The following is a 58,882-nucleotide window of genomic DNA, read 5'->3' on the forward strand; positions in this document are numbered from 1 at the left end:
TTGAAATCTTAATTTATAATAACAAACTAGTTACAAAGAGATCTGGTATAAATTTTGCTATTATTCAATTAAAAAATGGAATTATTAATTATTTGTAATAATTGTAATATAACGCACGTGTTATGTCTAATATAATCCACACAAAAAAAATGATTTTATATGAAATACGTATTTAAACAATAATGGTGGAAAAAGTGATTAGAAATAATTTGTTAGTAATTCAGACAGTAAATATAAAATACTTTTTACGAAGCTTACGTGTCTGACTAGGTAGGTGAACTGCCCAATAAATTATGTCCTCATAATTTTAATAAATAAAATTCTATTTAATTATAAGATTATTATTTTTATTTTTTTGGGGGGGTAGGGAATTTGGAACAATTTCATTTTAAGCATAAAGCATTGGCTTAATTCAATCAAAATATATACAATAACTACCGATAACAATGTATGTAATCCATTCGTTGGAGACATTGGCACTTTTATAATATTAATTAAATAATTAAAATTCATTATTTTATCGGCTTAAATTTTTAAGACCATTTGTGATTTATCATTGTATTAGAGCGTGGGTTCTGAGTTCGAACCATGTTTTCGTAATTCACTTCCCATTTCAATTTAACATTTCATGTGTTGAGTCTTAGTACTTAGAAGGAAGGTTTAAACTGATGGGGAATATTAAAATATTAATTAAGTAATTAAAATACACAATTTTTTATATCAAAATATTTTGTAATAATTAATAATTTAAACAAGAATGCTGGAAAAAGTTATTACATATAATTTTCAAGCAATTCAGAAAGTAAATATGAAATACTCTTCGTGAAGCTTCCGTGTTCGACTAGATGGGTGAGCTGCCCAATCAATAAATTCTCGAACAAATAAATTTTAATAAAATTATTATATTTACTGTTTAAATTTTTAATTATTTGGCAAAAAAATTGATGGGGATTTTATCCAAAACAGTTCACATACTGTGCACATAAAAATATAAAATCATATACGTTAAATAGGTCCAAAAAGAAATGTCATTAATTGGAAGAGATTTTTTGAATTTCACGACAGCCTTGGGAGTCGGGAGGTGAGTCCAAATCAAATTTTGAATAAATTTTCCGGCATGTCGGCCAGGACACAAGCACGGTCCACTGCAAGTCGGACTTCTGGTTGACTGCCCAAACCGGTTTCACTTTTGAAGGGCCAGTCACCACAAATAGAGGAGCACTACCCGGGGAACCTGTACGGCTAAAATACACAGACACACACCTGTAGGTTGCACCGACAATGTATAGTAGCTTGATTAGTGAAATTTCACGAAATAAATATTGTTATAAATTATATTTTTATTTCATTATTATTATCTTATACAGGGGGTACATGATAGTAACAATCCGTTATTGGATGGATCACTTCTAATTAACAAAAAATTCAAGGATAGTGTTGGTACAGTTTCCGGTATGGTGTGAATCTGCACGTTCCTTTGATGTTCTTCACGCTTCTCAATAACTCTGCAAAACAACAAAACCTAGGGACCCTTCCGGGGATCCCGCTCCGATGCCTAAGTTAGCTTCTGTAAGAAAATAATGCTCTATGCATAAAATTGAGTCTCAGTTTATACCTGGGGTATGGGCCTATTTATAGGCATAGAGGTGGAGTCAAATCTGGATTAGGACTCCTGCTCCTTGTTGATCTAGAACTGCTGTCCGAGTTCTAATTGGACTTCAATCCTTTACTAGACTTCTAATTGGATATCTTCTTAGACTTCCAATCTGATATCTTCTTAGACTTCTGATCTGATATCTTCTTAGACTTCTGATATGATCATTATTCTTATCTGTTTGGACCTATTTGACTTTTGAATCTCCTCTTTGGATCGGGTTGAGTGGGATTTATCCCCAACAGTTACCCCCCAATTCCATTATCCGAAGCTTGCTTGAATAATGGGAATTCCATGTCTAAGGAAACCCGATCTTTGTCTCCTTCTGAAAACCTGCTAACCTGCAAAACCTGAGGGTTAAATCTTACCCCCCATTACTTTCTTGTTTTTCCTTAGGGTTTTCTCAATGTCTCTTGGAATGGCTAACTCCTGAAAAACCTGCAAAAACCGAGGGTTAAATCCGACCCCCCTTTCTTCTTGCTCTCGGCTAGGACTGATCCGGGACTCTCGGCTAGGACTGATCCGAGAGTTTTCTTCTTGGTTTCGGCTAGGTTTGATCCGGGACTCTCGGCTAGGACTGATCCGAGAGTTTTCTTCTTGCTCTCGGCTAGGACTGATCCGAGAGTTTTCTTCTTGCTCTCGGCTAGGACTGATCCGAGAGGCTCCTTCTCGGCTAGGACTGGTCCGAGAAGTTTCTTCTTGCTCTCGGCTAGGACTGATCCGAGAGGCTCCTTCTCGGCTAGGACTGATCCGATAAGTTTTTTCTTGCTCTCGACTAGGACTGATCCGAGAGGCTCCTTCTCGGCTAGGACTGATCCGAGAAGTTTCTTCTTGCTCTCGGCTAGGACTGATCCGAGAGGCTCCTTCTCGGCTAGGACTGATCCGAGAAGTTTTTTTCTTGCTCTCGGTTAGGACTGATCCGAGAGGCTCCTTCTCGACTAGGACTGATCCGAGAAGTTTCTTCTTGCTCTCGGCTAGGACTGATCCGAGAGGCTCCTTCTCGGCTAGGACTGATCCGAGAAGTTTCTTCTTGCTCTCGGCTAGGACTGATCCGAGAAATTTTTTCTTGCTCTCGGCTAGGACTGATCCGAGAGGCTCCTTCTCGACTAGGACTGACCCGAGAAGTTTCTTCTTGCTCTCGGCTAGGACTGATCCGAGAGGCTCCTTCTCGGCTAGGACTGATCCGAGAGTTTTTGCCTGCAAAAGAAGCGACATCAACAAGTTCCCGGTTCCTAGACCGGGAACACTCCGATGCTTAAGTCAGCTTTATTCATTTATTCTGAAAATACTTATTCCCAAAATCTGGGGAAATTTCTGTCTAGTCTGAATTGAAAATAAAAGTCTAGTTCTTTGTAAATATAAACACTAAAAAACAAAAGCAAGCCTGAAATTCCCGAGAGTCCTTTTTATGGGATCACGGGCAGATACTGCTGTTGCCTCGGCTCTCTATGCCTAGGGCTTTTGCTTCCTCGGTCTTCTCTTCTTTCTATGTCATCTCGGGGATCATTCTCTTGATGCCTCTCGCCTAGTTGAGGACGGTCTCGGGGATAGTAATCCCGTGGCTGCTGATCTCGGGGCTGATAGTCCTGATGATTCCGAGGCCTGTTATTTCCTTGCTGGTTCCATTTTTCTCCCAAGAACCGAACCAGCTTGCCATTCTTTATAAATTTTTCTATTAACAACCTTAGGGTTACGCACCCCTCGGTGTAATGACCTGCTTGTTTATGAAAATCACAATATTTCCCTGCATTCCTATAAGGAGGATTACCTGGTATCTTTTGTGGTTCCCGAAACGCCGGATCTCTCTTGATCTCCATGAGGACTTCTGATATCTCGGCATTGAGAGGTGTAAAGTTGTAATCTTTGAACTTCTTTACCTGCCTATGCTCTTCCCCATCAGCTTTTCTGAATTCTTTCCTTTTCTTTTCTGGGGCTATCTCTTGGGGTAGTCTAGAACTGGCCATAGACTTCAGCGTCTCTTCCTGATTAATGAATTCTTCTACCTTATCCATGAGGCCCTGCAAAGTACTCGGTTGCTTCCGGATCAACTTCTTCATCAAAGGCTCATCGGGTGAAATTCCCTGATAAATGGCAGCAAAGATCATATTCTCGGTCGGATCTTAGACCGTAGCCTTCTCTCGGTTGAACCGAGCCATAAACTCCTTAAGACTCTTGTTGCCCTGCTGGTGCAATGATAGCAAATATCCCGAAGGCTTCTTCCTTGTCCGGAAAGCCAAGAACTCCGTTAGGAATATCTTAGACAATTCCTTGAACTGATCAACGGAATTCAGGGGCAGCTTCCTGAACCAGTCTCGGGCATTCCCCGAAAGAGTAAGAGGGAAGGCCCGACATGCTACTTCATCGGGTGTCCCGTGAAGGTCTAGATGAGCTTTGAAATTCTCTAGGTGATCCAAGGGATCTCTGTCTCCTGCATAACTTAGAATTTGGGGTACCTTAAACTTCTCAGGAAGCCGATAGTCTGCTACCCGTTTGGTGAAAGGTGAGTCTGTACCCATCAAGAGCTTGTCCACCATTACGGATCTGCTTTTGTCCTTTCTTTCCATCTCCATGTACGTGCACCTTCTCTCCAGCTCGGCAATAACTCTGCTCAGATCTCCTTGGCGGTCATCCTCCCTCCGAGGATTAGTGTTGCTGTTGTGATCTTCTTCCTCTCGCTCATCCCTGTTCATCTCGGGATTGGGCTGTTCCGGCCTCCTGTGCAACAACTCTGCATTCCGCTGTGTTAAGGATTCAATCTGGGCTTCCAACGCTGCTATGCGATCTTGATCTCCACCCCCCGGGGGAGGGTTCGGTGGAGGCTGCTGATTATTCTGAATACCTAGCTCCATTCGGACTATGGGCTCTCGGTTGGTCTGGCTTCCGGAACGTGTGTTCATCACCATGCTGGATCTTATTTTTCTTTTATGAGGAACGAATAATCGTTTCGCACAGATGGCGCCAAACTGTTGGTACAGTTTCCGGTATGGTGTGAATCTGCACGTTCCTTTGATGTTCTTCACGCTTCTCAATAACTCTGCAAAACAACAAAACCTAGGGACCCTTCCGGGGATCCTGCTCCGATGCCTAAGTTAGCTTCTGTAAGAAAATAATGCTCTATGCATAAAATTGAGTCTCAGTTTATACCTGGGGTATGGGCCTATTTATAGGCATAGAGGTGGAGTCAAACCTGGATTAGGACTCCTGCTCCTTGTTGATCTAGAACTGCTGTCCGAGTTCTAATTGGACTTCAATCCTTTACTAGACTTCTAATTGGATATCTTCTTAGACTTCCAATCTGATATCTTCTTAGACTTCTGATCTGATATCTTATTAGACTTCTGATATGATCATTATTCTTATCTGTTTGGACCTATTTGACTTTTGAATCTTCTCTTTGGATCGGGTTGAGTGGGATTTATCCCAACAGATAGAAATTACACTTTTTATTTTATTGCTATTTTATTATGCTGACGTGATTAAATAAAATGTAAGCCTGGGAGATAAGAATTATTCTATTATTAAAACGCAACCAAAATTTGTAAATAATATGTTTATTAATGTATTTTACGGGTGTCTTTTATTTTTTACTTGAAAAAAAGTATTGTAGAATAAATGTGTGTTTTTTTTTTTAAATAAATAAATTGTTGGGCATAGTATTGTTTGTTAATTTATTTTATTTTCATTTGAGGACATAAAACAAAGTCATTAACAAACATGACCGAAATTCCCTTATTGTGAAGGGATGGTTGTACTTTTAGAATTTCTTCAAGTAAGCAAATTAATGGTGATCGATTAGGTCAATTTGTAAAACATTGTTGTCAAGTTGGGCGTTATAACTTTTATTATAAATTCCTTACAAACTAATGTGGCTGTCCTCGTGATCTTATCATATTAGCTACTAAACAATTTAATTTGATTGTAGCTAATATAATAGTGTTACATAGGCTGTCACATTAATTCGTAAGTTTATATGACATATTTCATATTAATTATTAAATAATTAAATTTAATTGTGAATAACATGAGCGTTACATAAACCGGCACATTAGATTATAAAAAATTGTAATATCCTAAATATTTTCATTTGCAAAGAATTAAATATGATGGTTGATTTGCACCATCCACTTTAGACAACGGCCTTCTGCTTTTTAGGTCAATGGGTAATAAACTTTTGAATTTTTGATGTAACCACTTGGCCATAATTGCGTTGCTTTTTAGTAATCCGAGACAATGATTATGGCATAATACAAGGACATCTGGGTTGATTGGTGTAATCTATTTATAATTATCATGAGTTTTTTTCTCCTTTGTTCATCTCATGGGTCCGCCAAATGATGAGTTATTTCATTCATTATAACTAAGTCTTTTCAATGATCAGAGACATTTGTTTTGTTTTCAACCTAAAATGTTTAGGGAAGGTTTTGTCTATTTTAGTAGGAGAATTTTTCTTTATAAGTCTATTCCAATGCAAATTATAAAAATGGATTGAGATCGAACACGTTCCGTTTGTTAATACTTTTTAGATGACGTTTTATATTTGTTATTTGAATGAGTGTTATAATGTGACGTAAAGATCAAAAATGTTGTCACTGAGTATCAACAATATGGGGTGTAGCAGTAACACAAGAGTAATAATACTTCATGCATTTCATCGGTTGATATCCAAAATAATAATGTACATCAAATATATAGAAAATGAAGAAAGGAGATAGTGGAAAAGGGAGAGAGGATATGACTTTGAGGTTGTGGAACAAGACTAGCTTCTCCTCGATTTAGCAATGAATTAATGATCGACTAATCTCCTCATTTGATAGTGTTGATGCTTACGGTTAAGTTTTTAGTTAAGTAGTTTGAACAGTTGCTTAGTATGTTCATTGTTAAAAGTCGATTTCGATTATCGTTTGTTGAGCAGTCGCTGAACATTCCCCTCTCTCGATATTTACTAGCGTGAGAGGTCATTGCCCTATGATTCTTCTCTCATCAAGACGTTCTTGCACTTAGTTTTGTTAGGCATAGGTGCTTTTCTTCTAGTATTCAAGGCTCTTTATTTTGGAGGCGTATATGATACTTGGCCCCTCTAGGAGGGGGTCTATAAGGGAATGTGATCACGTGACCGCTTTAAATGCTGAGACACTTTTACTTTTCAACCCTTAACCTATTGGTGTGCTCTTTTACTTAGGTCTTCCTTCAGTCAAGCGTTTAGCGTGAATAGACATTTTTTAGATTTCATAAATAGTTACACGATAATCTATATTTTAATGAATATCATGATAAATGCAATGTAGATTGTCATGTCAGTTTGTAAACAAGATAAATATTATGTAGATTGTCATATAACATTTCACATTTTAATAACTCACATGATAAATATCGTGTGAACTGCTATATAAATTTATAATAAGAGTGGTAGTACTACTAATAATGAGATTATTCTCAACATAGTCTCTTGAATAGAAACATTTTAATAAAGACATAAATAGGATTTTGATTCCATAACCAAAAGTCTTTCTTAAACCTCATTCTAATCTATGCATAAAGACACAGATAAGTATTTAAACGACAAATGTAGACACTCTGCCATATAGCATTAATGGAGACAACATGGCAGGCCATACAGACCCAAAATTAGGTAGAGAAGCTTCTTAGCTATACACTATGTCCCTGCATCACCTACTTTGATGCAAACAAATCATGACCATTATTTTACACCCTTTACATATCTAACCCTCTGAACAAAGTATCCTTCTAAGAAATCATGGGCATTTGGGCCTCTGTTTAACTTGCACATTTATCATGTTTTTGGATCATGGTTGGGTTCAAACCAATGGTTCTATGATTCTATACCCAAGAAATAAGATTCTTTTTCGTTTTATTTGAAATTGATCATCAGAGCTATTTTTGCCATCAAAATTTTGTTTTACTGTATTTAACCATACAAATATATACTACACATTTATTCCATCCTCATTTCATTGGGAAATGATTTGTCGGGGACAAGTAACCGTCCCCAACCCCCTCTTTGTATTAAACAAATGAGTTTTAATGCAAAAGTGTCATTTGATGCATTAAAACTCACTTGTTTAATAAAAAGAGGGGATCCCGTCCCCTACATATCATGACTCCATTTCATTAGGTTGATGGGAAAGTGCTAATCAACTTTCTTTTTTTCTATTTTTATTTATTATTTTTATAAACAAAGATTAATCTAAGAATTGATAAACAATTTCACATTAACCCAATAAAATAAGAATGAAATGTGAACGTACTATGTAGCATTACTCTTAACAGTATACATGGTACCATGTCAGCTAAATTTACGTAGTAACATATTCACTAGGTGGCGGGTGATAATATACGCATTACTAGCTCACTAAAATCTAATTTTGAATGATTGAAGCGAAGATGATGGTATTCTATTGTGAAGTGTGTACATGCCCATATAAAACTGTAGTAATGCTATACACTGCATTTTTATCTCATTTTATAGATTCAGTCAATCCGTTATTATTTTTATTTTTTTAAAAAAATAAAGATTTATTTAAGAACCGACAAGTAAATAAAAGTGTAATTTAATAAAATTTATAACATTTATCTTCTAAAAAAGGTGTAATAAATTGAGAACAAAATGCCAAGGCCAAATGAGAGGAAGGAAGCCCTGCCACAGCGCCACAGCCTACGCCAGTTTCCATATTTAGCACAGCAAACGTATTAAAACCGGGGTCCGTTGCAAAAATCACGCTTTGTGTAGGCCAGAAAGTGAGAATGAGTTCCACATTCTCATGTGAAAGTCACATCTAAGAGAACAGAGTAACTAGTTTTCAAATTTCCATTCAAAAAAAAAGAAAAAACAAGTTTTCAAACTATATAGCAGTAGACAGGGCTCACTTTTCCCTATTCCCTTCACTCCTAAAAAGCTCTTTAGGAGGGAAGGGATGACGACTATGGAGGATCATCAGGAGAAGCAGAAAAGGCTTCACCATTGTCGAGCTCCAAAAAAAACTCCCAGATTCGGACAAAGTTGGTGCCTTCTGCTATCCCTGTTTGCCATTTCCGCCTCTGCTCGAGGTTTCGACTATGCAGATGCTCTCACAAAGAGTCTGCTCTACTTCGAATCTCAACGCTCCGGGCGGCTACCGTACAACCAAAGGGCCACTTGGCGTGACCATTCCGGCCTCACCGATGGCCTAGAACAAGGGGTTAGTCCAAAACCCTCTAATTAAACCCACTTCGATCTCCAGACTTTCTTTTCTATTTTTTTTTTTAATGGAGTTGTTGTATTCATTAATTTCTGTGTTCAAGCTAAAGTATACATATTTATCTGATTTTTGGGCAGGCTGACTTGGTAGGAGGATATTATGATGCTGGTGACCACGTAAAATTTGGGCTACCAATGGCATTCACTGTCACAATGCTCTCATGGGGTGTCATAGAATTCCGGCAACAAATCGCCGTCGCCGGTGAATTGGAACATGCCATGGAGGCTATTAAGTGGGGCACGGATTATTTCATTAAGGCACACACTAGCCCAAATGTGTTGTGGGCAGAGGTAGTACTACATTAACATATGCACCCACATTGAGCCATTCCATCACTGTTTCAAATTTAACCCATAGTAATCTGAAGGTGGGTGATGGCGACACCGACCACTATTGCTGGCAACGACCGGAGGACATGACGACGTCGCGGCAAGCGTACAAGATCGACGAGAACAACCCCGGGTCCGATCTCGCCGGCGAGACGGCGGCGGCAATGGCAGCAGCATCAATGGTGTTCAAGAAAACAAACCCACATTACTCGCACCTACTTCTTCACCACGCCCAACAGGTACACTCAAATCAATCTCTTTTCGAGTCAACAGATCTTGTGGGGTTGTGGTATATATAATATAATTAACTAAATATGAGGAAATTAATTAAATTTAATTATATATATATTCTATCCTCTGTTTTTGTTGCAGGTGTTTGATTTTGCAGACAGATACAGAGGAAAGTATGACGGGAGTGTGGAGGTGGTGAAGAGCTACTACGCGTCGGTGAGTGGGTACAAGGATGAGTTGTTGTGGGCAGCCTTGTGGCTGTACAAGGCCACCGACAAGGAGGAGTATTTGAAGTATGTTGTTGAGAAAGCTCAGTGCTTTGGTGGCACTGGCTGGGCCATAGCAGAGTTCAGTTGGGACGTTAAGTATGCTGGCCTCCAAGTCATTGCCTCAAAGGTAAAGTAGCCACAACCTTTGTCCTTCACTCTCAGGCCAAGTTTTTTCATTCATTGCATGCTCAACACGTGTCCATTTTTTGTGCTTTATAAATAATTAAATATCTCTTTCTTCTGTTTTAATCGGAAGAGTAACTAACGCTATTCTTTTCACCCATTTTATACTATCTGACACGTTGTATTTAAGTGTCTAACACCGCTTAAAACACATCACGTCACATCACGTCAGCTAGTGTAAAATGAGTGTGATAAATAGATGTAAAATCTATTCTTTACCCATCCCTTATCTGTCTTATTTGAGACCCACGTTGAGTCCTACAAATTCAATGGTAAATTTAAAATTTAGTTGTACAGAAATTGACATTTTTTTAAAGCATTTTTACCTACATTTTAAAAAAATATGTGAAAACTAATAATACATACAGTATAAGAATCACATATTTTAAAAAAACTTGGTGTCAATTTAACCTACTGTATTGAAGAAATTTCTAGAAAAACGTTTTGTTCCCTAGTCTTTTTGGGATTTTGCTTTTCCCTGGATTCAAAGATGGAATAATAGTTTTATAGCTTTAAATCATACTTTTTTACTTTATAGGGGTCGTAGATGAAGTAAGCCCTAATTAAGGCACAATCCATTGGGTAGAAATAAAAAAAAAAAATAAAAAGAAAAGAAAAGAAAAAGGTTATTCTGAAGCACAAAACCATGTGAAGGTGATGCTTTAATTTTCAAGGCAGCTCCTGACTCAATTCAGTGTCTCTTCTCACGCAATAATTGGCGGTAAAAGTTAACAAATGTGCATGGCATTTTATTATAATATTAATTAAATGTATTTTTTTTTTTTTATATATAAATTTAAACTTTTAAAATAAATAATAATTTAACGTGAGCAAAATTCTAAATTCGATGTTAACTCTACAATTTACTTTTAATTCTATGATGACTTGGGTATTAGACAATAATTAATTAAATTTTTTTTTTGTTAATATTTATAAGAAGTCACTGAAAATTATATGTGGAACAAATATTGGAGGTTGTTGAAGCTTCTCTCTTATTAAAATTTGTATATTTATGAATAAGGATATTCATTGCCTAAGTTATGGTGACTTGAATTATACCATAAAAAAAAAAAAAAAAACCCTCATTTAATACCTAAGTACTCCATGATATTAATGACATCATAAATTTTTTAAATTTTCCATAGAAAAGGAGGAAGAAATATCGATCGGGTTCGTTTGATAAAATTATCTTCTTTTCTTTTTTGTTTTATTTTTTTTAAAAATAAAAATATTAACAAATAATAATAAAAAAACACTCGAAACTACTTTCACCTTCATATCAAATTAAAATATTTTTTTTCACCAAAAATAAAAAATATCGTTCAAAACACATTAACAAACGGATCGGATCGGATCGGATCGGGATGTGTTTGTCTCAGTGAAGATCTTATTGGTTGTGTCATAATTTTGGAATGGGGCCTGATACATTTGTGTGGCCCACTTGATAAGCCTAGTGAGTGGATACAAATCGTTCATTTATGGATCCTAGTCTGTTGGCTGAGGCACAGCTGCACAAGTTCGTTTATTAGTGTAGACCCACATTTGTTGGGCTCTTTATTGGAGTGAATTTCCTTTTTACTCGTGGTAAATTGTCGGAAATTTTAATTTGGGTTGGCCTTTAATGATTTAGGGTTAGGTTGATTTTGCAGTTTTTAAACGTCTAATTTTAAAACACGATTTTAAAAAAAGCAGTTAAGCGTTTGATAAATTATGGTTTGAACTTTAAAATCAAACACATTATTATTATTATTATTATTATTTTTAATTTTTTTTTTCACGTTTTCGAATGTTTAAAAAATCCACTCCAAAATGAGATATTTTTCGTTATTTTGTTTAAAAGAACAATTTTTGCCTGCAAAATCGCAAAGTAAAACAGACTCTTAATAGGAATACATGCACATGCAAGGGTTTAGACCAACAATTCGAAAGGCATCCATCTAAATATGACAGAGTTTTCCATAAAATTGGATTGCACGAATTTCTTCAAATTTAATTTAATAAATTGATACTTGTCTTTAGAGCATGTGATTATCACATTCATTATATATATGGATTCAAATAGAGCATGAAATTGAGACTTTTTTTACGTTTTCAAATCGCTATTTTTAAAAAATGCATTTCCAAACGATACACTTTCCGCGATTTTACTTAAAATTGCAGGGCCAAACGTACGCTTAGGGTGTTTAGGTTTGCAATTTCGTAGATAAAAAGTACAATTTTAAATCAAATCGCAAAAAATGAATTGTTTAGGATTATGTTTTTAAAAAATTAGGATTCGAAAACATAAAAAATCTATGTTTTTAAATCGCTGGTAACAAAGTGTTTTTTTAAAAACACGATTTTAAAGGCCAAACTGCGATTTTACTAAATACTTAATTACATTTTTAAAAATTATATTTTTAAATTACATTATTTAAAATTGCAATCCCAAATGTACTCTTAATCATGGGTTAATTAAGTTGTATGAAGTAGTTTGCATTTACGTTTGTCTTGTATCAATTGTCTTTGCAGTTGCTCATGGAAGAGAAGCACAAGGAGCACGCTCACACACTTGAGCAGTACCGGTCGAAAGCGGAGCACTACATATGCTCTTGCCTTAACAAGAACAATGGCAGCAACGTGGAGCGCACCCCCGGCGGCCTCCTATACGTCCGGCAATGGAACAACATGCAGTACGTTTCAACGGCAGCTTTCCTCCTCACAATATACTCCGATTTGCTTCAAAACTCAAACCAGAAGCTCATATGCCACGGAGGAATGGTGGGTCATGAAGAAATCCTCACCTTTGCGAAATCACAGATCGACTACATCTTAGGCTCTAATCCAATGAACATGAGCTATTTGGTCGGCTATGGTGCAAATTTCCCAGCAAGGGTGCACCACAGGGGAGCCTCGATCGTGTCATATAGAGAGAGCAAAGGGTTCATAGGGTGCACCCAAGGGTATGATTATTGGTACAGCCGGCCGGGGGCCAACCCCAATGTTCTGGTCGGGGCCTTGGTCGGAGGGCCGGATTGCGAAGATAATTTTGTGGATGAAAGGGAGAATTATATGCAGACAGAGGCCTGCACATATAATACAGCTCCTTTGGTTGGAGTTTTGGCGAAGTTGCTGCAATTAGAGGACCAAAATTTGGATGAGAATCATCATACCTCACCTTTGCTTGCTTCTTATTAGAAATGATATACGAAGAATCAGTTGATCGGACCTCGTACTTTAAGAAAACGAAACCTTTGCTTGCTTCTTATTAGAAATGATCTCAATAGAGTGTTGGATCTTCTATAAGATCACGTACTCTCCCATGTTCGAAGAACAGTTTACGTTGATCGGATACCGTACTTCAGGCGTACAAAACCTTTGCTTGCTACTTATTATAAATGATCTCAACAGAGTTGTTGGATCTTCTATAAGAACACTCTCTGTCTCTCATGTTTGAAGAACAGTTGATCAGATACCGTACTTCAGGCGTACAAAACCTTTGCTTGCTTCTTGTTATAAATTATCTCAATAGAGTTGTTGGATCTTCTACAAGAACACTCCCCCCAACAACACATTTCTGTTTTTTGGGCTGATGTAAGGTGTGCCAGCCGATGTGTACCTTCATTGTTTTGTAATATTTGAAATAGTGATGAATACAAGATTATAAATGGTCAGCATTGTGGCTTTATTTCTTTTCTTCTTCATTTTTCAAGTTAATAAGAGGAATACTTTATACTTCTTGTCATATATACCGTATTAAGTATACATGATAATCTTTTATCCAATTAAAGTTGCTCCAAAGATTGATGAATGGCCACCTTTGCCAGGAGATAAGTTGCAAAGATGGCTTCCTTGTTGATGTGCTCCACATACCATGATTGAAAACTAATCAGTACAGTCTTTGTATCATCAATCAATTGCTCGTACCGACTCTAACAACGTCCTTTCTTACGCAAAACATGTATTATTTCCAAAGCGTCTCCCTCATCTATGACATGTTAAAGTGTCCCATATCTCTGTTGAATTCCCTAACCTTTCATGCTGCAAAAACTTAGCTATTTTCGATTCAAAACATGAAAAATTCAAGTTTATGAATGTTTTCCAGCACACACTTAGTTGGAGTAAAAAAATTTATATATTTTGATTCCAACTTCAGACGGACAAGATTGGTGGCATTGGAAATTTAACTCTCAAAGGGCTTCAACTTTGTATTCACAAAAATGTTCAAATTTCAATATTTACCAAGTCAAAACGAGTTACTTTGACATACTTGTGACAAGTTATTTTTTCATAGCTAACTTACCTTTTAAAACTCGGGTTTCACTCTATCTATATAACCTTATTGAGGCATGATTTTCATAGAGAGAGAGAGAGCCCTACCTTTGGCCACTAAATTAAGTTCTGGGTTGCAACGGGTAAGGTTCGTTCGTGAATGTAATCTTCGTAGAAGAAAGTCGGAAATTCTATATAAGGTGATCCTTTATAAGCTTAAAATTTTAGGTTGAGTAATATCTCGATTAATATGCTATATTATGATCTCGTTAACGGACTCCACAAAATTTTAATCTTGAAACTCAACCAATCATGTTGTTTCATCAATTATTTCACACGGCTTTATCTCTCATCTTTGTGGGTTATGTCTTGTCTTCTCCTTTAATTAATGTCTCCCAATTGCACGTGAAAGTCGTGAAAGCAAAATGTTCACCGTCCATTTCATCACAAACGTTTTTCATTGGTTATGAATTTGAAAATCGACCACCTTTCTATTTGGAAGATCCAAAAGGCCAAAATTTTGGCAATTTCTCAGCTTTTTGTTCTTTTTTTTTGAGTTGGAGAAGCAGTCCAAGTCCATGAACCACCGTGGCATAACATCCACCTTTATCACCAATGGTCGGAGACCAACTTGTGGTCTTAAATTATCCCTATATTGTCCTTTCTTGCCTTCACATTCACGGACGGCGTCGGTTCTTTCAATAGACGAGTTAGGCGGTCGTTTAAGGTACACAATAGAATAAGAATACGATCTCCAAATAGTAGTTATAGCACGCTGTATAAAAAAATATGATTAATCTAAATAAAATGATATTAAAGAAAAGAAAGGGTGCATACACATAGAGAAACACAATTATGCATGGTGCATTATATTGCCCGAAAAATTAGCCAATGCCCAAAAGGCGTCTCTTCTCTATATATGACTGTTGGTTTTTTTGTGTGTCGGGGAGTTCTAGACTTTCCCACACACATATAAACACAAATTTAAAAATCAAAATCTAACAAACCCTACACGCTCTCTTAATTTCTCTCCCCTCTCAAATTACCAAAATCAAATAAAAAAAATCATAATCATGGTACCGTCGTCAACTGAAAATGAGATGTTAGAAAAACTTGAATATAAAAATTTAATTAGTAATTTTATGTAACAACCCACCCCCAATGATACAATATTGTCCGCTTTTGACTATTCTGAATTAGACTTTTCAGAAGGTCACCCATTTCGATATTACTCTCGTAAAAGCATGCTTAACTGCGGCGTTCTGATAAGTTCATAGCTATCATAACTTTAAAACACGTTGTGTCAAGAAAGGTGCGAATATACATATAAGCACATACTCATTCTTATACTCAGACAATGTAGAACGTCACATTTTACATCCCAAAAGGCGAGAAAAATAATTCTTAAAAAAAATATAAAATAAAATTTATTTAATCAGTATTTTAATATAAAAAAAGACCTCTCTTAAGTTTGTTGCTTTACGGATCAAAATTTATCAGGCCAGCCAATGGATGGTACATATATATATATATATGATATATCTATCCCAAAAGGTCACGGGGACAATTTCTTTTTTAGCCTAAACTGCCAAGAAACATTGCACCTAGAATTTTCGGTCAACTTTAGCCAAAGTTCAACCTAATTTCTTTGATGTTATCCATCCATTTTCAAGTTTATTTGCTAAAAAAAAAAAGGTACCATTATGAATGTTAGACAAATTGCTCTTATAGTCTAAGCTCTTAACAAAATTTTGAAACCTTGTTAGCATCTGTACCCAATGTTTTGGTAGATCAAGTAGGAAATTACAAGCTTCAGTAGTAAATACCACATCTGGATTATTTGGCCTCTTTTTTTCTTTTTTAATTTTTAGTTTATGATACAGTAAACTATCAATGAGTTTTAGTTCAAGCAGCAGTTTCTGATCTATTTAGAAGGATAAGATTGTGGAGTCAAGACCTATTGAACTTATTATCAAATAAAAAACATAAACTTAGAGTGTTTCACATGTGATTTTGAAGGCTAAATTAGAGGTGTACATACGAGTGGATATTAATCGCCCACATCCACTATTTGCACACGTAGATGCGGTTAAGAAAAATCACTATATGCATATATGGATGCGAATAGCGGTTTTAGGGTATGCGGATGCAGTTATTAACCACAATAACCACAGTTAATAACCGCATTTGCATATTCTTTATATAAAATGAATATTTTATATATTATATTTAATAAATTCACTAAAAAGACTCTGTTTTGGATTGTGTATAAGTTATGTTTATAATTGGTTTGATTGGCTGTGCTACTTTCTTGTGTAACACTTGAACAAAAAGGCAAAAGTAATTTGAAATCAATATGTTTTCAGAAGATTAGGGCTTTAAAAAAAAAAAATTTAAAACAAGCCCAAACTAAATTATGCGGATAGCAGATAACAACCACAATAACTGTGCGAATATGGATATAAAAACATGACGTAGATGCAGATATTTAAAAGTGATATTCGCATTTTGCGGATGTGGCTGTGGATATTTCAAATAACTGCATCTGCATTTGCATGTACACTCTTAGCTAAATGAGCATTTTTAAACAAAATCGCAAAAAATGTTTTGTTTGGAATTGCGTTTGAAAAAAAAAGAACAAAAAAGAAAAGTGATTTGAGACAAGAAGGTGCATTTTAAAAAACTAAAACTATTATACCTAATGTTTGTTAGAATATTAATTTAACTTAATATTAATTTTAAACTATTATACCTAATGCCTGTCCTAATTTAAATGATTAAGTTTATCATTTCTTACAAGTTAGATTTTGATATAAGTAGTGATTTAAAATAATATTAAAAAAAAAAAATCATGAATTCGAATCTTAATTTTACGGTTTATTCTCAATTTTAGTTACATTTTTCATTGTATTAGGCTTCACTTGTTTAGACTAGTTTAAACCCATTCATAAAATATTTAATTTAATTTATTATTATTATTTTTTTTTAAAAAAAAGGTGGTCGAATTAGTGATAGGCCCGTGACATCACCGGCCTAGTCAAGAAGAATAAAAGAAAACATCATTTTATTCACGATTCTGGAGTCCAAAACGATGACTGATCATGCAGTTACTTGTTCTTGTAAGACTTAAATTATCTACAAGTCAAGCACCATCAAATGAGAATTGACAACAAAAACACGAAAGACAAAAAGGAACAAACAAAAAGAAAAGAAAAGAAAAATTTGTACAATCTTTACGATGTCGGCACCAACTTCTTATAAGTCGGTCCACTAAGTATGAGTTTTACCTGAAGTTTGTATCTTTTGAATCACTAACACATCGAGTATTTAATCAAACACAGCTCGTTGAGTATGAGATCGAATATGTTGCAGATTTGTAGCCAAGTCCCGGACGGGGCGACCTATAGACTTGATTGAAGTACTATGTTTTTTTACAATCTTAACGATGTCGGCACCAACTTCTTATAAGTCGGTTCACTGAGTATGAGTTTTACTTGAAGTTTGTATCTTTTGAATCACTTACACGTCGAGTATTTAATCAAACACAGCTCGTCGAGTATGAGATCGAATATGTTGCAGATTTGTGGCCAAGTCCCGGACGGGGCGACCTATAGACTTGATTAACGTGTCTAAGAATGGGCCGACGTGAACATTGATTACTAAGCATGGTGGTATATACGTTACAATTCTAAATGTCTTAACTTAACTATGTGTATATAAGCTTTTAGACACTTTCTTCTTACACAGTAATTTTAAAAAATAAGTTTTAGTTGAAATTTGTATCAAAATCACTGAGAAAAACTACAACAATTCTTTCATCAAACAATCCAAACCTCAGTTGCCAAATGGGCCGCTTCTTGTCATATTGTTATCAAAACATCCTCACCTCTCTTCCTTTCCTTTCTAATGTAAGAATTAATATTGGTAAGACCCACTTGATCCCCTTCCTTTTTTATTGTATTGCTCATAGAAATTAAAAAAAAAAGAAAAAGAAAAAAATAAAAATAAAAATAAAAATCCAAACCTTACAAAGGAGTGGCAGATTGCTCCAATTATCTCATAGATACGTCAAATCAAAGGCTTCAACAATTTCCTAGCTGGCCAATCACAGAATTTAGCAGAATTTGTAGCTAAATGGGTCCCTTTCCAATTTCCATAATATTTTTGGGAGCATTCTCTCACAAGTTGTTCATTATTTTCTTATATTATAATTAAAAATTAAAAAAAAAAAAAAAAAAAAAAAAAAAAAACTACAAGACAAAATAAAAATGCTTCTTCGGCAAGTGCGCGGCCCCCATATATCTTCTACTTGCCGTTGTAGTTGCCAGTAAGGCAATAAGACACTAGTCATCATTATCTCCGAACTCGTTCATGTTTTTCCTTTTCCTTAAAATTGACCACACAAAGTAACTGTACAAGAAATAGATCGGCATCTCCAATAATTTGCTATTTGAGATATTTTTATCGGGTGCTCGGAATCGATTAAAATCGTCTATAATTATTTGTTTAAATTTGAAAGAATTCGAACATGTGATTGTGAGAGACCACTTATAAAAATCACTGACCGAATAAATAATAGAGCAGTCCCTATTCGAATTCTTTCAAATTCAAACAAATAATTATAAACGATCGTGATCGGTTCAAAATCTGAACGAGTAAATAGATCCCGACCGAGATCTGTGTCCCAAGAAATGTTAGAATATTTGGCAGCATTTTGTTTGTCCCAAATGAATTTCAGAACAAAATTTGAGAAAGAAGATGTGAATATTGCAGACACGTGAGCAAATATTGATTCTGTTTATATCTAGCTTTTATACTTTGGAATTTCCATTCTCTTTTGAAATGACACCACTACATATACGTGTTCATGGGTCCAGATCTGTTCGGCGATTCACTTCAGAAGACTCCAGATACGTCGATAATTCACTTCAGAACAGAATAAATATCAGTAAAGGTCGGAGGAACGGCTGGAATATTATTCTTTTTTTAATAAATTGATGGACAAATTTATTTGTTTTTATGCATGGTTGCTTTACTAAACATGGGTGTGTACAAAAAACGCACTCACATCTAAACGGGTCAAGCGTGTTGGGTCACTCGCAGGTCGTGTCATGGTTAACTTTTAACGAGTTTACGGATCAACTCAAACTCAATCCATGCACCAACCCAAATCGTCAACCTTGCTTACTACAGTGAGTTCTCAGCAAATTATTATACTACAAAGAGTTTCTTGCAAATCGGTGTAACCACATTGATTAATTTTGCATTTTTTTTTTCTTTCTAAATCTTATGATATGTTATTTACAAACCGATAATAACCAGGCTTTTGTAAGAAAATGGTAGTTCTACGAGGTTGAGTGTAAAATTTGGTAATTTATGGAGATAACGTGTAAGTAACTGGTAATTTAGGAGAAGAAAATGTATTTAACCCAAACAATAAATCGTCACGGGACTGTTTACGTGATACTCATTTTCATAAAATATGAATTGTTGCATAAGATTGGAAGGAGATTCTTCCGTCCGAACGTGATATACCTTAGGAGATCTTTCCTTTCTTATGTTTATACTTTATAAATGTGATAAAGAGAGATCGGAAACCAAAACTTTGGTATCGAAGTGTGGTCACTTTCCAAAACCACAAAATGATATAGTGCCAAGCCTTCACATGCATGACTTATAACTACAAAAACTTTCCTAGACAGCTTGTGTCCACGCAGACCCCCTTCCCCACCAGAACTTGTGGAGGCTATGCTAATTAGCTTGGCCTCAATCATGCACTTGCCTACTATTGCTCCCTTTTATACTCTAGAGCTAAAATAGCACATTACCTGGCCTCTTCTTCTCTTCTTGTCTCTCTCTCTCTCTCTCTCTCTCTTTCTTTCTTTCTTATCTCTAGGCCCCGGCAAAGACCCAGAAAAAGAAAATGGTGAGAACCTTCTCAAAACAACTCCAAAACCATAGCATGTGACATTTTCATCATCATTCTGTTGACGGTTTTTCTCCATCTCTTAATTTTAACAGGTTTTGGTTGCAAGACATGATAGCAAAGGTGGTGCAAACGATGGGACTGTGGTTGATTTTCGAGGAAACCCTGTGGACAAGAAGAAGACTGGAGGATGGCTTGCTGCAGGGCTTATCTTAGGTTGTTCCACAGTCATCACTAACATTGATATTACTCTTAGGTTGTTCCACAGGCCACTAGTTTATGAACTCTTATCATATTTTTTTCTCTGCAGGAACCGAGCTCTCTGAGAGGATATGTGTGATGGGTATATCCATGAATTTGGTGACATATTTGGTTGGAGATTTGCATATTTCATCAGCAAAATCAGCAACCATTGTGACCAACTTCATGGGCACTCTCAATCTTCTTGGCCTCCTTGGTGGTTTCTTAGCAGATGCTAAACTTGGCCGGTACTCTGCTGTTGGAATCTTTGGAATGATAACAGCCGTGGTAAGTTTTTCGAGACAAAATATTGGACATGCAACTAGGGGTACTAATTCGTGTTCGGTTCGTGTCAATTAATGGGTATAAGACTATATGGGTCAACTATAACCTTACTCATTTATTAAACGAGTTAGATTCCTTGACCTAATCCGTTAATTTCGTATTAAGTTCACGGGTCATGTCAAAAATTGTCAGTCTTAAAGACAACGTGTTATATTCAAGTTGTATCTATCAAGACATGAGTATAAGACTATTTAGGTTAATTCCAACCCGCTAATTTTACGTTAAATTTACGAGTTATATAAAAAATTGTCAATCTTACCTGCAAGTCATCTGAACTATTACACTGATGTTCCTTGCACCAGGGGGTGATCTTGTTAACAGCGGCCACAAGCATTCCTAGCATGAGGCCCCCACCATGCGACAGCTACAGACATCAACAGCATCAGTGCATCGAGGTCAATGGCCGCCAATTGGCTATGCTCTATGCTGCACTCTACACCATAGCACTGGGCGGTGGAGGAATAAAATCCAACGTCTCTGGCTTCGGATCCGATCAGTTTGACAATAGTGACCCTAAGGAAGAAAAGGCCATGATCTTCTTCTTCAACAGGTTCTATTTTGCCATTAGCTTCGGGTCATTGTTCGCCGTGACAGTGCTTGTCTACATACAAGATAATGTGGGAAGAGGGTGGGGTTATGGATTTTCAGCAGCTGCCATGATCATAGCTGTTGCTGTATTACTCTGTGGAACACCACGGTACCGATACAGGAAGCCTCAAGGGAGCCCTTTAACTGTTATATGGAGGGTGATACTTTTGGCATGGAAGAAGAGGGGTCATCCTCATCCTTCTCATCCCAGCCTTTTGAATGAGTACCAAAGTGCCAAGGCTCCACACACTCAGAAGTTCAAGTAAGCATGCCTTTCAGAACATTTAGATTAGGTAATTGAGTGCCACTATACTTCAGGCATTTAGAACCTCTTTTCATAATCGTTGATTCAGGATTTACTTGGGTTTGCAGGTTCAAAACTTGTAATTCAAAATAAAAAATAAAAAAAACAATTTTTAAACAAATATAGTTAAGCATTTGGTAAAGTTATGGTTTAACTTTTAAAATCGTAATTTCAAAATATGTGATTTGAAAAACAATTTTTAAAAACATTGCTAAGCGTTTGGTAGAATTGCGACTTAGCCTTTAAAATCGTGCGTCTTTAAAAATGAACCCTCTTGCTTGAAATTTGAAAATGTAAATTTTTCTATGTTTTCAAACTGTCATTTTTTAAAACACATTCCAAACAAGATAGTTTCTGCAATTTTATTCAAAAATGCACTTTTGGTCGCAAGGCTAAACGGAGTCTTAGTATTAAACTCCTTCGAGTTCTCTCTAATATATATATATATATATATATATATATATATATATATATTTTAATCAATCAAACTCTACAGCTAATAATTGAAATATGCTGAACCTGATAGAGCTTTACAGTTCATTTAATTTAACAAAAATTAACATTCCTTGTGCATGTGAACGGCTAGATGCCTTGACAAGGCTGCAATCCTAGATGAATATGCTGTTACCACTGAAGAGAAAAACGACCCCTGGATAGTTTCAACTGTGACCCAAGTTGAAGAGGTGAAATTGGTACTAAAACTCATCCCCATCTGGTCCACATGTATCCTCTTCTGGACAGTATACTCTCAAATGACTACCTTTACCATAGAGCAAGCCACCTTCATGAACAGAAAAATTGGCTCCTTTGTTATTCCTTCGGGTTCTTTCTCTGTTTTTCTCATCATCACCATTCTCCTCTTTACTTCCTTGAATGAGAAATTCTTTGTCCCTCTTGCTCAAAAACTTACCCACAAAGAACAAGGAATCACAAGCCTTCAGAGGATTGGAATTGGGCTCGTTCTCTCGTCGGCAGCTATGGTGGCTGCTGCGGTTATTGAGAAACAAAGGAGGGCAACTGCAGTTCAACAAAGCAGCAAAATAAGTGCTTTCTGGCTAGTCCCCCAGTTCTTCCTAGTGGGTGCTGGAGAAGCTTTTGCCTATGTTGGACAACTTGAATTTTTCATCAGAGAGGCACCAGAGAGGATGAAATCCATGAGTACAGGGCTTTTTCTAAGCACCATCTCGATGGGATTCTTTGTTAGCAGTTTGTTGGTTTCTATTGTGGATAAAGTGACTAGGAAGAGATGGCTCAGGAGCAATTTGAATAAGGGAAAGTTAGACCGCTTCTACTGGCTGCTTGCAATGCTCGGATTACTGAATTTCTTAGTTTTTCTTGCCTTCGCAATGAGACACCAGTACAAAGTTCAGCAGCATATTAGCACTAATGAGAATGGAGAAAAGGAGCTTAAGACTTTTAATGATGGTACAGTTGATAAAATGGAAGAGAAGACGATTACCAAGGCAATGGAGGGACCTTAGTATGTGTGCTCTCAAGAGACGATGTGAAAAAAGAAATATTCATGTTTCATGCTCATGGATCATTAGATGGTAATCAGTCATTTTTTTCCTAGTTACATATTTTGTAATTTATGAAAAACGGCCACATTCGTGACCACAGTTATCATGCTTTACCCAAAGTTTTCGTTTAAGTACATCTGGATATCAGGCATTCATAAAAAAAAACCATTCACTGCATTGCAGATACAAATAAAAAGGGTACTTGCTTGCTGGATCTCTTCTATTGAGCGACATTAAATGTGATTACTGTTCACAGATGAGAACCATAATAAAACTTCCGCTCAACCAAAAGATAGAAATTAATAAGCAACTGGCTCACTGAATTGACGATGCTTCTAGAAAATACACTTTTGGAAAAACTATTTCCTTCAAGAACAAACCCACATATAAGAAGCTTAGAGCTGACCTCTGAACAAGTTCATAGGCCTTTAAGAAGAATCACTTGCAGCCGCAGGTAGGTGATTTATGACCAATGGGGGCCGTAAAGCACGGTGGTTTGCCTCCTTTTGTTTGCGAGCCTTGAACATCTCCTCCGTCTCCACTACAACTAATCTCTTAACCTAATTGATTTATAAAATTTACTAAGCAACCAATTACAGATTTGATATTTCAAGCAATGGATGCATTCACTAAGGGATTATATTGAAACCTGTTGGACCATTCCCCTCACTGTAGGAGTATTCCATCGCATGACAGTTCGGTTGCACTTGCGCAGACGCAATGCCTCTAAAGTGCGTCTGTGAAGCCTCCTGGTCCCTGGAATGCCCCGCACCAAAGTTATGTATAGGTTGGGGCTCCATGCAATTGGGGCACAAGCTTTGTAAGCGTTGAATGCATTCATGCCTTCACCTTTGATCTATACAATCCACAATAATGTCAAAGAACTAATCCAATATTCTTCTCTATATTTGAAATGAAAAAGAAAAAGAAAAAGAAAAAGAAAGAGAGCCTCAATAGAGTGACATAAACCACAGCAAAAATATAATCATTAGAATAGGCACAATTGACTCTCTTCAAGGTAAAAATAGGGCATATGCCATGTTCAATGATCAAAATTAATCAATAGTAAGATTGTTAGTTAAAGTCCCAGATACTGGAGGATGAAAAAGTCTTTCTTAGCACAAAATAGTGTGGGACGAGTGTGGAGACCAAGGCACATCTTCTACTCCAATGTGAGATTGCCAGTGCTATCTTTAGTCGTGTTGGGTTAGCTTGAGTTACGTCTACAAGAGTAGTAGACCTTTTTGCTTGTTGGAGAGGGTTGAGAGGACGTCCCCAGAGTACAGCTGTGTGGAAGATGATTGTGTCCTACCTTCTATGATGTCTTTGGAGAGAAAGAAAATATATAAGTTTTGAAAACCGCAAGAGGACAGTGATGGTACTAAAGTCTTTCTTTTTCAAAACTCTTTACCATTGGACAGCTGCCTTGGATCATAATTTGCTTAGTTTTCATTATTTTCTTGACTTATTTTCCCTTTCTAGCTAGGTGTTTCTCTAATACACTCCATGTTTACTAGGGTTGCGTCTTTTATGTTTTTAACGATATTTCGATCACTTATTAAAAAAAAATTGGATAACAATAATAACAAAAGTAAACATCATAGAAATTGCTAAAAATCACTTATTAAAAAAATGGCTAAAAATCAAGCAAAGACCAGTCAAAGTAATGAATTCATTTCTAAGCTCCCAAAGACATAATTAATGGTCTCAAACACATGAGATTTCCTTTCAAGCATTTATTGTTGTTTTATTTTCACATGTATCTATCCATGTAACCTCAAAAAATCATTATCTAATAGTTCAAGCCCAAACAAAGCAAATCAGCAGTCTTCGATGTTCAACATTTACTTTTCAATCAAGAGTTCGCTGGATGTAGTAGGCAGCATATAAAAAAATTACAACAGGGAATTGAAAAAAAAAAATTGATATCACATGCATGTAAATGTAAATATCACCCATATCTAACAGAAACTGCACCAGACACTGATTAAAAAAAAAAAAAACAGAACCCATTTCTTCACAAAGCTCAGCCTCCTCAAACCAATGAAATAATGAATTTTCACTATTACCCACTTCAAAATTCAGCTAACCCATCAAAGTTATACAGTAATCACTTGAAAAAAAAAAAAAAAAAAAACCTTCCCAACAGGCCAACATAACAAAAATATCCTATCAAGGATGACATTCAAATAGAAATATACCCATATCTCAACACAAAACTGCAACAGAGAGAGAGAGAGAGAGAGAGAGAGAGAGAAGAACCCATCTTCTCACAAAGCTCAGTCTCCTGAAAATAGTGATTTCTCATTAGTTTCACGATTACTGAAAAAAAAAATTGTTCTCAATAACCCCAATCTTCTCCACATAATGAATTATCTTCATTTTCCTCAATAAGATTGAAGTTTTCCATAAACAGTAATTGAAGATTCATCAATACACTGAGCTCAACTCCCTAAAGCACTGAAATTTCTTCATTTTCAACAACACCCATATCAAAATTTCAAATTAACCTGTTCTATAAGCGATTTCTAAACGCATCTTAGAGAGAGAGAAGAGCAAATGCACGAAATGATGTATGAAACGGATTACACAAAACAACAACTAAATTCAAAAGAAAATATCAACAAAAAAAATGACATAAAAGCAAAATAAGGAGCTGAGAGAGAGAGAGAACCTGGACTCGACCCGCGACAGAGCTCGTCCCTTGCGATGGTGGCGGCGAGGGCTTGAGGAGAGAGAAAAGTGCAAAGACTAGGCGTAAACATGTTTTCGAGTAGGCCCATTTGGCGTTATGGCCCATTTATATTTAAGCCCACTACTGTCAAGCCCAAACCTATTTTTTGTTTTCTTAAATTGGCAAATGTTTTAACCCTTTTGTTCCCAAAATTCACTTGTCATAGAGCTTCTTGGCATATGATATGGTAATTTATTTGAGTTGGGCTGGCTTCTTGTAAATAAAATTTCTTATACTTCAACACACAAAAACGATATTTCACAATATTTAAATATCTTAAAATAAATTTAGAATTATCCTTTTCTTTAATGATGAGTATACTCGGGGTTTTGTTCGAAGGACAATTTTCATTCGAATTAGGTTGGTGGAAATTCATTTAATCCAATCTATTAAATTAACATTTGTTGTTAGAACTTATGATTCACGTGTTCTTAAAACAAATATCAATTTAATAGATTGAATTTAAAATTTTTTTATAATTCAGTTTGAAATAAAATGTTGTTTTTGTCCTAATTAGGGTGCGTTTGAGATCGCGATTTCGTAGATAAAAAGTGTGATTTTAAACAAAATTTTAGAAAATGAATTGTTTGGAAATTGCATTTTTAAAAATTTGCTATTTGAAAAAGCATAATTTTAAAAGTTAATATGTGATTTTAAAGGCCAAACTGTGCTTTTGCCAAACACTTAACTGTATTTTTAAAAATTAATTTTTTCAAATCGCACATTTTGAAATCGCAAACACAAACAGACCCTTAGTCTCTCGAACACGTGTAGACTTCCCGAAAGTGGCCCTAAAAAGATTATTAGACAAGTGAGATTTCCAACTCTCAACTTACATTACATGAAATGTTTATCATGACTCAAGCTACTACTTGAGTTCCTCATTTTAGATTTAATTAATTGGAAATAGAAGTTTGATGGTAACAAATACTTATGATAGTTTTTTATGCACCCTGAGTAATTTGTGCTAGTTGAATGTCGTTAAGGCCTTTTTTAATAATGGTTTTGAAAATATTTTTGTGCTTTTTAAAACAAAAAATACAATATACAATATACTTCTCTAACTATAATTAACAAACAATTCATAACACTTAATTTGATTGGTATTTAACCGTTGACATATATAGAGTCACTTAACTCCTCATTAATAGAAAAAGTATGGTCCTTAAACTAGTGGGGGACACTCTATAGATGCTAACAATTTGTATGGAAAACCCTTACGCGCATTAATAATAATTTTTTAATTTAATTTATTAAATACATTCGTCCTTAGAGCACGTGATTCTTGTATACATTGTAAGTAAGATTCATTTGTTCTAAAGAAAGATGTCACATAATTTTTTTAATCTTATTAAATATTGCCATGCTCTTTGTATATACTTAATACACTTTTGACGGTCCATCTTCCTTTTAAACACTTTTCGCCTACCCAAGTAGGTTAGGTGGGCAATCGCAAATAAATTAGATGCACCGGTAGTCATGCCTGTGCATTTTTTATTTATTTATTTATTTATTTTGAAGGGATCATGTCTGTGTATTGGTTATAAATAAAGGTCTCCCTTTAAAAAAAAAATACAAAAAGAAATAAAAAGATATGGGTAGGGTTTAATTAGAGGTGATAATTATGTGTGGAAATATTTTCTATTTAGGGTGGATTTGACGTGTGATTTTATAAGTTAAAAGCGTGTTTTTAAACAAAATCATAAAAAAATATCCTGATTGAGAAAAATAAAAATTGCAGTTTGAGAGAGCGAAAAAAAAAAAAATTACATTTTTAAATTGCAAGTAACTAATAGAACACATTTTTAAGAACAAATAATTTTAAAGGCCAAACTGTGATTTTAAATGTTGAACTATAATTTTATCAAATGTTTAACTGCAATAAGTTTTAAAATCATTATTCTTCAAATCACATGTTTTAAAATCGTTAAACCAAATAGACGCTCGAGCGCTGCCTGATCCAAGTAGGTGTTAAAATAAAAAAGATAAAATAAGATTTTAAAGAAAATGAGAAGAGAAAGAAAACCAGAGAAATTTATGTTCATCACTAAGAAAAGCCTACAGAAATACATCTTTATTGAATGGTTTATTTATAGAAAATATGAAGTAATTTAGAAAAGGTAATCAAATCCCAAGATATGATTACAGACTAATTAAAAATTAACTATATAAAGATTAATTAATATAGAAAATTTCTTATATATCTAATCATCAGTAAGGTTCCCGTTAATTAGTTCAAAAACACTCCGTTTTCTCTTTTATCTCCCTCACCAACCTCAGCCGTTTCTTCAGTAGTAGTAGTACTAGTACCCCCCAACGTACCAACACAGCGAGTCTCACCCTGATAGCTTGGCGGACACCACAATGCAGTGAAACCCATTGCCTGAAACCACTCAAACTCGTTACTAACCCTTTTCTCTTTTACGTGGATCATGTCGTCCACAACTTCCGACGCTGGCAAGGCCGTGCCGGGCCGTCTGGCCGCGGTTTACAGTAAGGTGCAGACCAGCCGCGTCAACATCTCTCTCCCCCTCCCTTCCGTCCTTAAATCCTCCTTCAACATCGTCGACGGCCCACCAAGCTCCGCCACCGGAAACCCAGGTCCATATTTAAATAACACATACACGTACATACATACATATATATATGTGCATGTGCGTGATTGCATGTATATATATATATATATATATATATGTGCGCGTCTGTATATGAATATATATGAGTGATTTGTATATGTATATATGTTATATGTGGTTTAGTGTGTGTACATATATAGATATGTAGTGTATTTGTTGGGATTATCGAGACTTTATATATATGCTACCCCGTTTGTTTAGGCCTATTCTGAAAACATTTTTCGAAAATAACGATTATTTTTTGCCATTTGTTTGCAATCCAAAAAATGGTTTGAAAAATATTTAGATAACGTCCGATCCGTACCACCTCAAGCAAAGGTTTTTTAGTTTTTGGCTGGAATGGAAAATCACAAAATATTTTTTATATAAGCTGAAGAGGCGCAAGGGAAAAAGAGACGACGAATATGAGTTGCGAAGGAAGAGAGTGTGATAATAAAAAGCTTTTGGGGGGTTGAAATTGACATCTAGTACAATTGTCTGCCCATATTGCTTGCAATTTGGGCAGACAATTGTGAGAGCGCCATTGTGAGGCCCACTTGCTTGGGCAAGTGTTCAGGCAACTCGGATAGATATCTCCATAAGGGGCATTCTCACAATTGCATGCTCGGCAGTGAAAAATGATTTACGCAAACTCGTGAAAGATATTTTATTTGGTATAAGCTAGTAACATTTTGAAGTTGACCAATATTTTACACCGCGCCAAATGCTAAAACATGAAGAAAACCTTTAATTTTCAAAATTATTTTACGCCGAAACAATGCATAGAGAATTTACATAGTTCGAAAGTGTGCATATGTCCACGGGAGCGAATGGCTAACAATTTATAAGTACTGTTGTATTATATATTATGCTTTATTAACTGATCGACAGATTTTTTTCATATGTAGTACGTTGAATAATGTGATTTTATGATCAACGCTCTTTTGATTTGTTGGTAATGTGAATTGCTCAAGTGATATATGTGGTTTTTACATTATGATGTGAAAGCAGATGGGATTGCAAAGTTGTTTCCGAACCTATTTGGACAGCCTTCAGTTATCCTAAAGGCAGGTGATTCCGGGGCAGGAGCAAAAGATGCAAGCCTGAAGATTGGTGTTGTTCTTTCCGGAGGACAGGCTCCTGGTGGACACAATGTGATTTCTGGAATTTTTGGTGGGTGTCTTCTTTTATATTATATATATAGGTTGAAATTGGTTTAAGGGTTTTTTGAGATTCTTTTCGTTTGTTTTTGTCTCAGATTACTTACAGGGGCGGACCAAGGGAAGCACAGTGTATGGATTTAGAGGGGGTCCTGCAGGGATCATGAAGGGCAACTATGTTGAGTTGTCGACAGAGTTTATCTATCCTTACAGAAATCAGGTAGAGGCCTTAATTACCCTTTCAGTACTCGTTAGTCATGAGTGTTAAGTCTACGTTGGTCCTTATAAGTGATTATAAGACGTTCTAATTATAATTTTTTGAAACATTTAGTTGAGAACTGTTCACTCATTAAATGTGAAAAAAAAAATTAAAAAATCTCGAAGATTCTTTGTCCTCTTAAAGAAAGAATAAAAAAAAAAATCCTTGAAAATGAATAGTGAAAGTAGAGAGCTTCAATAGAGAGCTTTAAAAAAGTAGGTAGCTAAAATAGAGAAAGATGATTTTTTAGCTAAAATGAAAGTAAATTTGTTGACCCGGATGCGAATGCTCTAAATAGATAAATAATTTCGTTACAACTTAGAAACCTGATTTGCAGCATGTCATTTTCTTACTCAATTTTGTACCATATCTAACGTAGTTTGGATTTTGTTTGACAGGGTGGCTTTGATATGATCTGTAGTGGCAGAGACAAGATTGAAACTCCAGAACAGGTTATATTAATTTCTCGATTTTGTATGCATTTTTCATTTCCCTCAATTATGGTTTGTCGCCAAAAAAATGGCACTTGCATTGATTTTTCTTCTAGATTAGATTTTTCATAAATAGTAACTGAGTAATTCGCATGGTCATACTCTCTTTCAGTTCAAGCAAGCTGAAGAAACAGCCAAAAAGCTTGATTTGGATGGCATTGTAGTCATTGGTGGGGATGATTCAAATACAAATGCTTGTCTCCTTGCTGAAAACTTCAGGTTTGGAATGTTCTGCTATGGTCTCTTTAATATGATTTTAGAGCTGACCACTTTTATTGTTTGTTTGCAGTTTTGTTTACTTATTCTTTCTTCACTTCAATTTTTAAGGGGTAAAACTATGAAGACAAGGGTTATTGGGTGTCCAAAAACCATTGATGGTGACTTGAAATGCAAAGAGGTTCCCACAAGTTTTGGATTTGACACAGCATGCAAGGTAATTAATATGCTCACTTTATTACTTCTCTTTCTTTCTGACTTTTCTAATTCCAGAATTGTGTATGTTTTGATTGTTTAAGGAGATGCCTTTTTCTCATGGATTTTGCTTGCTTTTCATTAATTATGCAGCATGGAAAGATTTTACATTGATATCTTTAAACATGCAGATATATTCAGAAATGATAGGAAATGTAATGACAGATGCCCGTTCAACTGGAAAATACTACCATTGTAAGTGCTCTGGCTTTGCATACTTAAGCATCTTATGTTACAGATGGAGGATAGTAATAGCCTCAGGAAAAAAAAAATCAAAAAACAAAAAAAAGCAATGCTTCCTATTCAACATTAAATTGATTCATCCACAAGTTCTTGAATGGAATGACTCTCTGTGATGTTTTCTCCATTTCAATGCACCACTGATCTGTCTAATTTTGTGCATCCAACCTTTTTGTCATGCATTTAATCCTCAATTATTATACATAAAACTCTTGCACTAGGTTGTATTTGCTTACTGATTGGGTGTTGTTTTATTTTTAACTATTTTTTGAGTTTATGTTTGGTTGTCTTTTACACCCAACTCAAATTTTTTCAACCCAACTCAAATTTATTAAACCCAACATAAAATAAATAAAATAAAATAAAAAGCAACAACAAAAAAATCAGGGGTGGCAAAACAATACAAAAATTAAAAAAGTAGAGTTTTTTTTTTTTTCATTTTTTTCATTTTTAGTTTTACTTTTTCAAATGTATTCAATTTAATTCACCTTCCCAAACATATTTTTCTAATTTTGTTTCATATTCTCTATACTATCCAAACATAATTTCAAAAAATAAATTTTCTCGGTATTCGCAACTTTAAATACAATAAAGAATAATACAAAACAATACAAAAAAATCGCACATACATGTTTTTATTGGTTTTACATAGATCTTCTTTTGGTTGTTCTCCTTATTGCTTTCTTTTTTTTTTCTGCAGTTGTAAGGCTTATGGGTCGTGCAGCTTCTCATATAACATTGGAATGCGCTTTAGAGACTCACCCAAACATTGCAATTATTGGGGAAGAGGTGCCTTTGATAATCTTTCTCCAACTTAATTCTATATCTTTTTCTCTGCTGTATACTCCTTGCAGAGTGTTTAACAGAACATTTAAATCTGAGCCAAGGCTGTGGTTCCAGTAAATGTTAAACATTGTGATGTTAATGATCATTTTTTACCTATCCCAAATGCTTGACAAGGTTATATTTTGCCACAGGTTGCTGCCAAGAAGCAAACACTCAAGAGTGTTACAGACCATATTACAGATATAATCTGCAAACGTTCTAAACTTGGTTATAATTATGGTGTCATACTTATTCCTGAAGGTCTAATCGATTTCATTCCCGAGGTACTATCTCGAAGGAAGCATGGAACCTTCTCCATGTCCTTCTCCCTGTTCTCCTTGCTTCATAATTGACTTTCTTGTGTCTTGAGAAAATTTGAGTTTTAGGGTATGTTAGGATTTGCGATTTCAAAACATGCGATTTCAAAATAACGACTTTAAAACGTGTGATGTTTTTGAAAACGTAGTCAAGTGTTTGGTAAAATCGCAGTTTAACCTTTAAAATCGTGTGTTCTTAAAAATGCAAGCAATGGGGTTTTTAATAAGCGATTTGGTTTAAAATCTCTATCATATGGTGAGACAATCTCAGAGTTCTGGCTTTCTTTACTGTGTAACCTGCAGGTACAACACCTTATTTCAGAGCTTAATGAAATCTTAGCCCATGGTGCTGTTGATGAAACTGGAATTTGGAAAAAGAAACTCCAAAGCCAATCTCAGGCGCTTTTTGAGCTGTTCCCAGAAGCAATTCAAGAACAACTACTGCTTGAAAGAGATCCACATGGGAATGTGCAGGTAATTGTTCTTTTGTCTTGAATTGTTGGATTGTTGTCTTGAATTTTAACACTTTTGATTTCATACCTCTAGGTTGCCAAGATAGAAACAGAGAAAATGCTCATTCAAATGGTGGAAACTGAATTGGACAAAAGGAAGCATGAGGGTCAATATAATGGGCAGTTCAAAGGACAATCACACTTCTTTGGGTACTGGCATAATGTTCATCTTGTTCTTTGGATCTGATGGTTAATGCTGTTTATGTTTAACACAAATGGCATCTAACAATGACTTGAATTTCACTTTTTAGTTATGAGGGCAGATGTGGTTTGCCTACAAATTTTGATGCAAACTACTGCTATGCTCTGGGTTATGCAGCTGGAGCCCTCCTTCACTCTGGAAAAACTGGATTGATTTCTTCGGTTTGTGTTTTCATGTTTTTCTTTCATATGTACACTGTTATTGCATGTTTCTTTTTTCTTTTAAATCTTTATATTGTCTTTTTTCTTGGTCTGTTCAAGTTTGTCTTATTTTCTATTCAACAGTCTGCTGAGCATCATAATCCCATGTCTTTTACTGATTCAGAATATCAACTGCAAATCCAGGTAGGAAATTTGGCTGCCCCAGTTGAGGAATGGACAGTTGGTGGAACAGCATTGACTTCCTTAATGGATGTCGAGCGAAGACATGGTATGCTACAATTGGTCTTGTTCGTCATTAATTAATTCATCCCTAACTAACCCAATAGATCGAACCTTCTATGTTATTTGCTACTACTATTTTTCTGGTAACTTTTGTCAGGTTGGCAATTTTTGACACGGCCCATAAATTCGATACAAATCCAACACGAAATTAGCAGATTAGAGTTAAGGAATCTAACGCGTTTAATTAAATGGGTCAGGTTAAGGTTAACCTATATATTTTTATACACATGACTTGGCAAGATCCAAAACCGACACGGGAATTTGAATTGTCACCCATTTTGCTCAGCTTGAAACCACCAACAATCACACGTGATGAAATCAATATGCTTCCTGACAATTTCATTAGTAAAGGCATTGTTGTAATGACGTAGGGAAAAAAGCCATATCTGCGCTATCACTTCAATATGGCTAGTCAATTTGGAATTTCCCTAGAAATTCCTTATAAAGCTTAATTTCACCTAAAATTTATAAAGAAGTTCTAAATTGACTAGTCATTTTGAAGCGATAGCACATATGTGAATAGCATTTTTTTTCTATGTCGGTTCAATTATGACCCACTTACCTAGGATTTAAAAGTTGACCTGATCATCCTGTACTCGCATTTCACACACTAAAGGCTCATATTAATTACCTGGTCATTTCTGTGCTCAAATATTTCCATGATTGTGTACCCAACTCATGATCTCCATGTTAAGTTTTTGAATGCTTAATCTTTTGCAGGGAAGTTCAAGCCTGTGATTAAGAAGGCAATGGTGGAACTTGAAGGTAACTACTTTTTTCTCCTTAAATCTGTTGTGGCCTTCACCAAATGATCATTGGAGTGGCATTGAGTAGTACTGCTGCATGCAGTGCCTAGAACTTTCCTTCATTTTCCTCTTTTTTTTCTTTTTCTTTTTTTTTTAAAAAAAAAATCTTAGGGTCTTTCTTGTCATTTATGAAATACCAGGTTCACCTTTCAAGAAACTTGCATCCTTGCGGGATGACTGGGCACTCAACAATCGATATGTTAATCCAGGTATGTTATGGCATTTTCTCTTTTTATTTTTTTGAAGTAATAAATAAAACTATATTAGAAAGAGAAGAAACCTTTGCATATAAGTAGCATACATATAATCCCTCTGAATAATTACAAGTTCAGATTCAAATTAACAATCAATGAAGTCTATAAAGGAAGTGATATCAACACTGTCACAACCAGTAGACCACTTATATGATGTGCAATGATCATTTTTCTATATGATAACTGCAGAAATATTAACCGCTCAAAAATAAACATCTTAATGCCATTGACGTCGAGTTTGGTTTGCGGAATCTAACATTCTCTTGGTATTCACATTCCCAAGAATGCGATGCCTAAAAGTCTAAATTCCCATAAATGTGACTATTTCCCACGTTTGATTAGGAATTAGATAGCCTTAGAATTTCTGGGAATATAGGATTCTCATGTTTGGTTTACTCCTAGGCATTCTGTAGAAATTCTTTACTCTTCGCAAAATATCCTTATGTTTCTCTCTTCATGTGCAAAGACCGTTTGATACAAAATTATTTAAAAATTAAACGACCGAAAATATGGAGTTTTTTTTGTAGTGTAATAGGAAAGAAAAACTATTTATAAACCATGGTTTTTCTTTCATTCCAAATATATAAGCTATCTATACTATTTGATTTTTTTATTTTTTTTTCATTTATATTTGTGTGGATAAAATAGTTTCTTCACTTTTATGTTCATTTCCCTTTTTTGTGGAAAATAGTTTCTCACTTTTGTATACAAAAATTTTGTCCAAACTATTGATTCTTTTTCAAGAGTTTTACAAGGAGTAGCATTATTCGTTTACAAATTCTCAGAATCAAACCCAAAAAGTATTATTAAAAAAAATAATCAACAAAATTATCACATAATTTAACTTTTCTTGTATAACCATTTATTCGTTTACTGATATTCTGACTTTTGCTTTCTCCTTTTGTTCAGGTCCCATTCAATTTGTAGGCCCAACTGCAAATACCATCAATTACACTCTACTGCTGGAGCTTGGAGCGGAAGCTTAGGAGCATCCATGGGTTCTCGTCAAATATTCAACTTTACAAAATATTACACGTTAAAATATTAATTAAATGATTAAATTTTTTTTATTTTTTTTTTCGTTTAAACTTTTGAAATAAGTGACGATTTAACAAACTGGCTCAGGACCTCAAGTCCCAAGCAACCCCACAAATTCCTCAAATGTGGAGATAACGCGGTTACAAATACAGCAAGTCTAGTGTGGGGGCAAGGTCCATCATGTTCTTTTAGTGGAATAACATGTTCATATTTCACCTCCATCCTCTGAAGATAAAGTTTTGGGTAAATTACATTGTCTCATTAAACTACCATCACATTTACACTTATTCCTCTAAATTTTAGCTCACTGCAACTCGCCCCAACGAACTATCATTTTGTTTCGGGTTGCATTCTGAGTTAAATTAGGCCGTTAAAGGTAACATAATCTATCACACGTAATACATATATGATAAGGTAAAATTATACTTTGTCCCCTCAAATTACTACCTCATTTACACTTAGACCTCTAAATTGTGATTCAGTGCAACTTGTCTCATCCATGTGATGTGTTTTCCATCCACATTTAATCTGATCCAGGGCAAACTTGGAACAAAATGGTAGTTCATAAGGGTGAATTGCATAGAGTTAAAATTTAGAAGTGTGAGTACAAATAAGGTGGTAGTTTTGGGGGAGGGCAAAATATAATTTACCCTAAAGTTTTCCTACATGTGGGTTAGTTAATTTAACTTTGTTCCCCCTTGAATGATATTGAACTTCTATGACCCTCTACAGTGATCAAAGTAGCAGCATCTTGAGAACCTCTGAACTACCAAGAGCCAATTATAGACAGCCAGCATTACAAGTACCTTTGCTATTTTATTAGTTCAGGCAATCAGAATGCTTTAGATATCATATCACCACTTTAAAGGTAATTGTTACCGTTCACAAATCCAATCACAATTGGGTTAACAATGGTAATTGCAACAACTTTTACTATGAACCACTTACAAATTAATGTGATTGTTCACGTGATAATTATCATGTTAGTTATTAAAATGTGAACTACTGCATAGCAATCTGTGTGACACATACCACATTTATAAATTGACGTAATAATTCATGTGATATTTACCATTTTAAACACTAAAATGTGAACTGCCATGTGACGCTCATTTCAATAAAATATAAACCGACAAGTGTAATTGTAAAAGAGTTATAATAAAAGTTGAAATATCCAAAGCATTTTCCATTTGGTTCATTATAAAATTGCATCGACATTGTTGCTACTCACCATGTTACCATTCCTACAAAAATAATTTTACTCTTCACACCCATTTATTACATTAGTTTCACACTGGCTGACGTGATGTGTTTTAAATGATTTTCTACATCAGCCCTTTAAAAAAAAAATCAATTAAAACACGTCATGTCAATAAATGTAAAATAAATCATGTGAAGAATTACTCTTCCTATAGTCACATAATATCTCATCTCCAGTAGCTACATATAAGGTTTTATCAAGATCTATCAAATAATTCACAATGGACACCTCGTATTTAACTTTTCTCTACATTTTTAACAAAAACCACAAAAACGCTCATACAACAAATTCTTTACATTTGTCAAATTCTCTCTTTAATTTAAAGAGATAAAAAGACAATGTTATAATTTTTTTTTTAATATTACTTTTTGCAAACCGTCCCAACTTTTTCCCTCTTTGCACTACAAATGTATTCATGACAGTTATTTTTGTGATAAAAATAATATTTATTTAAAGTAGATAAACATATAAATAATTTGTTTTTTAAGCGTTTTAAAAAGTGGCTAACTAAATCAATAAAAATAATTTTTATAAAATTAAATTTAGAGAAATTATGAAGAGACGACAGTAAGTGATCTCATTACCCCATGTCCTATGTGAGTCATGTGATGGACATGAAGGTTCAATTGGATTGGAACCTTCTAGATGTTTGATTGTTTAAATTTTTTTTTTTTTTTAAAAAAAAAAGTATTATTTATAGTTGAACAGAAAATGTTTGTTATCACTGCATATAACATTATAACTTAATGATATACAAGAAGTTAAATTAACATTAACGATTCAAATAATAATATTGAGATAAAAATACATAAATTTTTATACTCAAAATGATAATTACTTTTTTTTTTTTTTTTTGTGAAACTCCCCTACCCTAACCCTACCATACTTTGGGTTTTGTTCGGCAACTTTTCTATTTTCAAAATAAAAAATTCATATTTTTTTCAAAACTATTAATAAATAATTCAAACATAAAATATATTTCAAATGCAAACTCTAAAATAAATAAATAAAAAATCGTTTTTTATATTATATTAAAATACATTTTCATAACATTTTTTTTTTTTTTTAAAAAAAAATATCCTTATAGTAGCTAGGACAATGACTTGAGAATTGATTCCATGTTACGCATGTAAGAATCCCTTGCGTTAACGGGTCAATATTGGGCTTGATAAATGGGTCGTGTGGGCTTTCCGGCCCATATCCCAACAAAAACCTTCGTTAAAAAGAGAACAAAGAAAGAAGAACACAGTCAACAATGAAAAACACTACGGTGTTCCTTGCTCGAAGAATACTAACAAATGTCAACAACCCAGCTTCAAGACTGCGATACTACTGCTCGCCACCCTCATCCTCCTCTCCTCCCTGTAACAATAAGCTCTTTGTTGGAGGTTGATCTCTCTATCTCGCTCTCTCTTGCTCTCCCACACATTAACACACACAAGTACATGTCCTAGTGCTTTTGGTTGCTTATATGATGAACATGGGTTCTGGGTGTTGCAGGCTTGTCATGGTCGGTGGACGAGAGGTCTCTGAAAGACGCTTTCTCTTCCTTTGGGGAGGTCACTGAAGGTATTATATTAAAAGCATTGCCAACTAACGTAGAACTCCAGTTTCTCATAATTGTTCGTAGCTTGTTTGATGAAAGGCCTGAATGATTTAGTTTTCATTATTTCCTTATCAAATTTTTGTTCTGAAATTTTAAGATGTAACAATCAAGTACATTATGTATAGGAACACGATTTATTATAGTTCTCTAGCATTCGCTTGGCTTTTTCGAGTGGACTCTTGATATGTGAAAGGAGCATCAGTGGACTCTTGATACGGTGAATTTAGCTTTTGAGATAATTATAAATTTGCTTATATAGTAATATGCCGGAAACAATCCTTGAAGTACTCCCATTGTGTACGATAGCTACTCCAGTCAAGATCTTTCTATGGTAACCCAATGTGTACTTATATGTGTGATACTGTCATTGTATATGTTCATGATATCAGAAGTATTTCCTTTAAATATACTAGACAAGTGTGTTGAGTTCTTCCATCCAATCTATTGAAGTTACCTTTAGATTTCTATTCAAGTATCTTGTATTTTTAGTTCCACATCTATTAGAGTTCCTAAATCAAGCAACTTTTCGAGTTTTTTAGTGAATATATTGTACGACAAAGACAGCGGTAGGTCTAGAGGCTTTGGATTTGTTAATTTTTCAAAAGAAGATGATGCCAGAAGTGCAAAAGATGCCATGGATGGAAAGGTGAGTTGTTGTTTATAATCATCATAGACTTCAAGTGCAATCTTCCAAACTATCCTCTTTGTGATAACTAACAGCTGCTGCTGATATGGGTGGTTTTGGTTATAGGCATTGTTAGGTCGACCACTGAGGATTAGCTTTGCTCTTGAAAAGGTTCGTGGTGGACCTGTGGTAGTCCCTCGCCTTTCAAATATTGGAGATGTCACCAGTCGCAATACTTGAACTTCCTGGTAATATTTTAAGGTCGCTTATGGTGAAAAATGACAAAATATCAGCTGTGGTAACGTTGATTTGTATATGGTGGTTGTGATGCTGTCTCTCTCTGCTCAATTAGCCTTGGACCCCATGGTTTATCACCACACCAGCACCACCGCAAGCCCCCCCCCCCCCCCCCCCTTGCAAATGTAACCGGTGGGAGTGAAAATGAGGGGCCATATGCTATTTGGATTATGTTACGATCCTAAGTGTCCCTTAATATCTTAACTATGTGAATATAAGTTTTTGAGTACCTTCCCCTTGCAAACCAGTTTTTAAACCGGTTTGCATCAAGTTATCACTTGATCTTTGACGTCATGCTGCTCCTGTTTTTGACTTATTTGAACACAGCACTCATGTCAGCATATACGCTCGCATGCTCACACACACACACACACTTCAGAGACCATCTTCGAGCTTGTATATTCTATGCTTTCTTTCTTTCTTTTTTTGTTTGTTTGTATGTGTATATGCTCAAGTTTCTCTTTGTTGTTAGACTAATAAATATGTTCCTGGTTCTTACTGTGCTGTTTTCTGTATTTTCCTTGATCTGTATTTTGAGACTGGTTTACAGGTGAAAGGTATGCAAGGGAACTAATCTTAACCAGGACTTGAAGTTCGTCAAAATCCAACTATCACTGGCCCTGGGTTCATTCACACACATGATACATACATAAACGGGATGATGTACTTTCAGCCTTCAAGGCTCTAAGCCCTTGAGATTTCAAGATGTACGTCGAACTCTCTCCTTGTTTCATGTTCTTTCCATCTTGGAGACCTATTTATTGTTTTCTAGTGGAGATGAAATTTTGGCTTTCCTGCTGAGAAGAGGTGTTATAGAGACGTGACATTTAAAGGCAAGGCAGCGATATTGAGGGCAACACTATTTTAGTGGTTTTAAATGTATTTTTGAATCGTTTGGAAAATAATTTATACCATATAATGATTTTATAACGATTTTAAAAGCGTTGTTAAAAGGAAAAATATATAGGTATTGGGCAAAGTTTTCCTTCAAACTAAGTTAGAGAAAATTCATCCAAATTAAATTAACATCTATTCTTAAAACATGTTATTCTCACATGCATTTTTAATAGGATTAATTGAGCATGTCAATTTAAGAAACTTGTTTGGAAGAATTTATTCTAACCCAATTAAGAAGAAAACCTTTTTCAATGATATTCTTAAGAGTGTTATTACAAGTAATGCTTTGAATCTTTGGTAGTCCTTCTCACGCATACCATTTTCTCATGGTTTGAGGATGAGATTCTTAGACCTCATTTCATAAACAAAGGGGTGGCATCATTTGCCCACTTTGATACTCTTACTCACGCATGCTATTTTCTTGAGACTCTTAGACCTCATTTCATAAACAAGGGATGACATCATTTGTCCAAAGGTCATTGTATAAATGTGAGAGTAATGCTAGATCTCATTGCTATTTCATATTGCTGTTGCAGTAATGTCAATCAACTCTTGATTTTTTTTTTTTAATGAGGATTGATTGGTACTGCCATATTAATACTGGTGAGATAAAAGTGTAGTTTCTAACATTACTCTAATGGTGAAACAAAAGCTTGGAAAAAATAGAAAATAAAATTATGATGAGTTATTTTAAAGGTTTTAGTTAGCAAAAAAAAAAAAAAAAAAGTTTTGAGTTGACCCATAGTAGATTGATTAGATTGGTGAGATTAAAGCTGATAAAAAAACGACTTTCTCGTAATATTGACCATAAAATCTTAATATAACTTTCTATCTAATAATTTAAGGCAATATTAATCTTAACATTCATGAAACTAAATAATAACTCACAAAAACTCAAACACAAAAAGAACTATCCAAATAATAACTCTTTCTTTTCCTAAATCACATATTCTAAATTTTCTAAAATATTTCCAACATAATTTTTTTTAAAAAAAATCCTAATTATCATTTTAAAATTGAATAGTCCATATTTTACCATTAAATAAGATGCAATAAACTTTTTCTTTTTTTTAAACGAAAGATCTGAGTATTTCATTGATCAAAAATCACGAGTATGAAGCTCTTATGTCACAAAGCATAAAACTCTGCAAAATCGTAATCACATGCTATGAGGTTACAAAGGCATAGATATAAACAAAATTCTTATAATAAAGTGTTATTTATGATTTTCATTTTACGCTAACCCATGTACATAAATAGTTAAAAAGCAAATATGCTCCGAGCAGACTAGATCTAAGACAAAGGTAGCCAAATATCTTAGAAAAATTTATTTAAACCGGCCGTGAGAGATAATCTCTCACACCGAACTACTCAGGCCGTGATAGATAACCCTTCATACTTAACTAACTTCCATATCATAAATCGTCTATGAAGTCAGATTTATGAAGAAGAAAACTCTTATTCAAAGCAAAAACAACAACCAACAAATAACAGCAGTGGTCATGGAGGTAGATAGATTGATGCATAGCGGAGAGGCCAAAATTGTTGATCTGGTTGGAGAACACCTACAAACAAAAGAAAATTAAATCAGAATTGGAGGGAGATGGTAGAGCGGGGAGTAGAAAGGAAAAAGGAGAGGAGGAGGGAGATATGTGTTCTGAGAGTTTTTTTCTCTATTGCCGGCATAAGATGCAATAAATTAAAACAAAGTTAAGATATTTTAAAATACAAAGTTCTCTTTCGAACTGGGTTGAGGAAAATTTCGCTAACTCATTCTATTATATTAATATTTGTCATTAGATCTCATGATTCTCACATATATTTTTAAAATGCATATAAGAATCAAATGGAGACCTTCCCCTCATCATAGAAGGTGATTTTCAATCTATTGTCATAGTCATTAAGGCATATTGGTGTAATTATTTCAAACATTCATCACTACTCCCTCACTTCAAAAGCTAGTAAGCTGTTAAAGTCAGACGTAGTGCTAACTCCCAAGCACATTTGATTGCAAAATGAGTTGCTTACACCTTAATTTCATAAGCATTCCCATTGATATGAACCCTGTTAAATCCTGTACTTCAAGATAAAAAAAAAAAAATTACTCTTCGCCATCCCCTTCTCTTAGCCTTTTCCTTAATACTGATAAAAAAAAAAAAAAGAAAAAAAAAAAAGAAAAAAAAGAAGATAGAAAAGAAGAAGAAAGAAAGAATAGCATGCTCTAAGGTAGATGTTATATACCTTCGCCATCCCCTTCGCTTCCTTTTAGATAAATCTTGAACATTCTCCTATTGCTAAAGGGCTTGGATTGGGTATTCTGTGTCTATTTTGTGTATATTCTTGTCTTTGTTTCACAATCTACCGTTTGGTAGCTTATTTAAGTTAGGTTTTTCCTAATTTTGTGGGTAAAGATTCTTTATCTCTAGTTCACAGCTATGGCCTTTGGGCTCTGTTTTCTCACCATTAGGCGTTGAGGTTGTATTTGGTGCTCTTGTTCTTCTGTTGTTTCTCTGGTTGTGTAATTCCTTTGGGGATTATTTTTCATAAATGAAGAAGAAGGCACAGTGTTCAAAAACCAAACAAGATGGCATCCTTCTTGAGCATATTAGAGGATGGTTGAATCACCTCCGATGACCATTGGGGTGGGCTCGACAAATTTCTTTAAGTTCTTTTTTTTTTTTTTTTTTGAATTTTTTTATTATGGATGACACATGTCACAATATGATTGATAATGATGTAATACTTTATGGCTTTCGTAAGAAAGTTAGACATAAGTTGAGTGCAAAAACTAATGTTTATTTGATGCTTTCAACAAATATGCTTTAATTAAAGTAAGCGGATATCTGCTGTAAAAGATTTGAACGGCTAAGATTGAAGAATGACAACCGACGTCGCTGTGAGATAACTTTACACGCTTCCCGCTAGCGTCTGTTAACACAATGCCAACAAAATGGCGGCCAATGAAACAGAGAGTAGAAAATGTTGACAAAGAAGAAGCAGAGAGACGTAGGCTTACACGGCCATATAACCTCAAACCTCCCTCTTAAACGATCTAGAAAACAACCTCAAACCCTCCAACACGCTTGATGTCGGGTTCTTTATTGTTGTTCTTTTAGGCTTTTGGTGAATCTATTGCTGCTGAAGAATGAAAGTAACATGGATTATTCAAAGTGTGTTTAAATTTAAAATTCAAAACAGGTTAATGGGTTATTTAGATTTGGTTCTAGCATGTGATTTATAAATTTTACTGTATTAGCTACCTCAACCATCTTCCTTGATTATCGACAAGTTTCAAGGAACCAATTCAACGATGCTTATTATCCATTTACGCATGAGTATGTTACCAAAGGATGTAGTGCTCTGTTTTATGATTATCATGCTCTGTTTTATGTTATCAATTAAAGAACTATTCTTCTTAATATAAAGATGTAAGTTGGATTCTTATGCAATGATTAAAGAAGTTATTTTCCATTTATGGCATTGAGATGAGGTGTTTCTTGGTACGAGGATTAAGTTTAAACTTTTAGGATAAGTGATCGAATGGTGATATAACATGGTATTAGAGTTAAAAGACTACTGAAAAGACTGTGTTGTTAATTATTTTTTTGTGTTTATTTGTTTGTAAGAAAATCGAAGGGACTCAAGGCTATGACCGATGCTTGGCTTGTTCTTGTAAACCTCAGTCTCTCTGCCTCTTCTTCATCAACATTTTCTCGTATTTGTGAATGAATAGATTTTGCATTTATCTTTACTTTAAGGGTTAAATACGTTTTTACCCGTTGTGGTTTAATTCTTTTATTTTTTGCTTTTAGTGGTTTATTTCGTATCACAAATAGTGCCTTAGTTTTTTGACGAAAATTTAGACGAAAATACTATCTCTATCTTTAGCCAAAATTAAGATATCATTTGCGATTCGAAAGGAATAACGGGGTAAAAAATAAAGAGTTAAACCACTGTTTACTATTTAACCCTTACTTTAAAAACCAAACAAGACGGCACCGTTCGGTCCGTTCCCAAGCAGAAACGACACCGTCTAGAACAAGCGTAGTGCTATATAACTGCTAAGAGGTTACAAACTACAAAGTACAAACTCAGCCCCCTTCTCGAACTCCAAGCAATTCGATCAGAAGCTCAGAAATCGAACTTCACACTCTCAAAGAATGGAAAGCGAAGGCCAAGAACCCAATCCCAACGACGACAACCACCACAACGACGATGACGGCAGAGAAGCCACAATCACGGCCTTCCGCGAGATCACCTCCGCCACCAGAGAGGAAGCCATCTTCTTCTTAGAGATCCACAAATTCGACCTCGACGCCGCCGTTTCGACCATCCTAGACGACGTCGTCGCCACCACCACCACCAACAACAACAACAACAAGGATAACGATAACAACGAAAATGCTAACGATGATACTGACGCCGTTGTCACGCCCTCGCTGCCGTTGGATCCGGAGTCGCCGGAATACTGCCCCACGCCGTCTAGGTCCCGGTCTCCGTCTCCGTCCCGGGCTGCGTACGAGCTCCGGTCGCGGCGGGAAAAGAAGGAGAAGAAGAAGAAGAGGAAGAACGACGGGCCGTCGCGCGGGAGACGTAGTACACGTGGCAACGTCCGTACGCTCTCCGATCTGAAACGGCCGGGTCGGGACGAGTCCGATAGCGACGAGTCCGATGAGCCTCAGGAGTACTACACCGGTGGCGAGAAGAGGTAGCTCTTTTTTATTCTATATTTATTTATTTATTTTAGGGTACGAGTCCGATGAGCCTCAGGAGTACTACACTGGTTGCGAGAAGAGGTAGCCCTTTTTTATTCAATATTTATTTATTTATTTTAGGGTTTCTGTGTTTGGCTACTTAGAAAACCTAGGAGACTTGCAAAGAAAAATTATTTTTGTCGCCTGATTGGAAATGCAACACCAGTAGCATTAAGATTGAGCAGATTCAAAATTGGCAAGAATGTTGACTTGACAAAATAGACGCCATTGTGATTGAATGGATGAGAATGTTCCCGATATGTTCAGCTAAGTGAATAGAATTGGTTGAACGTGAAGATTTGTGTATTAATCATATGGTTGTGTTTGTGTTTTTAGTTGTTGGCGTTTACTGAGTTTAATCTCATAGCTTTTCAAGGGAAGTATCTTTTGCATATAATAGGTGGAATGAATGCGTTGAGGAAGCTAGTTTAGAATTGGTGATGGGTAGGCACTGTTTGAATTGTTTGGCAATTTCGTAATGTTTGGTTCACCCATAGAGAAAATAAAAGAAGATAAAATTTTTAAATTCATGTTATTTTCCAATGTTTTAGTGCGTGTTCAGAGTGTGAGAAAAAATGTCTTTTTTTTTTTCTTTTTTCCTTGTCCCATAGAGTTTTATCTCTAAAATTTGTGAAATTTGAAGAGAAAGCAAGAAATCGGAAGAGTAAATGAGCAACCATGAATCAGAAGTGAGTGAGCACTATTTTGAAGGGATTTTGTGAGAAAAGAACTAACCATGAACCTGAAGAATAAGTGAGCAGCTCTGAGTTGGGAGTGCATAAGCATCTACTGAAGTATGAGCTGAAGGTTGTCTTAAAGAACCTTCGTCAGGCTATGAGAAGGGAACCTTGATGATGGAGTTAAGACCCAAATTTTTTTTTAAGCCATAAAGAGCAAAAGCTTCTTATGGCAATCCACTTTTGCTTCCACTTGGTGGTACATGTTGTAAACAATCACCGTCATCTTGTATTGAACAATGAAGTTTTTCCTCACTTCTCTCTATTAGGAAAATGGGGTCCTTTGGCAGGCTTCTGTAGCAATTCTGTAGCCACAAGACCATAATGGAAAAGTAAGGCTCAGCTGGGCCCAATTGAAGGTCGCTCAACGTCGTTTGTAAATTGTTTGCCTTATTTTATTATATGCACACTTGAGTATGGTATTGTTGTCACCAAGTTGTTGTGATATCCTCTTTTTTCTTTGACCAGAAATATTCTTATTAAATTTGTTGGTTGCATTTCAAAGCATTTTTGTAACAAGATCATGAGCTATCTTTGTCAATGAATCTAAGTATTGTTGTTATATGCTGTATACAAGCTATTGCTACTATTAATCTGTTCTTCTTTTTGTTGCAGTGGAATGCTTGTCCAAGATCCTACCAGAAGCAATGATGTGGATGCAATCTTCAGTCGAGCTAAACAGGTGGCTATAGAACCTGCTGATTACCTTCAACCATCTTCAAGCTCTAAAAGTTTTACTGGAACAGCTAGATTACTCTCTGGAGAGATGGTGTCATCTGCACCTGAGCCCCCCGAAGTTATCACTCGCACCATCACTTTCTGGAGAAATGGGTTCTCCGTGGATGATGGTCCTTTGCGAAGGTTAGATGATCCTGAAAATGCATCCTTCTTAGAGGTAATATTTTATTGTAAGCTCCATTAAGGAGGTGCTTATGGTTATCTATCTCAATATTTTGTGCTGCATTTTTGTGTTTGTGCTATTATGGTTTATGAGAATTTCTTCTATTTGCCCTTGTTTAAAGGGTGAATAGTTTCCATATGATGGCAAAGCCCGGAAACTTCATTTATTTATCGAAAAAAGAAAAGCCCAAAAACATAAGTGGCATCAAGATGATTAAGTTGTAAAAAATCGGGTCATGTCGGGTTGACACGACCCATTAAGTAATCATGTTTATCGGGTCGTGTAACACGTGTTGGACCTATTTATGTAATCGGGTCAATCGGGTTGACACGAACCTGACCCGTCAACCCGAATTGCCAAGCTTACTGGACGGTGAAGTCATGGGTTCAAGTCCCACCAGGTGTGCGTGGAACTTACCGATAAAAAAAGAAGTGTGATTTTCTGGTTGTAATCATCTTATTGATGTGAACCAATTAACACGAAACACAGGAAAAGAAGAAGAAGGAAGACATCACTTTTTAAGTTCCATAGGTGGTTTGACTTCTTCCTCCTATGGTTGGAGTTAAAGACTGCAAATATTTTCTGACGGAACCGCTCGCATTGTACCATTGTGTTATCACTTTTATTTTAATTGACATGTTGCGTGCCTATGATCGGTTGTATCTGAATGCAGAGCATCAAGGAGTCCAAGTGCCCCGAGGAGCTTGAACCCACAGATAGGAGAACTTCTGTACATGTTGATCTCCAGAAGCGGGATGAAAACTATCCTGTGCGTCCTATTTCGACCCTGATCTCCTTTGTATTTGTTTCTGTCTGCATGTGTTTCTCTTACTGTTCCTTTGTCCCGTTGCTTTAATGCAGGAGCCAGCGAAGCCAGTGAAGCGCTACATACCTTTTGAGGGAGTGGGAAGAACTGTAGGTAGCAGCAGCACCACTGCCCCTGCTGCCTCTGAACCCACCGTTGCAGCCACTTCCCTCAACACTGCTCCATTGCCATCAATGGGTTTAGTGGTCGATGAGTCATCACCGTCAACTTCTATTCAGTTAAGATTGGCGGATGGTACACGAATGGTTTCTCGCTTCAACCACCACCATACAATCAGAGACATCCGTGATTTTATCGATGCCTCAAGACCAGGTGGTGCTAGAACTTACCAGCTGCTGACAATGGGGTTCCCTCCCAAACAACTCGCTGATCTGGACCAGACTATAGACCAGGCTGGCATAGGCAATTCAGTTGTCATCCAGAAATTCTAGCTGGTTGCATTGGTGCTAACCCGTTTTGCGTTAGCTTTCTCATATCCATGACAAAAAGTTGATTTATTCCATGTTATACATATGATTTGATTCAGAAGTATTTTCCATCAAATACATGTTTCTGAAGCAAAGATCTATCCAATTGCGAAAACATGGAGTTGAATCTGATATATCTGCGGTATTGTGTTTCGTCTTTTGCCATTGGATAGTTGACAGGTTGATGATTCGGAAACCCTTGGGTCAGCAAAGGGATCTGATTCGGAACCCCTTGGGCCATTGCGTTGGTGGACTCCCCGGAACAATAGGGCCCTCTGAAACATCTTGGGTAACTTGAATTTTTTTCCTTCTTTTTAAGAGAATATGGATTGGGGGGGGGGGGGGGGGGGGGGGGTGGGTTACGAGAAGGCTAATTTAATTTGCTCACTCGTCAAGCAAGCCTGGTGCTGGAGATATTTAGTGACCTACTTATGACTAAGACCATGTTTTTCTTCTTAATTATCTGATTTCACTGTAAGGGTAAATTAAATTGATATCGGTCATCCAGCTACCAATAAGGGGCACTAACTAAGAGCAGTCCGAGCGGCTTATGGGAATTTTGAGCCAAATTAGGTAATCAAAACCTCTTTTTGCTATCTTAGATAACCGGTTTTCAAAACCTCATCCAACAGCTTATCTAAAATTTTCTCTACTTTATTAAAATAATCATTTTTTAAGACAGGCCCAAGAATCCTTATCCCTAGCGGGAATAGCTTCGCCCCCCAGTCTTCTTCTTCCCCTTCCCCACACCCCCTCCTCCTCCTCCTCCTCCTCCAATTATCAAGTTGCTATTGTTGTTGTTGTTCTTAGGCGAATTAGATCCTCCGATCGGTGGCGTTAACGCGGGCAGCGGAGACCCGACCGGCCTCCTCAAGCGAGGCCACCCAATGGTCTGGGAAGAAGAGCCACCTGCCTTTTCTCCGACCAAATCCCATACCCGTTACCCATCCTCCAACCAATTGCATAAACAACCCAAAAGGAAAACCCAAATCCAAATCCTATACCAGACGAATGGATCGGCGGGTCGGCCATCGTGGTCCAGATTAGCGACCTGCTCGACCGCGGCGGCGACGAGCTCAAGATCCTATACTTCTTGGAGGGACTGAAGCGGCAAGGACCGACGGGACCGTGATCACCATGAACAGCAACCACGAGATCATGAATGTGGAGGGCGACTTCTGGTACGTGATGAGAGAAAGAGGAAGAAAGTGAAAGAAACAACTCTGAACATTGCAGGAGAAAAAAGTAATAAAATAAGTATCCATTTGTGCACAGTATCATGTGGCGTGATACTGTGCACAAATGTAGAAGAAATCTTTTCTAGCGTTGGGTTGCATAATCTGTTGGAGCAGGGTTTTATCGTTTTTGCCATCTACTTTGGCCAAAATGTGAGTTTACATAAGCTGCTAGGGATGGTCTAACAACGTAGTCCCAACTAATAAATTTCCCAAGTCATACGCCCATTCAACACCGAGACGGGTTTGTATAATAACAAAGATTGTATTGGTTGCCATCCCAATTTATTAGGCTAGAGCCAGACCATATTCTCACATTTCATACTAGAAGCATATAAAGTTATATATATATATATATATATATATATATATATATATATATATATATATATTTAAATACTGCAAAAACAAAGTACATAAACAAGATACAAGGAAAAGCATAAACGAACTAACAACTCTATAACCCAACCAAGATAAATTACAAGCACCTTAAAGCCAAGAAAGAAATCCAGGAATGTGAAAGTCACTTGCGAATACAGCATGTGAAAGCTATGGCTCATTTAGATGAATAAAACTATTTGGAGTAAGAGCATTCTCAGCAGCTACCCAACCATTTCTCTTAATAGTAGGGAACAAAACCACTTTTTGTTTCCCTAAACAAAAACGCTCCACAATAGCACTTCCCTTTAACTTTACCTATAACATTATAATATTATTTTTAATTTTTTCTTTTGTTTTTTTATTCATTTCTTTCGTTCTCTCTCTCTCTCTCTCTCTCTCTCTCTCTCTCAAGATGCAAACCCATGGCCCTCCTCAATCCCAATCAGCCCCCTCCACCGGCCCCACCCAACCCTCCCTCCTCGCCAGCGATCATGAATTTGATGTCGCCGTCGCCAATTCGGATGCCGAGCAATAAGCTCCCCAAGGGCCGACACTTTGGCGGCGACTGCATGGTCTACGATGTTGACATGAGGCTGTAAGGGAGGCCCAACCCCAGTTGTAGGTCACTCCCATCACCAAGTACCACTCCGATCCACACCTCGTCTTCGATCGCTAGATTGTCGAACTCTGGCATGGCAACAACTTTGGTTGGCGTTGGCAGTTCCATGGTCCCTAAGTCGGCAAGCTGATGAGGCAAAAATCAAAAATTTAGAGAGAGAGAGAGTGAGAGAGAGAATTTCAGAGCTGAGAACAAGAGGGGAGAGACGTTGAAGGGAGAAAGAAAATGCATTTTGTGAATAAACAAATGAATGAGAAAATTACGGTGCTACCCAGCACTGTAGCATTTCTAAGGAATAAAAAAAATATAGGGAACCTGTTGTAAATAGCTTTTTGTGGCTTTTTTGAAATTTTTTCAAAAATTTAGGGAACATAAATAAGGTGGCTGCTGGAAATGTTCTAAGAGAATCCTTTTGAACTTGGATCTACTTCGGCTTCCAAAGAAACCGAACAGACTAAAAAATAAAAACTAAAATCTAATCTAGCTTGCAATGAAATTGAATAGACTAAGTGAAAGAACAGTGGAAATAGGATCTCCAACACATACAAAGAGTCTAAAGCCCAAACAGTTCGGGTTAAGTTATAAACAACGACACAGAAAAAAGCGGAAAAAAAAACCCAAAAAACAGCAGCTTTGGCAGAGGACGAGGCAAAGTGGTTTAGCGCGTGAGATCCACTCGCCGATGTGTGGGTGTCGGATGGGGAAGCAGTTGATGGCTCCAGGAAGCTGGGACCCCGGAGAGACCGGTGGAGTGGCGCGTTTGCAAGCTGGAACATGCGGAGAAAGGAAGATATGATTTTGAAAAAACCAAAACCAAACTCTAAAACTTCACAAATCCGGCCGATGACGTGGTGGAGAAGACAATTAACGAGGTGGATGATGCGGTTGGTAAGGAGGGGAGACTAAGGCTGCGGTTTTATGAGGATCGGGGATAGGTCATCAACAAATACAACAGATAGAGTCTCATAAGAGGCCAATATAAAGCAATAAAATTGGGAAAGTTTACCCTCTCCTCAAGCACAAGCAACAGCCTGGAAGGAGGAAGGCAATTTTCTTCCCAGAGAGAGAAAAGAGTGTTTTAGATTTACCCCAGAATTTCAGATTGATTCATGTTCAATAAATTGATATATATTTAGAGCATATGATTTTCACATGATATATGTCCTTAAAGGTCATCAATTTAGAATAATGCTACATACTATATTCATACCTCACTAGAGAGAGAGAGAGATTGATTGATGGACACTATCACATTAGCCTAGTAGAATATGAGTGAGAAGTGAGGGTTGTATTTAGCATTACTCATCATTTTAATCGACTAAGTTAGAGGAAAGAAGTTTGTCCATAAAAAGCACCGTACGGAAGGCCGAAAACTTACCCTTTCTTTTTTCCATTTAAGATTACAGAAAAAAATAGTCCATGTTTCTTATCCTCCTTTTGTTGTAATTAATCTTTGCTTTTACCAGCTGCCTAGTACTCCATATATATGTTGTTGTATTTCATCCGCACCATTATATATTGTCTGTGGAATTATATATCCCATTTTGTCAAAGTTTCAACCACAGTATGCGATAAACACGAGTGCAATTGAGAGACCACTAAGAAAACAATGATGAATAAATGGAAAAAGTTACATTGCATCTAACACATATGAGATTTTGGGGAGCCAGTTATGGATCTTATAGGCAGGCCACTAAAAATTATTGATTCGAGACCAGTCTAATCTTACTTTTTTGAAAGGCTATGATGACTACATGGAAAAGTTGCATGTGCTTTATCCGCAACTCATCAATCTTAATCATATTTAGTTTGTCTAATCACACTTTTAAAGAGAGGTAAAAATTAATCTTTTATGAGGGCCAAAGGAATTTGACATTAAGTACATTTTAGTTACTATCAACTATTCAACACACCCAAATATAGGAATTAATTAATTGTATTTAATGGATTTTGTCAACTCCTCTTCTTTCACAATTAAATTACACATTCGATCAATATATATATATATATATATATATATATATAATTAATATAGTTTTATGATATCATAAAAGGATATATTTCTTCTGGGATTGCTCCAAAATCACAAGCAGCACTATGTGCTGGTTGTTCCCTTTAGTGGAGGATGTGGGATCTTTTGCAGCACTCTAATGGAGATGACTTAAAGCAAGGACCCAGAAAAGCTTGCTTGCCCTCAGCCCTCAGGCCCCCCCTCTCCCCACCAACAAAAAAAAGAGATAAAAGATAAGGAGGGGGCTCTTTGTTGGCTTCCTCCTCCTTTCTAGTATATCTAATTTTTGATCCGGTGTAGTATATCTATTTTTGGTCAAAGGCGTGGCCCGACCATCCTTGTCCCTACTTTTTTATTTTTTTATTTTTTAGTGACGTGCCACACTGTCAACTTATCTCATCCTTAGGAGTGATTAATTACTTTTTAAAACTTAGTAAACTATTTGTCAAAACCTTAAATTACAAAGGACAAAAAATGCATTTATTATTTTGATTAATACTTTAACACTCATTTTCGTGTAGACTCAAACTCTCATTCAATAATTGAATCTTTACGCTTAAACTATTTAATTGAAATTAGATAAAGTCAGGGTCTCTATTCTAATACCCTAAATTACCAATTGTCCAAAAAGTTTAACCTAACTTAGAAAGATGAATTTTAATATTTGGTTAATATCTTAACAAAATTAATATCAACCCTTACGAGAAAAAGAATGATGTAAAAACTTTGCCATTATCTTATTCATCTTAACAAGTTTGATCCAAGATACACAAGAGTACTTGGCATCTGCTCGATCAGGAAAATAAAAGAAAAACGAAACAAATCAAAACAAAACAAAATAAAATAAAATAAAACACGATTTGGCCTCACAACTTAATGGACTGTTGGAGCATAGCATGTGCTAACACATGCATATAAAAAGAATCAAGATATTTTATTTAGAATAAAAGAAAAAAAAAAAGAAAAAAAGAATCAAGATATTTGTTTTCACCGTCAAACTGCCTTTTCTAATTTTTAATAATGTTATTTTTTACAATTATTTATCATGTATATTTTATATTGATTGACGTGTTATGTTGTAATTACTTTTTTTTGTCTTCAAGTAATTATATGAAAAAACTACTTAAAACAACTCCCATCTGCAAATATAATAAATGAATGTGAAGAATATGATTATTCATTTCTCTTACATGTATTTGTTACGCCAAATAATATTATGGTAATGAATTTTATTTTTATATCATCCATCAACATCACATTCAATTGTCATATTTAATTATTTTAATTCAAAATTATTGATCACAAGATATCTAACCAAAAGATATCCACCCACATAAAATATACTATAATCTTTCTCAATAATAAGTCAATAATAATAAACTACACAAAATATAGTTTGGGCCCTAGGGGTGTTAGAACTTTTGTCTTTTGTTATCAAAATAAAAACATTAATAAACAACACAAAATATAAAATACTCTTTAAGACACAAAAACATTTTTCATATTTTTTTATGTAAAATCAGATAAACACTTGTTCAAATAAAAAATAATTCTAAAAACACTAACAAATATACTCAAATCATTCTCCCTTCCACAAATGCTCCCATTCCTAAAATAGGGTTAGCAATTTTTGACACGACCCGCGAACCCGACACGAAAATTCAGGGTTAGGGTTTAATATTATCGGGTTCGGGTCATAATTGGGTCAACCCGATTATGATCCGTTTATAATCGTGTCTGGCGGGTCAACCCGCGGGTTGACCCGCCAGACACGATTACATGATTAGCTCCTCTTTTTTTTTTTTTTTAAAAGTCAGGTCCAAAAGGACCGAAACGGCGAAACCCTACCCGGATCACGCATCACCCATTTCTTGTTTTTTTTTTTCGCTTCACGCCATCACCAAGTTGGGCCAGTGCCGCCAGTTCACCGTCTTCAATCTTCATGAAGTTCACAGACTCACAGTTCACACCGCAACCCTCCTAAACGGCCGAGACACCTCTCAGAGACTCGGATCCTCCCCATGAGGTCCAGGGGCCCAAGCTCTCAGAGCCGCAAAAGCCAAGTTCTCAAAGCCGAGCTCCACCACGCAACCCTCCAAAACGGCGACGTCTCCACCGGCTCTGTCCGGGCTTTCCCTTCGATCTCCACCGGCGTCGTCCCCACCGGCTCTTTCCCTTCAATTTCCATCGGCGTCGTCCCCACCGGATCTTTCAAGGTCCAAGCCAGTCGAACCTCCTAAAGGCGAAAGTGCTCGGTTCTAGTCATCAGATCTGGAGGCCTGGGCTTGCCAGCCCTGCTCGGCTGCTCCACCTCGTCGACGTCGTGTCCTGTGGGCTGTGGGGTGGGCACTGGGCTCGTCGACATCGTGTCCTGTGGGTTGTGGGGTGGGCAGTGGGCACGCGTTACCGGGTTCAACGGGTTCGTGTCGTGTAACCCGGTTCACAACCGGGTCGTGTTCGGGTTATAGTATTTGACCCGATTAATAATCGGGTCGGGTTCGTGTCTGACCCGATTATGTAATCGGGTCAGCCGGGTCGACACGAACCCGACCCGCTGACCCGAATTGCCAAGCCTATCCTAAAAGCACAACTATTTTCAGAATGATAATAAATATATATACTTGCCTGATATTATTTTTTCAATTTTACCATTGATTTATTTAGAAGTGAACTAATTAAAAAGAAAACAAAAGATATATATAATTGGCTTTTGACTATAAATAATTATTTTGGTGCATTTAAAAAGAGAAATATAGACTAATTTTATGGAACGGATGAAATATGTAAATTGAGCTGCAAATGGCCAGAATAGCAAGTTATGGCATCAGTAAAAAAAATTTGTTGTTCGAATGACTAACAATTCAACAATTTTGTTGTTTTCGGATAATAAACGTGGAAAAACTTTTTGGAAGTCTATCTGCTCGAACAGTGTCCAGAATGGCAGCTGTTCTTGCCCAGCAGGACATGCTCCTAGACAGTAAAAGCCTACCATCTGAGGTGTTCTGTCTTTCTTCTTTTTTGTTTTATAAGGGATAGCTAGGCCTTTCTTTACGTCTATTACAGGTTAACTGAACTTCTATTTCATATATCAGATTTTTCATAGGTGCTTTGATACTGACTTGAAAACTTTAGAAGAACCCAAAAAAACTATAAAATATACATTAGCCATCAGGTAATGACTATGAGATATTGCTGGGAATTGGATTCTTCTTCTGCATAATCCTTTAAAGTCGGTTTATATTTTTTCCTGCTGAATTAGGTTTTATCAGTAAAAGGAAGAAGTCTCTATATCCTCTCTTTTTGTTCTTGTTTTAAAAAAAAAAAAAAAAAAATCTCATTTTTTTTGCTGCTTAAATGATTTTGAAAAAGAAAAAGATAGATATATATAGTTTAACAGATTTTTTACACACATAGCTGTGAGGCTTAACAGAAAAATTAAAATTTTTACTTCTAGCTTTAAGATGCTACATTTTTTTAGTTTGTGCTCCCTAACAAGTGCGCGCCTTGCATCACCATATTCTCAAAATAGTCCCTCCCCTTGTTTCTTAAAATTTTAAGATGTTGAAATACAAGTTTTGAGTTTAAACTTTTTTATTAATTTAAACTTTTAAAATAAATAATAATTTTATGATATCATAATAAAAATCTTGAATTCAAACTTTGTCGGTCTAATTTATCTCCCATTTCAAATCCTTTCCATATTGAAAAAGAGTTTGAGGAAACCCTATTTTACTTAAATATATATATATATATATATATATATATATATATATATATATATATATATTAAATAATTAAATTTAACTTAAGTTTAAACTTTTGGCTGCTTATTTAATATCTCCATAATCCTGTTTGTGATTGAACATCTAATCCATTGTGGACGTGATTTTATAGCTTAAACAGAAGACAGCAATGAATTGCAGAGAGTAAAAAAGACTGGAGAAGACTATAGAAGAAGAGACATTCGGAGTGTCCCACCAACTTTTTTTCAGCTCTCTTTTTTCTCTCCCGTCTCCCCAAACCTACTTTTTTCTACTATTATTGATTACCCCATATGGCTCAGAGCTGGAGATATATTTGAAGAAGATGAGAAAGAGACGATGTCGTTTGCTTGGATATAGCTTAGCAAAAATGGTGTCGCGTTGCTTAGGTTTCCCTTTGTTGTTTTGCCCTAGAAAGGGTTAACACTCCCAAAAGTGAAACATCAGAGAGAGAGAGAGAGAGAGAGAGAGAGAGAGGACAAGCCAAAATCACAAGGGAATATATCAAATGGATGGATGGAGGGGGTGAGATTGAAAGACAAACATCAATCACCAGAAATGATGTGGGAAGACAAGAGAATTAATTAGGGCAAAATATTTTTCTATTTTTTTTTTGTGTTTGATGGATTGAAAAATAATAAAAAAAATGAAAATATTTTTAGCTTGACTAGAAAAGTTTATTTAATTTCAAAAAAAAAAAAAAAAATGGTGGGACTCAATTTTTTTCTCCTCCTTCGAACTCTCTTTGTCCTCCATAAAGAAATGGACGGTTGAGATTGATTACCATTAATCACCAACACCACCCTTCCCTTCCCATCAATCCCATTGGGGGTCATTATATTTATACATTTGATCCTTCCCATAAGCCATCATTAAGCACCTTTTCTCTCTCTCTTTTGAATGCGCCAGTAATAGTAAGTTGATCAGTGGCAGTGCAATAAACGAGGAGGTGATGAGAGGCAGCCTTTCATCGGGAAGGAAAGGGTTCTCAGACACTCTCAGTAGAACCAGCAGAAACCCCACGTTAACCCCGCGTGCAACCTGTGCTTCTTAACTCTACTGATCTACTCTCTCTCTCTCCCTCTCTCCGTAGCTCTCTGTCTGATATCTATTATCTCACACTGAGAGAGAGAAGAAAAGAAAAGAAAAAATACCCATTTCCAAGAAGGAAAAGAGAACCCTTTAGGATTTTCAGCAGAAAGACTGCAAGTTTAAGCTTAAAAACCGGGGGTACTCTTAGGGGAGAGAGACAACAATGAAAGAGATAAATATGGAAGGAGGAGGAGGCAGTAGTAGTGGTGGTACTTGTAGTATGATGAGCTTTGGGGAGAACGATATGAATATGATGATGCCGGCCTTAATGAATTCTGGTGTGGAAGCAATTAATAAGCAGTTTCTTCCTCTACCTTTGAGCGACAATTCTTATAGCCAAAGGGCGGCATCAGCTGGTTTGATGCTTGAGCAAGATATGGAGACCAACAATAATTGTATGAGGGCTAAGATTATGGCTCATCCTCTCTTCCCTCGCCTCCTGGCTGCTTATGTCAATTGTCAAAAGGTGATGACTTTTATCTCCTACTCAAATTCTGACACACTCTCTCTCCCTCTCTCTCTCTCTCTCTCTTTCACATATATAATCTGAGGCGCAGTTCATGGGAACAGGTTGAATTCTCAGTATTTTTTTTGTCTTTTTGTTTTTTATGAGTGAGCTTCTTTCATTAACAACTGAAACCAAATACAAGCAAAAGAGCATAAACAGCTGAAACAACAAAAGAGACTACAGCAACACTCTCCTAACAAAACCCAAAACAAATTGAAAAAACCCAAGTAGACTAAGCAGACACTCAGAACAGCCAGCAACAGAATCACATAATTCTGCAGAAACCATTTTTTTTTTCATGGTGGTAGAAGTTTTGGTGGTCCATGAAGGAATAATCAGAAACTTGTTCTTACTTTAAACCCTCAACTGTCCCTTTCTCCATGTGGGTTTCTCTCTCTCTCTCTCTCTCTCTCTCTCTCTCTCTCTCTCTCTCTCTTTCTCTCTCTAGGATTTTAATATATAGTGAGTTTTTTTTTTCCTCTAGTTTTATTTGCATGGCCTTGTTATTCTGATTTATAGAGAAATAATAATTAAATGATGGTAGGTTGGGGCACCTGCTGAAGTGGTGGCTAGGTTAGAGGAGGCCTATGCAAATTCTGAGGCTACTATGGATGGAGGTTGCATAGGTGAAGACCCTGGACTGGATCAGTTTATGGAGGCCTACTGTGAGATGCTAACAAAGTACGAGCAAGAACTCTCTAAGCCCTTCAAAGAGGCCATGCTTTTCTTCTCAAGGATTGACTGCCAGCTCAAAGCCCTAACACTTTCTTCCTCAGATTCTGGTGGTGACATTCTTAAATCCTCTTTTGTCCTACATCTTTCCATGGAAGTAGGTCTAGCTTTTCATGAAAAAAGAAAATGCATACAACTGGAAAGCTTTTATTTGGAGGCTAGAGGGGAGGGGTACTAGATGGCTAATATAGATATCTGTAGATTTGATTCTCTTCGGTTTGTCTGTGTCCAGGCTTGGATATTTCCCAACTTCCAACCCTTCTAGCCTTTTCTGGTTTTATTTGACTTTAAAAAAATCGTGATGTGTTTAAAAACATCTGAAGGAGTGATGGGAATAGAATTAGGGTTTTTTTATTCGGTAATTAGGGTTTTTTAATTATTTGGAAAGTTCATTAATTCAAGGTAGGTTCATCGAGATTATTGATTGGTTTTGCAGAGAAGGTGAATTTTACAGTTTTTGGAACAAAAGAGTTATTTGGACATTAATTTCTTAGGACAATGGTCTTATTAGGACTGGTGGAACTCGACAAGGTGTATTAATGCACCATAATTATGTATCTTTCAGCGCACAGAAACTCATGTCTTTAAATGCATGTCCTTGTCATAACCTCATTTACTTCCATGAATCTTTCTTCTGTTCTCTTCTTCTTCATTCAGATGACATCCTTTGGTGTATTTTTAGATTGTTTTGATTAGAGTCTACAATAAT

At 36.0% G+C, this 58,882-nt stretch overlaps 7 protein-coding genes across 8 annotated transcripts in view; 6 read left to right on the plus strand and 1 right to left on the minus strand.

Annotated features, from left to right (window-relative positions):
- Nucleotides 1–8,438: 8,438 nt before the first annotated feature.
- On the plus strand, nt 8,439–13,592 carry LOC133859310 (endoglucanase 11). The gene is made up of 5 exons (XM_062294671.1): nt 8,439–8,850; nt 8,988–9,200; nt 9,278–9,478; nt 9,612–9,866; nt 12,434–13,592. The coding sequence occupies exons 1-5, from the start codon at nt 8,587–8,589 to the stop codon at nt 13,097–13,099; spliced, it is 1,599 nt and encodes a 532-aa protein (XP_062150655.1). The 5' UTR covers nt 8,439–8,586; the 3' UTR covers nt 13,100–13,592.
- A 6,222-nt stretch (nt 13,593–19,814) lies between these two features.
- LOC133860704 (protein NRT1/ PTR FAMILY 6.4) lies at nt 19,815–23,312 on the plus strand. Its single transcript, XM_062296282.1, has 5 exons — nt 19,815–20,099; nt 20,195–20,315; nt 20,410–20,627; nt 20,987–21,534; nt 22,163–23,312. The coding sequence occupies exons 1-5, from the start codon at nt 20,097–20,099 to the stop codon at nt 23,055–23,057; spliced, it is 1,785 nt and encodes a 594-aa protein (XP_062152266.1). The 5' UTR covers nt 19,815–20,096; the 3' UTR covers nt 23,058–23,312.
- Nucleotides 23,281–25,854, minus strand: LOC133860705 (uncharacterized). Its single transcript, XM_062296283.1, has 3 exons — nt 25,771–25,854; nt 23,746–23,952; nt 23,281–23,656 (listed from the first exon to the last, which is right to left on the minus strand). The coding sequence occupies exons 2-3, from the start codon at nt 23,935–23,937 to the stop codon at nt 23,525–23,527; spliced, it is 324 nt and encodes a 107-aa protein (XP_062152267.1). The 5' UTR covers nt 23,938–23,952; nt 25,771–25,854; the 3' UTR covers nt 23,281–23,524.
- Nucleotides 25,855–28,091: 2,237 nt separating this feature from the next.
- LOC133861380 (pyrophosphate--fructose 6-phosphate 1-phosphotransferase subunit beta-like) lies at nt 28,092–35,626 on the plus strand. Its single transcript, XM_062297164.1, has 16 exons — nt 28,092–28,431; nt 29,457–29,618; nt 29,704–29,825; nt 30,263–30,316; nt 30,468–30,574; nt 30,683–30,788; nt 30,958–31,021; nt 31,767–31,855; nt 32,044–32,175; nt 32,512–32,682; nt 32,755–32,870; nt 32,972–33,083; nt 33,267–33,351; nt 34,086–34,130; nt 34,312–34,380; nt 35,335–35,626. Exons 1-16 carry the CDS (start codon nt 28,263–28,265, stop codon nt 35,409–35,411), a joined length of 1,680 nt encoding a protein of 559 aa, XP_062153148.1. The 5' UTR covers nt 28,092–28,262; the 3' UTR covers nt 35,412–35,626.
- Nucleotides 35,627–37,968: 2,342 nt separating this feature from the next.
- LOC133861639 (glycine-rich RNA-binding protein 4, mitochondrial-like) lies at nt 37,969–40,231 on the plus strand. The gene is made up of 5 exons (XM_062297429.1): nt 37,969–38,112; nt 38,225–38,293; nt 38,870–38,976; nt 39,082–39,203; nt 39,803–40,231. Exons 1-4 carry the CDS (start codon nt 37,980–37,982, stop codon nt 39,193–39,195), a joined length of 423 nt encoding a protein of 140 aa, XP_062153413.1. The 5' UTR covers nt 37,969–37,979; the 3' UTR covers nt 39,196–39,203; nt 39,803–40,231.
- Nucleotides 40,232–44,242: 4,011 nt separating this feature from the next.
- LOC133861149 (plant UBX domain-containing protein 4) lies at nt 44,243–47,987 on the plus strand. The gene is made up of 4 exons (XM_062296866.1): nt 44,243–44,857; nt 46,256–46,535; nt 47,215–47,310; nt 47,403–47,987. The coding sequence occupies exons 1-4, from the start codon at nt 44,310–44,312 to the stop codon at nt 47,796–47,798; spliced, it is 1,320 nt and encodes a 439-aa protein (XP_062152850.1). The 5' UTR covers nt 44,243–44,309; the 3' UTR covers nt 47,799–47,987.
- An 8,722-nt stretch (nt 47,988–56,709) lies between these two features.
- LOC133860908 (homeobox protein knotted-1-like LET6) overlaps nt 56,710–58,882 on the plus strand; it is a 4,394-nt gene continuing 2,221 nt past the window's right edge. The window contains exons 1-2 of one of the 2 annotated variants that reach the window (XM_062296570.1): nt 56,710–57,399; nt 57,986–58,226. In XM_062296570.1, coding sequence (XP_062152554.1) covers nt 57,097–57,399; nt 57,986–58,226 — 544 coding nt within the window. In that variant the 5' untranslated portion in view covers nt 56,710–57,096. The remainder of the gene's footprint in view (nt 57,400–57,985; nt 58,227–58,882) is intronic. The other variant, XM_062296571.1, reaches the window with a different exon arrangement.

Source organism: Alnus glutinosa, chromosome 2, assembly GCF_958979055.1.
Source record: "Alnus glutinosa chromosome 2, dhAlnGlut1.1, whole genome shotgun sequence".
Taxonomy (NCBI): domain Eukaryota; kingdom Viridiplantae; phylum Streptophyta; class Magnoliopsida; order Fagales; family Betulaceae; genus Alnus; species Alnus glutinosa.

Coding starts and splice junctions, on each gene's coding strand:
- LOC133860704 (XM_062296282.1), top strand. Junction 20,628..20,986: donor TTGGAATGATAACAGCCGTG/GTAAGTTTTTCG, acceptor TCCTTGCACCAG/GGGGTGATCTTGTTAACAGC. Junction 21,535..22,162: donor CCACACACTCAGAAGTTCAA/GTAAGCATGCCT, acceptor GTGAACGGCTAG/ATGCCTTGACAAGGCTGCAA.
- LOC133861639 (XM_062297429.1), top strand. CDS start 37,980: ATGAAAAACACTACGGTGTTCCTTGCTCGAAGAATACTAACAAATGTC. Junction 38,113..38,224: donor CAATAAGCTCTTTGTTGGAG/GTTGATCTCTCT, acceptor TGGGTGTTGCAG/GCTTGTCATGGTCGGTGGAC. Junction 38,294..38,869: donor CTTTGGGGAGGTCACTGAAG/GTATTATATTAA, acceptor CGAGTTTTTTAG/TGAATATATTGTACGACAAA.
- LOC133861149 (XM_062296866.1), top strand. CDS start 44,310: ATGGAAAGCGAAGGCCAAGAACCCAATCCCAACGACGACAACCACCAC. Junction 44,858..46,255: donor TACACCGGTGGCGAGAAGAG/GTAGCTCTTTTT, acceptor TTTTTGTTGCAG/TGGAATGCTTGTCCAAGATC. Junction 46,536..47,214: donor AAAATGCATCCTTCTTAGAG/GTAATATTTTAT, acceptor ATCTGAATGCAG/AGCATCAAGGAGTCCAAGTG.
- LOC133861380 (XM_062297164.1), top strand. CDS start 28,263: ATGTCGTCCACAACTTCCGACGCTGGCAAGGCCGTGCCGGGCCGTCTG. Junction 28,432..29,456: donor CTCCGCCACCGGAAACCCAG/GTCCATATTTAA, acceptor ATGTGAAAGCAG/ATGGGATTGCAAAGTTGTTT. Junction 33,084..33,266: donor AAACTGGATTGATTTCTTCG/GTTTGTGTTTTC, acceptor CTGCAAATCCAG/GTAGGAAATTTGGCTGCCCC.
- LOC133859310 (XM_062294671.1), top strand. CDS start 8,587: ATGACGACTATGGAGGATCATCAGGAGAAGCAGAAAAGGCTTCACCAT. Junction 8,851..8,987: donor CCGATGGCCTAGAACAAGGG/GTTAGTCCAAAA, acceptor ATTTTTGGGCAG/GCTGACTTGGTAGGAGGATA. Junction 9,867..12,433: donor TCCAAGTCATTGCCTCAAAG/GTAAAGTAGCCA, acceptor TTGTCTTTGCAG/TTGCTCATGGAAGAGAAGCA.
- LOC133860705 (XM_062296283.1), bottom strand. CDS start 23,937: ATGAATGCATTCAACGCTTACAAAGCTTGTGCCCCAATTGCATGGAGC. Junction 23,657..23,745: donor TGAGGGGAATGGTCCAACAG/GTTTCAATATAA, acceptor TAAATCAATTAG/GTTAAGAGATTAGTTGTAGT.